This window comes from Rattus norvegicus, chromosome 7 (genome assembly GCF_021556685.1).
Source record: "Rattus norvegicus strain SHRSP/BbbUtx chromosome 7, alternate assembly SHRSP_T2T, whole genome shotgun sequence".
NCBI lineage: Eukaryota > Metazoa > Chordata > Mammalia > Rodentia > Muridae > Rattus > Rattus norvegicus.
Genome location: NC_141540.1, coordinates 42,119,572 through 42,191,660, shown reverse-complemented (window position 1 = coordinate 42,191,660; position 72,089 = coordinate 42,119,572). Strand labels below are relative to the sequence as shown.

The following is a 72,089-nucleotide window of genomic DNA, read 5'->3' as shown; positions in this document are numbered from 1 at the left end:
AATGGAATCCATTATCTTGATATAACTCATATAAACCATTAATGAGTATTAATGAAATGATTTCTTCAATTATATTAGCATTTGGAGTATTGCTTCAAATATCTTGGTTTTGAAAAATAAAACATACTAATGCTTACTAAAAGGTATAATGGGTAATTTTTAGCACCAATCATGATATAATGTCAGCCCTTAAAGTAAAGGGCACAGCACTGACTGGGAGAAAAGCGAAATTGCACAATAAAGAACAGGAAATATTTGGGGGAAATGGATCCAATTATGGAAATATGAAGGGTTTTTTATTTTGTATTATGGTATATGAAGTTCTGAGCAATACATCTGCCTGAGGTTATACTAGAGAAAGTAAGTCAATCAACCATTCTGTTCATTGACAAATGTTATATTGCTTATCTTAATAAGTGACAAGTACTACCTAGATGCTTTGTAAATACTATGTCAATAGTATCACTTAGTTTGAATAATCTCACTAGATTTCATGAAAATACTAGAAATGAGGAAAACTAAAAGCCAAAATTGTGGTAGCCTCTCTGAGATCACACTAATAGTAAATGACAATTTTTATAAGCTTGAAATATGAAATTCCTCCAAGCTTTCCTTGGGATCCAACTGCAGTTACTCTTCTGTTTGTTCATGAAGTTTACTTTAAAACATCAAAGCACTCGGGATTTTTTTATTTGTATAATTTTACCAAATACTTAAACATGATGTCAAGGTTAAGCATGTTCATGTTTAATTCAGGATGACTGACTACTTGAGTACCATAAGATAGAACAATATTTCCTAAGCTTTATTAATAAATCATTCTGATGTAATGTTCAAAATTCAAGGGTCATTACTTTCACCATGAAATTTAATTCCATACATACTAATAGACAATGGTTTATGGTTCACAGGAAAACTATTAAATCTGGGGGGTATTTATAGTTCATAGTCTCTGTGATAGTGGAGTGTTATCACTACACTATGGAATATAAAAAAAAAGAGGTGTTATCCCACTTATCAGCACCTATCGTAGAGCACCAGGGCATACACTGAGGAATTCGTACCATGTGTCCAATTCTTTTTCATGTATTAACTAACTTTAATTTTGAACACTTTCTTGTTAATTTTGTAATACATACACAGCCGCTAATAATGAAATAGGTAAGACACAGCCACATTCTGAGTTTGTTTAGGGTATATGAATAAGCCAATACAGTGACTCAGATGTATTAAATACATCTGTAAATTCACTGTGGAATCCTAAAAATTTCCAAATTTTATTTAAGTAAGCCTCTTCCTCAAAGAATACCTCTTTATTTGTGTTTATCATTTCCAAGATTTCTGTGGCTAATATACCTTGAAAAACTTTTGTTTTTTCTGATTTGGATTGAAACCAAATGTGTTGGAAATAATGTCTTCTTTATATTCAGAGGTGTACATTTTTATGAAGTCATATTTAGGGCTCAAAGTTGACTTGTAACAAGTGGATTTACCATTCTCTGAAAGCCAGCATTTCCACAGAAAGAATTTCATATCTCCAGTAGTCTATGGCTAGAAAAGTAAAATACTAGAATACATATGTCTAATTTTTAATGAATATTTTTTTTAAATTAAGAGTTTGATGAGAAGTAACATTAAGGCCAATTTCGCCTCATTGAGCATTTTTTCTCACAAAGTTCATTAGAACCTATATATAATCATGCCATCCAATTGTCATAATATAAAGTATATTAGCTATTTAATGAGTATTCATGGAACATATGTCTGTCTGTCTATCCATCTCAAACAGACAGCAATGATACTTATCAAAACTAGGCCTTCTAAATGTTTTCTGGTATTTTGCCTCTATCCTTGAAAGTGAAGGATAAATGGCAGCTGTAGGCAACCATGACTACCTGATTTATTTTCTGCCATTGTACCTTAACCTCCAAACATATACACTGGGTCTACTTTGAGTCACACTGATGCTCAACTCTTGTGAACCATCCCTCAAGTTCTCTGAAGAGGCTGTGTACAGTTCCTGAATGGAAGGTAAGGAGTAGGTTCAACAACCATGCTAAACAAAACTCAACACACTTCATCGTGTGACAGTGTGTGGCCTGGTATATGAAATGTGTAATGGGGGGTAGATAGTGGTGCCAATTTCTCCACCTCGTTATTTTATTCAGTCTACAGTATCATCACAGTGTCCAGTTACAAAGCAAGCTTAAGGAGGGACTCAACAATGACTATTAAGATTTGCTCATGTCTTTTAAAAGGTACAAATAAACACAGGAACTAAGTAGATAATGACTTTTGCCTACCTCTTTGCTTCTTATTGGCTGCTTCTTGAGATTCTACTTCTTGGTCATTCCTCTGTTCCTTGGTGTCACAAAGCTCCTCCCAGCTGTTGGTTATCTTAGACTCTGTACCCTTCACCCTCACACACATAGGAAATATCCCAGTCTCAACCTAAGGTTTCTTTATGATCTGTGTCTTCTTTAATAGTGTTCCTCCAGACAGAAGGGTTTTGGTGGACCAACACAATTACCCTTGACATTGCTTAGTGAAGAGTAATAAATAACAAATTCTAGTCTAGTTAACTGTTGAATGATAGTCCCTAGAGTAGAATATAAGTTGAACAATTGCTTACATTTCTGTGGTAGTTGGTTAAGAATGGATCCCATAGGCTCATAGATTTGAATAGTCAGCAGAAGTAGCACTATTTGGAAGGATTATAAGATCCAGCAGATGTGGCTTTGTTAGAGGAAGTGGGTCACTGGGGATAAGCTTTTTCAAAAATTTATGGCAGTCTTGGACTCCCTGTGTCTGTGTATCAGGATGCAGCTCTCAACTACTTTTCCAGCATCTTGCCTGTCACCCTCCCTGTCATGATGATAATGGACTAAGCCTCTGAAACTGTCCTGTCATCATGATAATGGACTAAGCCTCTGAAACTGTTACAAGAATTGCTTTGGTCATGGTCTCTGCATAGCAATAGGTCTGTGATGAAGACATCCCTAGTAGTAATGAAAATGCTTTAAATATGGATGAACTTAAAGTTTCAGAAGCCACAAAGTTGGGAAGATATGATGTGTTGGGAGACCCAGGGAGAATGCATTAGGGTAAACATTACCATTGTGTTCATGTATAAAATTCACAGTGAATAAAAAATAAAAGTATCGCTCACAAGAAAAGTGAGAACTGTCCAGGTATGAGATGTGTAAGACCTGCGAACGTAAATAGATATCTTGAATTGAAACCTATATACATTTGACAGTGAATTTTGTATTTTGAGTTTTGGGTGAAGCATGATTGAGTTTTTGATGTGTACAGAATGACCAGGAGCATCAGGTGCAAAAGGTTTTGTTTTCCTTATATATACATACAGTAAGAAGGCATATGATAGCCACTTTTATATAGGACATTTAGAAACTGGATCATACAGAACGTAAAACTTTCTTAGCTTACAATGAAATGTTTGTGATTTACTCTTGTAATTGGTAGTGTCTGGTATGATTTCAGAATGGTACTATTTTTTCATCTTTATCCTGTTGGACCCTAGAATATAGTTGAATAGATTTCTGATATTTAAATATAAATGAGGACAGTTTTAATACTTTTATTACTTAATAGCTTATAGTCCTGAAAGTAAATGTCAATATACAAGAGCGAGAGCAACACAAAAATATTCTGATCAATAAATACTAACTCCTGTTTCAAGTTAAGAAGGGGGGCTGACAACATGTAACTCAGACATTGTCTTCGAATCTTTCATCCAGGATAATTCTGGATGTATGCTATCAAGGGAACTTATGCAACCAGGGAAAATGTGTTTTTCCATCTTAAAATGTTTGAACCCAAATTGGTGTTTGGAATGATGGGTCATCCTTGGGTAATTGCTTAACAAGTTATCAGAGATTATTCACACAGGCTCATACTTACACACCATTTTTACTCTTCATTTTAAAGAAGACAAACTGGGAAACAAAATTAGACATTCCACCCCCCCAAAGGTCAACATTCTTTTCTTTAATCCACTCTGCAAAACTATGTTTCTATTTCCTCTGAACGTATGGAAGGAATATATGCAGGAACAAGGCTTGACAATCTAAGCCATGTGCCGCTGTTTGCAGTTACCTTGGATCTTAACTAGATGTGCAAGTTGACTTCTGACCATGGGGAATCCTCTCCATGCATGGATTATGGATTGCTGAGGCCATGGCAGATAACCAGTTCCACAGAAGCAACTTCATGTTCTTCTGAGGAAGATCCATAGCACTGTGGAACAAGGAATATAAATGAGCGATGCCACAACAGACTGCAAACGGGGTTACCAAAATACAGCCCTCAAAAATGACCTCTGAAGGCAGAACACCTACACCTGCAGAAAAATGCTGTTCTGAAGCACCCTCAGTTACAAGAGCATTGGCAGGGACTGAGCGGCCATCATACATCCTCCTTGAGCATGTGACAATCAGAAACCTGTTGACTTCAAGCTCATAAACCTGTGTAATTCAAATGGTTTCCAACATTGCAAAATTTTTGAACTACAAAATCTCAGTTGTCTGAAGCAAATGAAAATATTCAAACTGTAGTAATAAAATATTTGGCCTTTAATCATTTCCAATAAAATATATCTGCAATCTTCCCTTCCCCCACCCAGAGTCATACACAAACACACCAATGTTTAAATATTTTATAGTGGCCAACCAAGGTGTTTACATTGATGTTTATTAATGGAACTCACTTTTGAATTTGTTTTTAACAAGCTGTTAATCCATATTAGCCTCAAATCAGTTCCATTTTGTTTCTCAGTTCCCTTCCTGATGACTAATGGCTAATGTCCGGTACCATAAATAGATCTGCCTCTGGCACATTGGGAATTATTTGCTCTTGGCTTAAGTAATCATAGTTCATAAAGTTCTCTCTCTCTTCTTCGTCCCCTACTAGGATTGACAAAGGCATTCCCAGAGGCAAGAATTTGTCTTCCTCTCTCTGTTCTCCCTCCTCCAGCCCCGCCTCTTCCGATACATCCTCCTCCTCTTGGTCCTCTTCCCTTTCCTCCCCATTGCCAGCCTCTTCGACTTCCTCCTCATCCACATCTTCATCCTCTGACTCTCCATCCACTTCCTCCTCCTCGCTCTCCTCTTTTTCATCACAAACCTCTTCGTCACACTCATCATCATCAACATTTTTCTCCTCTTCCTCTACCAACCCTGGGGTGGGAGACTGGTTTTGTTGCCCTGGAGCAGGACTAAAGGTTAGAGAGGGATCCTGCATGAAGCCATACAGATCTTCCGGCAACTGCGAATCTTCTTCGGCGCCACTTTGGGGCGCATCATTGGTAGTGGAGTCTCCTGGGGAGATGCCACCGGCCTGGGCTTGATGTGCCCGCAACGCTGCCTGCTGGCGCTCCAGCTTCTCTTGCTGCCTCATGTCTTCATAGACCTGGTTCATGATGAACTGGGTGGTATTCCGTGGCGCTCTCATCCCTGGTGCCCGCCACCCGTACAGGTTGACCGGGCGCAGCATCTTGCTCAGGTCTATTGGTGGATTCCTCGGGAAGGAGCGACGAGGGTGGCGGCGCAGGCCACGACCCCTGCGCCCCCAGCGCTTCTTTCTACCGGGAGGTCTCTCCCAGCCGGGGTTCCAGGGCCCGTTCCAGCAGGAGCAGCAGCAGACACAGAGCGGGTGCAGACCATAGGCCCGGATCATCTGAGCTGGGCACAGGGGGCTCTGGAATGCTACGAGGGGTGGGCGCCAGGGCCCTCCGCAGCGCCCCCAATTGGAGTACAAGGCCCAATAGGGCCCTCTAGGTGGTTGGAACCAAGGACCAGGGATATGCTGTTGCTTGGGTTGTTTCCTGGGAGCCTCATACTCAGTTTTGGGCCCATCACGGTAGCGCCGCTTGGACATCGGAGCGCCCCTCTGCCTTCGATGGTAGGAGGGCCAGGTGCGCAAGGGAATGGAGGATGCCCAGCCGCCACCGCCCAGATTAAGGGGGTCCTCCCTTTCGTTGACCGTCTGGGTCATGGTTCAGGGATCTCCACCAGGTCTCAGTGGTGGCGTCCTAGGAGCAGTCACTTTGGCTTGATCTGGTCAATCGGAAGCGCCGCTTCAGCTGGAGTCCCTAGTGCCACGTGCCTTTGACCGTGACCTCTTCACGAGGATTCCCCCTCTTTCTTCTCCACTTGCTCGCTCTTTCGTCAGAATCACTGTCTTTCGCACCTGGGTTGTCTTGCCCAGGTGGGTTGGGTGGGGTAAGGATGGTGGGGGAGGAAGGTGTTGGTGGGCAATGAGATGTGAGAGCCACTCCCGGGTCCCACACACACCCGCCTCCGCCGAGGCTAGGGCTGGGGACGGGAGAGGCAGTGGTCGCTTGTTACCTTGCTCCTCCCTCTCAACCCAGGTGCTTCACCGTCGCCGTCCTGGCCGGACTGAGTGGGCACCGGTGGTGGCGGTCTTTAAATACTGGCTGGGGGGCCCCCGCGTGCCCCCTGCGTCCTTGGTTGCCCAGGACGACAGCCAATTAGGGTGGACATGGCTCTCTCTGTGAGGAGGAGGGGTTCCTCCCGGAACTAGATAGCCCATGAACATTCGCAAGGGTTCTTATGACGTAGGATTTGAGGCAGAGAGAAGGCTGGGCAATGCTCATACCCCGATAACTTTTAGGGGAGGGGGAGTATTAGAAATTTCTATCTTAAGTCTAGTGGAAGGTATTGGAAGGTCGGGCCTTCGTCTCAACGGGAGTGGAATGGGGAGAAACAATTATATTCCCTACAGCTCTGTGGACAGCTGTGGTAACAGAAATTGGGCCCCATTTTCCCCACCCTACGTTCAAAAGCTAGACTCATGGTACATGAAACATGAGCACAGACATTTATTGTGTGTACCATCTCGAACGAATAATGCCCTGCCTTCTTTATGAGATGGCTACCAGTTTCACAGATTCCGGGACTGAAGTTTCTGTCTGTCTGTCTTTCTTTTCTTTTATATATTCAATGTCCTGGGGACTGATAGACTTTACAGCTAACTAGTCTTTAAACACAGACGTGTTTGACTGTAAAAGAGATAAGCTCACAGCACCACTGAACTAAGAACATACATGAGAAAGCACCTAATTCTAGTATTCTATAGGTGAGTCTGTTGACTTTGGTATTATCATGGACTTGATTTTCAGAATAGGAATATTCTGATTCTCTTTGCTTTGTTCCTACACTGACCCTATGATTCATGCACTGGGTCCATTTAAGTTTCATAGTAAGACATGGTGTTTGACTTAGGTAAGTGACTATGAATTAGATTTATTTTCCTTCATAAGCTCTTAGAGAGTCTGGAGTTCCTCATCCATTCTGTAAGCATGGTTCTGGTTTATGTAGTATGCATTCCCCAGGGTTGGGAAGAAGACTTGATAAAAAACAAATAACAGGTACTCCTAAATGTTCATAACAACCATCATTTTCATATTGACTTCTCATATAGTATATGCAAAAACACTGATCATACCTCTTATGCAACAACACTCATACCCTGAGCCTTGAGCCCACTTTTATAGAATCATCAAGGAAGCTTCCAGGCATCATGATCACACATAGATCCGAAAAAAAATCTTAGAATATTACTCTCACATTTTTGTGGTAAACAGAATTGCAGAAAATAGAACACTCCCTATTGGGAACATCAATCAAGTAAATGCTAGAGCAGCAGCATGTTCAAACTCCCCTCTGAATACTGAGGCCAGAATGAGTCTTCTCGAGTTAGGACTCCAGTTGCCTTGAGAGTATAGGCTCCACAGGCTTCATTCAGCATTGCTTTTTCAGTGGTTTGCTTAGAGCAGTCTACTAAACATAAAACGCAGAGTAATGGCTCCTTGGCTCTTCAAGGCATATTCATAAGGTTGGCAGACACTGTAGCCATTTATTCAAAATGGATCTATGCTAACCAAGATCTGTTTCTAAAAGGACTCGGTATGGGCTTTAAGGCTGACAATAGTTTATATTATTTTAGTGAAATCCCCCTCTCCTAAGTTTAAAACAAAGTGTATCTTTTTACCGACAGTCTGCACTCCTGACTTTAGTGAAACAGTATTAGCATTTCTAAGACTTATCGAGTCAGTAACATTTGCCCCATTCTTAAGAAAGCAACAGATTGTAATTGAGGATTTATACAAATTTCTTTTTCTAAATAAATTATTTTATTTTAATTTAAATGTGTTCCTGTGTGAGTATATAACACATGTGAGCACGCACCTGAATCAAAAGGTGTGGGACCATCTGAAGTTTCAATGACAGGTTATTGTAAGCAATGCCATCTAGGTGCTAGGTGCTGAAATTTTGTTCTCTGGAAAAAAGACCAAACACTCTTTTAAAATGTTTTTTTAATTGTATCTATCTGTCTGTCTGTCTGTCTATCTATCTATCTATCTATCTATCTATCTATCTATCTATCATCTATCACCTATCTATCATCTATTTATTTATTTACTTATTCACTTTACATCCCACTCACTGCCCAATCCCAGTCACCCTCTCCCACACTCTGAGTGATCAGGAGAGGGTGATCAAACACTTTTAACCACTGAAACAGCTCTCAAGCCCCTGGGTTTTGATTTTTTAAATAACCTTGGGACTGTAATATAAGTTTTTTAATATACTGGCAGACCAATGCAACTATGGCTTTAGACAGTTTACTGTCACAGTCAACATTACTCCAGGAGCATGATGGGAAGTTTTTAAAAGTTTTTACTTGATTTGTGTACATTACATGTTGACAAATAAAACTCTCCAATTTAAGCTTCAAACAAGACACATTTATGACGTCCATATATATTGCTATAGTTTTTGTCCTTGAATAATCAATTATGGCAAATGAGATTGCTTAAGGCAGCATTTATTGAAATGTCAGCTTCTAACGGTTAGGATCCCAGCAACAGCATAGCCTTCTCTTCACTAAGTATTGACCCAAGCTGGGCAGAAAGGACTGCATTAAATTGTCACCTGAGAACCCAAGCACAAAATTATTTATGTTATTGCAAGAATTCACTCCTTTATAACTATGCTTGGGGTAACTAACAGTTTTCATTGGAAGTTACCTTCATCACTCAAAGGCCACCTGCATAACCCAAGACCTTGGAATCCATGTTACATGACACTGAATCCTTTTGTGCAGTGTCTCAGTCCACTAAAACAGCAAAAACAATCACTGTAGTTCTTTCTAGTAAAACTTCCCTTGTATGGTCTCTCTCTCTCTCTCTCTCTCTCTCTCTCTCTCTCTCTCTCTCTCTCTCTCTCTCTGTGTGTGTGTGTGCATGCGTGTGCACACACGCACATGCCTATCTGTTATAATAATGACCATCACATTAGTGGAAACAAAATCACCAATAATTTTGCTTACAAACTGTATTAAGTTTATGTTGGACTAAGTATATTAAGAAAATCCAGAAAAATGTTTTTATCGATTCTCTAGTATTTTTTTTTTAGACAGTCTTAATGACACTGCTGACATTTGGAAATTCCAACAGATGCTATGTAGTGAAATAGCTTGATATGGCTTATGCTATATTTTCAGTAGAAAATATATTTCTGAGTTGTAATCCTAACACTTGGTGGCAGTAGTAGTTCATCCAAAATTCATTCAGAATGAACAGAGACTCAAATCTTCTTTTAAGATATATATATATATATATATATATATATATATATATATATATATATACATTTTAAATCACAGTAAAATCATGACATTTTCCTCTTCTTTTTCTCCCTCTTGCCTTCACATAAACCTACCCTTCAACTCCACAATGACCCCCCTCAAACTGATAGCCTTTTATTTGATTATGATGGTTGTACACATATGTTTACATATGCAGAAATATACAAAAACTACCCGCTGAGTCTGCTTTGTGTGTGTATGTCTCTGTCTGTCTCTCTGTCTCTCTGTCTCTGTTTCTGTCTGTCTCTGTCTCTCTCTGTGTGTCTCTGTCTCTGTCTCTCTCTGTCTCTGCCTCTCTCTCTCTCCACCCCCCCGTGTCTGTGTGTGTGGGGTGTCTCTCCTCCCCCCCCGTGTCTGTGTGTGTGGGGTGTGTGTGTGTGTGTGTGTGTGTGTGTGTGTGTGAGTGTGTGTGAGTATGTGTGTGTGAGTGTGTGTGTGTGTCTGGTTTAAGGACGAAAATAATATATTGCATTGAGTGATCGATTGAAGGGGTCAAGCTCGGAAAAGATTAATTCTTCTGTCAAAATCCACTAGTTGACCATATTAGGAGTGGATCTGCTACTAAACTATCCGCCTTCACACTACCACCACTATTGGTACTGACATGGTTCTGGTCTTCATTACGTAGCCACGGCACAGTAGGCTTTCTGGTGTTCTGACTCTTACAGCCTTTATATCCCCTCTTCTGTGGTAATCCCAGAAGCTTTTATATACACGTATCCACTGGAGCTGTACTCCCCCGTATCTGTCCATTACTGAATAGTATGCAGTTATATTTTTCTTTGATGATTTCTGTGATGGTTTGTATATGTTTAGCCCAGGGACTGGCACTATTTGGAGGTATGGCCTTAATGGAATAGGTGTGTCACTGTGGGCATGAGCTTTAAGAACCCCCATCTCAGCATCCTGGAAGCCAGTGTTCTGCTAGTAGCCTCAGATGAAGATGTAGAATTCTTAAATCCTCCTCCCTCATCCCTGCCTGGATGCTACCATCTTCTTGCCTTGATGATAATGCACTGAATCTCTGAACCTATAAATCAGCCCCAATTAAATGTTGTCCTTGTAAGAGTTGATTTGGTCATGGTACCTGTTCACAGCAGTAAAGTCCTAATTAAGACAGAAGTTGGTACTGGGAGTAGAGTATTGCTGTGATAGGCCAGACTATGTTTTTGTTTGGAAGAATGTGGATTTGGGGACTTCAGATTTGGAGAGCCACGGAATGTTTTAAGCAGGACTTAATGAGCCATCCTGCTAGGAAGATGGAAGGCTCCGTTGTTTGGAGTCATTTGAACTATACAGATCTGGCCCAAGAGTTTGCAGAGAATAATTTCAATATGTGGCCAAGAGCCTGTTTTTGTGGTATTTTGGTGAAAAATGTGGTTACTTTTTGACCTTGTCTAAAGAGTCTGCCAGAGATGACTCTAAGGTGAAGAGATTCAAATTAATTGCAGTGACAATGAAAGTCTCCACACACACACACACACACACACACACACACACACACACACACACACACACTCACACAACCAGCAGAGAATTTGTTTTCTGGTTGAGTCTCATGAAGAGCATTTTGAACAAGCCTAACAAGCTGAGAAGGGGAAAATATAAAATATAGGTTTGAGTATTAAAAGGGTACCAGAAAGTGAAATGGAAACAAATCCCCTGTTCTAGGAGAAACCAGATAAAGGGAGTGGAACTTTGGGGCAAGATTCTACCCAGCTAAGTTTAGATTCAGGCATGGTGGTAATACCTTTAATCCTGGCATATCTCTGAGTATACGAAGCAGATCTCTGAATTCAAGGCCACTCTGGGACAGAGCAAGTTCTAGATGAAGAAAAGCTGAAGTCCATGCATGGTAGTATATATTTTTAATCCCAGGAGACAGGCATGTGGATCTCTGAGTTCAAGGTCAATCTATAGAGCAAGATCCAGGACAGTCAAACTTAAGACAGTGAAGGAGCTGGAAAACAGAAAGCTAGTGAAAATGTAATAGAACAAGGGGGTGGTGGCCATGTTCCAGCTCCTGCAAGCAACAGCTTCTACCATGTAGCTTTAGAGGGAAAAATAGAAAGGACTACTAGGACAATCGATGCTAGTTAACTGGTGCTAAGAAATTAGCAGTGATTAAGAAGAGACCAGCATCATTCAGGTGAAATCTGGGAAGTGTATTCTGAAGGCACAAAGAAGCTATATTCTAGAGGTAGCCAAGGTTGCATCTCATGCTGCAGCTGAATTTGATAATGTTTAAGGTTACCCAGGTGGTACTGTTTTTGAAGGTCATGAAGAGCAGCTGAGGAATGGCACTGTGAGAGGCCCTAGAAAGCCATTAGTGAAAGTGCGGCCTCTGTTGCAGTTGACAGCCCAGAATTGAAGGGGTCATGAAAAGGATTTGAGGCTTGGCACCAAGACGAGAGCCCATGAGAGGCTATTGGTGAAGCCTAGTTGCAGCAGAAGACTAAAATACATTGGGGAGGCCAGTACCATGGGATGATCACCAAGAAGTGCAGCAGCAGTGGAGTGAATCAACCTGAGCTTAGAGTGCTACAGAGGGAAGAGTTGGAGAAGTGACATCAACCCTTTGGAGGAGCCCAGAAGATCATGTGTCTAACCCAAGCAAACGCTGTAACATTGAAGTTGCCTTGGAGACCCCAAGATGTTAGAGATGCTAGAGGCTTGGGATATCTGCTGAGGAGAGCTGCTAACAGGAAGTGGAATCAGCCCAGGGGAAAGAACCTTGTTGCAGTCAACAAAGATGAAAAAGGAGTGGAAATCTGAAGACTGCTTTGACATCACCATGGAGATGCAGAGTTTGGAGACTGCCCAGCTGGTGTCCTGTCTTACTTTGGGGATTATGGTTAAAGTGATTAGATGAATCTCAAAAGAGACTTTGAACTTTGGGCTTTTAACAATGTTGAGACTGCTGCAGACTATGGGAACTTTGAAATTTGGACTAAATATACTTTTTATTATACTGTGGTTTGGTATGACCCACATAGACTCATGTTTCTGAACAAGCCTATGGGGGTCAGAGAATTAAATGTGATGGTTTTCCTATGCTTGGCCCAGGGAGTGGCACTATTTGGAGGTGTGGCCTTGTTGGAGTAGGTGTATCACTGTGGGCATGAGCTTTGAGACCCTCATCTCAGCTGCCTGGAAGCCAGTATTCTGCCAACAGCTTTCAGATGAAGATGTAGAGTCTTAGGTCCTCCTGCATCATAGCTGCCATGTTCCCGCCTTGATTATAGTGGACTGAACCTCTGAACCTGTAAGTCAGCCCCACTTAAAAGTTGCCTCATATAAGAGTTGCCTTGGTCATGGTGTCTGTTCACAACAGTAAAGCCCTAACTAAGACAATCTCCATGTGCTGTAAAGAGAAGTTTCTTTGATGAGGGGTGGTAGCTATGGCCATCTGTAACTATAAGTGTACATGTGCTGTGTAAGCTGTAGATTGTAGGAAGGGATTGTGCTACTCTAGAAGAGCTGTGGTAATAGATTCTCTTCTAGGGTCCCTATCTTAGTCAAGGAGTCTGTTGCTATGGTGAAACACTGGATCAAAAACAAGTGGTGAAGGAAAAGTTTATTTGAATTAAATTTTCACCTCTCAGCCCATCATTGCAGGAAGTTAGGATAGGAACTTATACGTGCAGTGGCAGGAACTCCAAGGCAGGAGCTGGTACCTAAGCCATGGAGGAGTCCTGCCTGCTGGCTTGCTCTCATGGCCTTACACAGTTTGGGCTTTTTTTTTATTCAACCCAGGACCATATACCCAGGGATGTCAAAATCCAAAATAGGGTAAGTCTTCATTATCAATCACTATGTAAGAAAATGCTTTACATAAAAAAGAAAAAAAAATAGAAGGAAGAAAATGCCTCACAGGCTTGCCTACAGCCCAGTCTTAAGGAGGTTTCCTTCTCTCAGACGGCTCTAGTTTATGTTATGTTGACATAAAACCAGAGAGCACAACTGACCTTTGTCAACTTTACAAATACACACGATTCTTAGCCCACAAACTTTGTTACATGTTTATTTGCACAACCACACGTTAATATCAACACTATTATAAGCATTCTAAATATTTAATGCCCCCTGGTCTTAAAAATTCAAACACTTAAAAATTCAGTCCTTTAAAAAATTTAGTCTCCTTTAAAATTTAATATCTCTCAACTGCGGACTCCTTTCAAAATAAAATTTAAATTGGTTAAGTGGATTGTTCCTTCAAGAGGGAAGAAGCAGGATACAGTCACAATCTGAACAAAGCAAAAGCAACCTCCCTCCTAAATCACTGAAGAAGAGGGGACAGGAAGAACGCAATGTCCTAAGGTAATGAAAAACTGCAAGGGAACATTGCAGTATCTTCTGTACACAGCAGGGTAGCTGCTCACAAGAACTCACAGTATTTTTAATAGCATGTTCAAACCCTGTGCAAACCCATGCCAGACCAAAGCCCAGTTGGGAGAAGAGATGGACAAAGAATCCTCCCCCAGCCATAGAGTTACTCGCAATTACTATCTTCACAGAGAGGAACATACAGATAGTACTCTCCAAAAGTGTAGCCCTTGGTAGAGTGTGACCCTTGACTCTGCAGTGGTAGACCATCATCCAAGAATCTTTGAGCAGCACGAACTTGTTTTGAAGGATTACAAAAAATACTCATTGTTATTTGGATAGAGAAGGGGTCAGTCGGTCATAGGGAATTGGAAAATACTTTCAGAAAGGGAGATGGGTGGAAATGATAAAAAAGTATGAGTCTCAAAAAACTAATAAAATACATTTTAATTGCTGGCATACAGGTCATTATGAAGGAAGAGATGGAAAAAAATGAGTAGGGGATGGCTTTAATTCAGAAGAGGGAGGAAGGACAGTAGAGAAGGAGACAGAAGCAAGAATCAATAAGGATGTTTAGATATAAGTATAGTTTTTATATACTTAAAATTACACATACACACACACAGACACACAGACACACACACACACTTGCACATATGCATTGACGTTAAGCCACGTGGGAAGATAACATTCTTTCCAAGATCTATAGACTAAAAAAAACCCCAATACCAAGCATACAAAATCTTTCTTCAAATTGTTAGTCAGGGGAGATGAAGAGATTTCCAAAACATCATAGCTATTGCTGCTAACTTTGGTTATGTCCTAGAACTTCAATGTAGACATTGAAAACACCTATTTCAGACATAGGATTCAAAGAATTCATGTTGGATCTGATGTACCAAACTTCTCTGTTAGAATTAATTTCATAGTACGGGAAGATGCTATGTAAGCTGCAATGACAGGGAAGCAATCAGTAGTACTTCCCAGATGTGGCATTTGTGAATCCCAACAATGTCCAGCATGAAAATATATGCTTTTAAATGTAATAGTGGCATTTATAACCTGGCAGTAACCATGTATGGTCTAAGTGGACAGATATATATATATAATATATATAATATATATAATATATATAATATATATAGTATATATAATATATAATATATAATATACATAATACATAATATATATTATATATTATATATAATATATATAATATATAATATATAATATATAATATATAGGTATAGATAGATGATATAGATATAGATATAGATATAGATATAGATGATATAGATATAGATATAGATATAGATTAGATATAGATATAGATATAGATGATATAGATATAGATGATATAGATATAGATATAGATATAGATATAGATATAGATATAGATATAGATATAGATGATATAGATATAGATATAGATATAGATATAGATATAGATATAGATATAGATATAGATATAGATATAGATATAGATATAGATATAGATATAGATATAGATATAGATATAGATATGTACAGAGGGACATAATAGTTGATGCTGGAAATGAATCAATTAACCATGGCTGGTGATGCCATGGGTCACTTAGAGAAGATTGTACTACCACAGTTTTACAGATAGCTACAACTTTCAAGATATTCAAAATGCAATGAACAATGAACTCAGGGCTACCTGGCCCAAGTTGATACAAGTACAACACAATCTTTATTCCTAAGGTCCAAGGAATATTGAAGATTTCTTGGGAAGATCCAAAGACCCATGAGCCTAGACATATAGCAGGGGAGCTCTACATATGGAAGCTCAACAGTATGACTGTTTAAAAGGACTTGAGTAATGCTAACACCAGTGGACCTCCCAACATCGATGGGGTAAATTTCATGGGGCCCCACCCTAAATAAAGAGCTATAGACCATAATTTCCGAGAGAGGGAGAATCAGTCTCTCTCCCTGCACTGGGTTAACTAAGTACCAAGTGGGTAACCCTAAAAACATGAATACATGAATAACTCTAAATGGACTTAGTAGGTCGTATGCATGTTCATATGTATATATCTAACGGAAAAGAAGCTATCCATTTTTTGAGGGAAATCTGGGAAGATACACCACTTTTAAAAGTTGGTGAGGTATGGAGCATCTCATCTATGAGCCATTAAGTCATTTTTCTATGATGAAGAAAGGCTTAATTTTCTGTTACGCAGAATGTGTTTCTCTTCCTTGTAAGACAGGAAGGATGTTGGCTTTGAATTTATAGTAGTGTCATATTTAGAGTCTCACTCACTCTCATCTTTAGAAACTGCTACTAGTCATGCAACAACTTGGAAGTTTTCAAAAAAAATTAAGAAAGCAGAGAGTAGTAATAAGACCAGAAAAATGTGTGCTTTATTTATGCAGGAACTCAGGAGACGCCAGTGGATGCAGTAACCATGGAGGAAAGGTTTCTTATTCGTCAACTCACTGGCTCCTGCTCCTCAAGTTTTGTTATCTGATTCACACCTTCCTGCCTAGAAACCGTGCTATGGTGCTACCTAAAGTGAATTGGATTCTCCCACATGAATTATAAATTTCAAGACAGTTTGTCACAGACATAGCCTTAGGACAGTTAGATCTGGCCAGTGTTTATTTGTGATTACCTCAGATAGGTTGTGTCAAGTTGAACGTGAACACTAACGAGGGCAATACTTACAAAGTAAGAGACACATTAGAAAAATCCTCTTTAATTTGAGTTATATTTATAATGCCTGTGGTATTGGCTTTACAAATGATATGGACAAGAAAAAAATGAGTTATTAGAATATCTTTGAGGAGTGTGGATAAGAACCTACTACAGTTATGTTGTTAAATGCACATAGTATCAAGTTGCCTCCTAAATGCTTATTTTTATACCTAAAGGTTGTTGCAGTTCTCAGCCCTCCGCAGAGAAGTTTCTTTTTGCGGCTGACAGAGATATTACAGACCCACAACTGGTCAAAATGAGCAAAAGTGATGGTGAGGTACCCAGCCCTAACCTTGGCATCACACTCCAGCCCCCCCCCAAAGGCTGAAGGAAATTTATTTAGTACTCTTTAAGGAAATGTCATAACATTAATTAATAACTTAAATGATAATTTACTCAGAATCCTATTTCTATGACATTATCCACAGAGATACTCTCAAGCTTATGGAGTTATCGATTGTCAAACATTGGGCATTTGGACAGTTGTGATATATGTGCAACATTCACATATCCACAGAAGGAAATGACTTTTCAGGATGCCAGGAGCTGTACTCAGTGGAAATGTCCCCAGGGAATGTTTAAACTTATGCAAGCAATTTTCAGTATACTTAGTATCCTTTGCACTTAAACATAAATATTTATGTGTATACATATGTAATGGTGTTCTGCATATATATCTAACACATTTGACAGACATACATTTCTAAGAAAAGAGAAATTATTTTTACTTTTGGTTCAGAGGAATTTTTCATGTAGTTACATAGTAAATCACTGTGTTGAACTTGGGGTCTTGCATCTGGAAAGAAAACTTTTGCATTCTGTCAGCTTTTAAGCATTTACTTACATTTATTCATTTTGCAAAAGATTTCAAAAGATATATTGTCCTTACATTTGCTTTGCTTTCCCAGTGTGGTTATCACAGCATTTTAATATGTTCTGTATTCCATATTTCATTTTTCAAATATAGAGGAATGCAGTTACCTGTCAGCTAATGAAGTCTGTAAGATGAGTTGATGGTCTTTTTTTCTTTTCTTTTTTTATTGGTTATTTTATTTATTGGCATTTCAAATGTTATTCCCCTTCCCAGTTTCTCCTTCACAAACCCCCTATCCCATCCCCCTTCCCGCCTGCCTCTATAGGGTGCTCCCCACCCATCCATGCATTCCTGCTTCAGCATCCTAGCATTCCCCTACCCTAGGACATCGAGCCTCCACAGGACCAAGGGGCTCCCCTCCTAGTGATGCTCCATAACGCAGTACTCTGCTACATATCCAGCTGGAACCACACCCTACCCCCACGAGTACTCTTCAGTTGGTGGTTTAGTCCCAGGGAGCTTTGGGGGTCTGGTTGGTTGATATTGTTGTTCTTCCTATAGGGTTGCAAAGCCCTTCAGCTCCTTCAAGCCTTCCCTTGACTTCTCCTTTGGGATCCCTGCACATAGTCAGATATTTGGCTGCTTTCATCCCCATCTGTATTGATCAGGCTTTGGCAGAGCCTCTTAGGGGACAGCTATACCAGGCTCTGTCAGCAAGTGCTTCTTGGCATAAGCAATAGTGTCTGGGTTTGGTGTCTGCAAATAGGTTGGATCCCTAGATGAAGCAGTCTATGGGTGGCTTTTCCTTCAGTATCTGCCCCACTCTTTGTCCCTGCACTTCCTTTTGACAGGAAGAATTCTGGATTAATATTTTTGAGGTTGGTGGGTGGCCCCATCCCTCAACCAAGGGCTGTGCCTATCCACTAGACATGGTCTCTACCGGTTCCATCTCCCCTTTGTTGGTTACTAGGGCCAATGTCCTCCCTGTTGGATCCTGGAAACCTCTTGGGTCCCCGGCATCTGGGACTTTCTAGTGGCTACCCCTAGTTCATGCCCCCCCACTGCTACTCTCCTCCTCTCAAAACTGACCCTCTGTACTACTCCCCATCTCCTTCCAAACAGGATCCTGCCCTCCCGCTTTTACTCTCCCCCTCCTTTGTACCTCCCAGGTACCTCTCTCCCTCTACTTCCCAAAATTTTTTTGTTACCCCTTCTCAGTGGGACTGAAACACACTTTGGTGTTCCTTCTTCTTGAGCTTCATATGGTATGGGAGTTGGAGCATAGGTATTCTGAGCTTTTTGCCTAATAGCCACTTATCAGTGAGTACATACCCTGTGTGTTCTTTAGTGACTGTGTTACCTCACTCAGGATGATATTTTCCAAAATATAGAAACAACTGAAGAAGTTAGACTCCAGAAAACTAAATAACCCTATTATAAAAATGGGGTACAGGGTTAAACAGAGAATCCACAACTGAGGAATCTCGAATGGCCAAGAAGCATCTAAAGAAATGTTCAACATCCATAGTCATCAGGGAAATGCAAATCAACACAACCCTGAGATTTCACCTTACTTCAGTCAGAATGACTAAGATCAAAAACACAGGTCACATCAGATGCTGGCAAGAGTATGTAGAAAGAGGAACACTTCTCCACTATTGGTGGGATTGCAAGCAGATACAGCCACTCTAGATATCAGTCTGGTGGTTCCTCAGAAAATTGAAAATAGTTTTACCTAAGGACCCAACTATACCATTCCTGGGCATATACCCCCCAAATGCTCCAGCCTACAACAAAGACAAATGTTTCACTATGTTCATAGCAGCTTTATTTATAATAGCCAGAAGCTGAACAGAACCCAAATGTCTTTCAACAGAGCTGTGGATACAGAAAATGTGGTCCATTTGCACAATGTACTAGTCAGCTATTAAAAACAATGACTTCATGAAATTAGCAGGCAAATGGATGAAACTTGAAAATAATCATCCTGACTTGATGGTCTTAAAAATGATAAATTTTATCAAGAAACTGAATGAATGTGTGTTGCTATTGTATACAGTTACTTGCAAACTATGATTATAAGAAACACTTTTTCACAAGACCACATATTTTTCAAACACATTTAATACTTTCCTTGTGCTCTTAAATGAATCAGGTGGGAAACATATATCAGTGATAATTAAGATTAAAGAAACTTAATTACATGTCTACATCTTAGCAACGTTTCTAAACTATTCATTTCAACTGTTTTATTTCTTACATATTTATCTTGACATGAACATCTACAATTTTCAAATTGTATGAGATTTGATGACTAGTTCAAATATATACCTAATTTACTGTCTATATATTTTGTTAATTTATACTTAATCATGTTTAGTTAAGTTATTGAATTCTTATTTTATCTTAACACCCTTACCTTATTGTTTATATAACCATGCCACATTTTTTAACACATCGGAAATATACCGAGTTTGTTTCTGAAGAGAGATATGCTTCACTTGGCTACAGAAAGCATCACAATGCTGATGTTTGCCTAACATTCTAACATTAGATAAAACTACCAATGGGCAAACGAGGTAGACACATGTATGCCTGAGGAGTTTTGCTGAGGTTGATCGGGTTTCCATCCAGTCGAATATCCTCTAGCGCCTTACGAACATAAGTTAAATTTTTAACGTTACAGAAAGTGTCCTCATGCATCTCCAGAATGTCATTATTCTAAAAGAGACAAAAACAGTGAAATGACAAAACATAACACTCCAAGGTGTTGAGTGAAACAGTAGTACATTTTGAGTCACCCCTTTTGATTCTTTTATTTATACCACTAGTCAAAACTGTTTATTCTATCATTATTATATACCAGGCACTGTTTGTTCCATAAGTATGCAATTAGTTAACAAAGCAGACATGTTCTTACCAGTATGGGGGTAAGAACATGGGATATATAATGGATAATGGGATACATGTTAAAAGAATATAAGTGGGTGAGAGGAACTGTTGACCAACTTCCTTTGCCATGTATGTGTAATTATTAATTTAATTTACTTTTTCTCTGTTTCTCAGTAGGACTGTCAAACACAATATTTAATGAGATACTAAGAATAAAGATTCCCCATCTTGTTTCTGAGTTTGGAATGAATATATTGAAGTACCTTTCTGTGGGTTTGGAATGATTGACTTGATGAATGTCCTTCTATTCCTAGTTTTGTTTCTTTAGAGAATTTGTAAGAAAGATATATTGAATTTTCTCAAATGCATTTTCGGTATCTATTTAGACAATGAGGCAGTTTTATTTTCTATTCTGTTACTATGGCATATTGATGTCATTTCATTGATATGGGTTAAATTATTCTTTTATTCTTGAAATAACTACTACGTGCTAATAGCATGTCATTATTTTTACATGTTAGTGGATTTGGAATGTTGCTTGCCATGGTAGATTAGGTTTATAACATGCATTGATCTATAGTTTTCTTTGATAGATTTGGCTACTTTTGTTACTGAGATAATATTAACTTTTGTTAGCACATACACTTACATTCCATCATTTAGAATTCTTTTTAAAGGATTAAAATGTATGAAGGAAATAATGGTGGTCAGAAAAATTCAAGAGACCCAGAAGTTTGAACAATCCTGAGACCACAGGACAAAATGCCACTTCTGCCCTCCTCTCCCACATCCCTGGCCCAAGAGGAAACTGCATAGTGCCTCTGGACAGAGGAATATAGGAGCAGGCAGGGGCAAGAACCTGCTGGGTCCAGCCTGCACCCAGAACAGAGCTGAATCGGTCACACAGGTCCCTGCACCCAAATCCCACGGGGGAGAGAGCTGGACACTCAGAAGTGCGGACACTCCTGAGAACTCAGAGAAGACTACTCTCTGGCCACATCATTCCCAACACAAGTGGAAATTGCCTTGTGCCGTCTGTGTCCCCTGGGTATAGGGACCTAGGAGCAGCCAGGGGCAGGACCTTTCAGTGTCTGTCTGTGCCGAGAAATGATATCCAGTCACTAGGAGTATCTACACACCTGAGAGCAGAGCTCACTGTTCCAAGATCTGGCTGAAAGAAAACAGGTCTACAGGAGTGCTGACACACAGACCTACAAGAGGGACAAGTCACTGTCAGAGACAGGAAGACAAGCTAACACCAGAGACAAACTGCTAGCAAGAGGCAAGTGCAGGAACATAAGCAATAGAAACCAAGACTCCTTGGCGTCATCAGAGCCTAGCTATCCCAACAAAGCAAATACTGGATATGCAAACACACTGGGAAAGTAGCATTTAGATAGAAAATCACATTTTATGATGATGATGGAGGACTTTAAGAAAGACATAAAGAACTCTCTTAAAGACATATAGGACACAAGTAAAGAAGTAGAAGCCCTTAAGGAGGAAACACAAAAATCCCTTAAAGAATTACAGGAAAACACAACCAAACAGGTGAAGGAATTGAACAAAACCATCCGGGATTTAAAAATGTAGAGAGAAACAATAAAGAAAGCGCAAAGGGAGACAACCCTGGAGATAGAAAACCTAGGAAAGAAATCAGGAGTCAAAGATGCACGCATCACCAACAGAATACAAGAGATAGAAGAGAGAATCTCAGGGGCAGAAGATACCATAGAAAACATTGACACAGCCATCAAAAAATAATGTAAAATACAAAAAGCTCCTACCCAAAACATACAGGAAATCCAGGATACAATGACAAGATCAAACCTAAGGATAATAGATATAAAAGAGAATGAAGACTACCAACCTAAAGGGCCAGTAAATATCTTCAACAAATTTGTAGAAGAAAACTTCCCTAACCTAAAGAAAGAGCTGCCTATAAACATACAAAAAGCATACAGAATTCCAAATAGATTGGACCAGAAAAGAAATTCCTCCTGTCACATAATAGTCAAAACACCAAATGCACAAAACAAAGAAAAAAATATTAAAAGCAGTAAGGGAAAAAGGTCAAGTAGCATATAAAGGCAGACCTATAAGGATTACACCAGACTTCTCAACAGAGTGTATGAAAGACAGAAGATCCTGAGTAGATGTCAAACAGACCCTAAGAGAACACAAATGCCAGTCCAGGCTACTATATCCAGCAAAACCCTCAATTAACATAGATGGAGAAACCAAGATATTCTATGACAAAACCAAATTTACCCAATATCTTTCTTCAAATCCAGCCTTACAAAGGATAATAAATGGTAAAGCCCAACACAAAGATGGAAAGTACACCATAGAAAAAGCAAGAAAGTGATCTCCTTGCAATGAAACCGAAAGAAGAGAGATACACAAACATAATTCCACCTCTAACAACAAAAATAACAGGAAGCAACAACCACTATTCCTTAATATCTCTTAGCATCAGTGGACTCAAATCCCCAATAAAAAGACATAGACTAACAGACTGGATACTTAAAGAGGACCCTGCATTTTGCTGCCTACAGGAAACACACCTCAGAGACAAAGACAGACACTATCTCAGAGGAAAAGGCTGGAAAACAACTTTCCAAGCAAATGGTCCGAAGAAGCAAGCTGGAGTAGCCATTCTAATATCAAATAAAATCAGCTTTCAACCAAAAGTCATCAAAAAAGATAAGGAAGGACACTTCCTATTCATCAAAGGAAAACTTCACCAAGATAAACTCTCACTCCTAAATATCTATGCTCCAAATTCAAGGGCACCTACATTCATAAAAGAAACCTTACTAAAGCTCAAATCATACATTGCACCTCACATGATAATAGTAGGAGATTTCAACATCCTACTCTCATCAATGGACAGATCATGGGAAGAGAAATTCAAATGAGACATAGAGAAACTAACAGAAGTTATGAACCAAATGGACTTAACAGATATTTATAAAACATTTCATCCTAAAATAAAAAGATATACCTTCTTCTCAGCACCTCATGGTACCTTTTCCAAAATCAACCATATAATCAGTGACAAAACAGACCTCAACACATACAGAAAGATAGAAATAATCCCATGCATCCTATCAGATCACCACAGACTAATAATGGTCTTCAATAACAACAGAAACGACAAAAAGCCCACATATACATGAATGTTGAACAATGCTCTACTCAATGATAACTTGATCAAAGGAGAAATAAAGAAAAAAATTAAAGACTTCTTAGAATTTAATGAAAATGAAGAAACAACAGACCCAAACTTATGGGACACAATGAAAGCAGTGCTAAGAGGAAAACTCACAGCTCTGAGTGCCTGCAGAAAGAAACAGGAGACCGCATATGTCAGCAGCTTGACAGCACACCTAAAAGCTCTAGAACAAAAAGAAGTAAATACACCCAAGAAGATAGAAGGCAGGAAATAAACTCAGGCCTGAAATCAACCAAGTAGAAACAAAAAGGACTATACAAAGTATCAACAAAACCAGGAGCTAGTTCTTTGAAAAAAACAACAAGATAAATAAACCATTAGCCAGACTAACAAGAGGGCACAGAGAGTGTATCCAAATTAACAAACTCAGAAATGAAAAGGAAGACATAACAACAAAATCTTAGGAAATTAAAAAAAAATCATCAGATCCTATAACAAAAGCCTATATTCAACAAAACTGGAAAATCTGGAGGAAATGGACAATTTTCTAGACAAATACTAGGTACCAAAGTTAAATCATTAACAGATAAACCATCTAAACAACCCCATAACTCCTAAAGAAATAGAAGCACTTATCAAAAGTCTCCCAACCAAAAAGACTCCAAGAACAGATGTGTTTAGTGCAGAATTCAATCAGACCTTCATAGAAGACCTCCAAACTATTCCTCAAAATAGAAACACATGGAGCACTACCAAATTCCTTCTATGAAGCCACAGTTATGCTTATAACTAAACCACACAAAGACCCGAAATAGGAAGAGAACCTGAGACCAATTTCCCTTATGAATATCCACACAAAAATACTAAATAAAATTCTCACAAACAGAATTCAAGAGCCCATCAAAATGATCATCCATCATGGTTAAGTAATCTTCATCCCAGGGATGCAGGGATGGTTCAATATAAGGAGATCCATCAATGTAATCCACTATGTAAAGAAACTCAAAGAAAAAAAAGCACATGATCATTTCATTAGATGCTGAGAAAGCATTTGACAAAATTCAACACCCCTTCATGATAAAAGTCCTGGAAAGAATAGGAATTCAAGGCCCATACCTGAACATAGTAAAAGCCATATACAGCAAACCAGTTGCTAACATTAAACTAAATGGAGAGAAACTTGAAGCAATCCCACTAAAATCAGGGACTAGACAAGGCTGCCCACTCTCTCCCTACTTATTCAATATAGTACTTTAAAGTCCTAGCCAGAGCAATCAGAAAATGAAAGGAGGTCAAAGGGATAGCAATAATGATAAAAACTCCATGGTATTGGTACAAAGACAGGCAGGTAGATCAGTGGAATAGAATTAAAGACCAAAATGAACCCGCATACCTATGGTCACTTGATCTTTGACAAAGGAGCTAAAACCACCCAATGGGGGAAAAATAGCATTTTCAACAAATGGTGCTTTTTCAACTGGAGGTCAGTGTGTAGAAGAATGCAAATCGATCCATTTTTATTGCCCTATTCAAAGCTTATGTCCAAGTGGATTAAGAACCTCCACATTAAACCAGATACATTCAAACTAATAGAAGAAAAAGAGGGGAAGAGTCTTGATCACATGGGCACTGGGGAAAATTTCCTGAACAGAAAACCAATGGCTTTTGCTCTAAGATCAAGAATTGACAAATGGGACTTCATAAAACTGCAAAGCTTCTGTAAGGCAAAGGACACTATCATTAGGACAAAACAACAACCAACAAATTGGGAAAAGAACTTTAACAATCCTACATCTGATAGAGGGCTAATATCCAAAATATACAAAAACTCAAGAAGTTAGACTCCAGAGAACCAAATAACCCTATTAAAAATGGGGGGCAGAGCTAAAAAAAAGGATTCTCAGCTGCAGAATATCAAATTGCTAAGAAGTAACTAAAGAAATGTTCAACATCCTTAGTCATCAGGTAAATGCAAATCAAAACAACCCTGAGTTTCCTCACACCAGTCAGAATGGCTAAGATCAAAAACTCAGGTGACAGCAAATGCTGGCGAGGATGTGGGGAAAGAGGAACAGTCCTCCATTGTTGGTGGGACTGCAGACTTGTACAACTACCCTGGAAATCAGTCTGGAGGTTCCTCAGAAAATTGAACATTCCACTCCCTGTGGACCCAGCTATACTTCTCCTGGGCATATACCCAAAAGATGCTCCAACATACAACACACTCCACTATGTTCATAACAGCCTTATTTATAATAACCAGAAGCTGGAAAGAACCCAGATGTCCTTCAACAGAGGAATGGATACAGAAAATGTACATCTACACAATGGAGTACTACTCAGCTAGCTATCATAAACTATGATTTCATGAAATACCTAAGCAAATGTATTGAACTAGAAAATGTCATCCTGTGTGAGGTAACCCAATCACAGAAAAACAAACATTGTATGCACTCACTGATAAGTGGATATTAGCCCAAAAGTTTGAATTACCCAAGATACAATCCACCAACCACATGAATCTCAAGAAGAATGACCAAAATGCGGATGCTTCACTCCGTCTTAAAAGGGGGTACAAAAACATTCATAGGAGGGGTTATGGAGGCAAAGTTTGGAGCACAGACTGAAGGATCGGCCATTCAGAGCCTGCCTCACATGGGTATACAGCCCATATATGTATGTATACACACACACACACACACACACACACACACACACACACACACACATACACATACAGCAACCCAAAACTAAATCAGATTGATGAAGTTAAGAAGCACATGCTGACAGGAACTGGATATAGAAATCTCCTGAGGGACACAACCAGAACATGTCAAAAACAGAGGCGAATGCTAGCAGCAAACCACTGAACTGAGAATGGGACCCCCATTGAAGGAATTAGAGAAAGGATTGAAAGAGCGGAAGGGGCTTGCAACCCCATAAGAACAGCAAAGCCAACCAACCGAAGCTCCCAAGGGCTAAACCACTACCCAAAGATTATACATGGCTCAACTGCATATGTAGCAGAGGATGGCTTTGTTGTGCACCAGTGGAAGGAGAAGACCTTGGTCCTGCCAAGGTTGGACCCCCAGTGTAGGGGAATGTCGAGGGTGCGGGAAGCAGGTGGATGGGGAGGGGAACACCCTTATGGAAGAAGGAGAAGGGGATGGGATAGGGGGCTTATGTCTGGGAAACCAGGAAAGGGAGTAACATTTGAAATGTAAATCAAAAAATATCCAATAAAAAAAGTAAATGAAAAAAAAAGAAAAATTCAAGAGACAAATTAGCCATATTTCAGATCTACACAGAAATACAACAAAAGTATCAGAATATAAACACTAGCAGGAATAAGAAAATGGAGGTGTAAATAGTAACAATGTACAGAGAAAATCATAGAAACCAGAAATTACTTCTTGCTTGTACTTCAGCAAGTAATGGATATTTTGTCTATTTATTTATTCCACCAAAAAATAGAATATACCTGAGAAGCCTGATTACTGCTGTAAAGTAAGTTATAGCCATGTAGGTATGAAGTAAATTATCTACCATTTTTTCAATAGCTAAAATTTTTCACAGAGCACAGTGTAATCATATGGAAAGCAATGAAATATGCTTAGAAACTAGTAGATCATAATATTCGTGAAAATGTATTTTTCTTCATTCCCCCCAAAATCAGGTTCTGCTTAATGGGAGTAGAAATAACTTTGAAATGTTTTTCTATTGTTGTTTTATTTTGTTTATTGTTTTTGTTTTTCATAAGAGAAGAAGGTAAAAGGGAAAAACTGAACTCTCTTTTACTGAAAACATGGAGACGTCATTTTGTCAGGACATGTGGATGCCTTTGGACTGAACTTACTTCATTATAAAACATGATTTTCTTTTTTAAAAAAGGAATGAAAAAATAAAAAAAAATAAAAAAAGGAATGAACCTGAAAAGTTTTTTCTGAAAACTATAAAGCAAGCTAGATTTTTGCCTTCCCTTTATGAACCTTTCAATTTAAAGGGAAATCTTTATTAACTAAATTTTATTTCTAAAAGAATAAAAATAACGACTGAAGATACCATCAATGTAATAGAGTAGACAGAACCGTGAAGATACCAACACTTTATTAGCATGACTAGTAGAGAAACAGAAGCAAGGAAATTGATGCACATTGTCAATAGGTCATGATGGATAAATTTGTTAGTCTTGGCTTCCTTTTATTTGTGTTTGATCATCCTGCAGTGGGGGCTCAATTTACCATGAGAAACCAACCTACCTGGAGGTGAAGAGCCTGCAGATTTTCTGGGAGTGGCAGAGGAATGTGGTCCAAGCTGTTATCCGTTATATAGAGATGGTGGAGATCATACATGTCCTGTAAACAGCCATATGGAAGACTGACTTCCTTCTATATGCAACAAATTTAAGCTAGTATGTCCCTGTCAGGACCCTGGCTCCTAAATTACTAGACAATTCAATCAACCTTGAAAAATTTTGTCGTAAGCACTCTGTCATAGAAATGAAAATTATGGTTTAATCATTTAGAAAAAATTATTACTTTGGATATAATTTCTCAATTTATTCCATTGGATATGTTTTGAAATTAGATCTCAAAAGGGAGATAAATATATATATATATATATATATATATTATAAATTTAGAAAAATGAAAATTTCTGTTAGCCAATGACTAAATGCTTCATAAGAAAAATTGTATTGTGGCAAGACAGAAAACATCTAGACAATAGCTGGTATATACTAGCCAAGTACCCCAGTGAAGCAGTGACTCATCTCCACTCATGCCCTCTCATTTCAACCCTTGCCAATGTGTAGGATGAGATGCCCTAAACTCAGCCACCATTGACTTTGGAACCCTTCAGACGTTCACACTTCCCACCACCAGCTACCTGAGTACAATAATTTTCCCTTCAAAGACCAAGTAAAAACTTACCATTTAACCTATATCTGCAGGAGAGATTCTAATGGAATGGGGGAATGCTAAGAAAACTAGCTAGCTATTGTTCTTGGAATACAGCCATTGTTCCAAGCAGGGCTTCCAAATCCAGACTTGTTTCCTTCAACTTACAAAAGAAATTCCCAAAGGATAACTCAATCTAGACTCTTGTGTCCTTCTATCCTCAAAGCCATACTTCCTTCCTCCCTTCCCAATCACCCAACAACTTTAGATCTCCCCATTTGTGGATCTCTAAGAAAAGTTACATGTTCTGTCTTGTCTTCTGGGAGCTTTTTGCCAACATGTGTCCCAAGTACCATTGACTGCTAATTCAAGCCCCACTTTGCATTCATAGGGCCTGACCACATTCAGAATGAACCAGAATACACTTTATTTTCAGTTTCCACAGATAGTGGAGAGGAGCTTCTTTGAGAAGGTAAAGTTGCTGTTCCATGAAATCATTTTGGAGATGAGCCAAGGCTAGACCATGACAGAAGAGAAAGTAGAAACTGGAAGCTACTCTGTGCAGGTAGCATCAGAAGCTTACTTTAAATGCTTCTTGCTTAATGCCTTTCCTTCCGAGTCTGTTGTTGCTGATATCAATAAATGTCAAAGTGTTTGGCAATTCTGGAAGCTGCTTTATCTTATTGTCTCGCAGGACCAGCTCTTGGAGGCGAGGCAGATTTCGGAATGCATCTTCATCAATCTCTGATATTAAATTGGATGTCAGATCAATCCTTTTTAAATCACCTAGAAGAGAAATATGGCAATAGCTAAACATTCTTGAATATGGTTGACTCAAACAAAACATGAATAAATACATAATAATTATAAATATGAATATTAATCTGTATTATATCTGTGATAAGATAATTATTTTATCAAAGTGCTTTTCAAATGAGATCTGTGCTCATATTCCTAGAGAAAATTATCATTTTACTAAATAAATGGTGTATTATATTTTAAATAGCTCTTCTTTTCTTTACATTTTTCATAATCTTTGTCTGGAATTTTCTCTTTAAAGTGTTTTCCTTGAAAACAAAAGTGCTACATTTTTCCTGACAGTCCAAAATACAGACATTAGAAAGAAATATTTATATTGTTGAAATGCTTTATCAAGACAACTACTAAATTGCTTCTAAGAAAGCAACTATTCTAAAGTAGAATAAGTTCATATTCTTCAATCATAAGTCAACTGTTCTTTAATGGAAACATATCAAAGAAGCCCAGAACATTTGTTAGTTTAATACCATGTCAGCGCACCCAAAATTACAATGTGAAAATTAGTTGTAGCTTATGAAGTAAGCTATTTATAATTAAAGTTAGTCAAAGTAGCTTGAAAATTAATAGCAATTATGTAATTTTCTTGCCTATGACTATGTGTTCTTCCATTTTACCATTATTGAAACATGCTTTTAAATATTTAAGCAAAATGAGGAACTAATTTTAGAAATTTTTAAGATCAAAGTTTCATTCTAGATACCAACATCTCACATAATTAAAAATTCAGGGATGTCTATTAGGAAAGATGAATCTTTATGTCCATACTTAAACTTGCAAAGTCATTTTTGTTGATCTTTTTAATTCTGTTGAAGCGTGAATAGAAATACGTAGTCTTCTTGGGCAGCGGAGGGATGGCATCAAGTTCATGGTCATCACAGTATACAGTGGTACTTATACAAGTACACAGGAGGCAGGTTGGAAAGTCTGGAACACATGATAAATGACTATACGTCAGTAAAAACTGAAGGGAAGAGAAAGAGGAAAATTGTGTAGAGGTGTTTCCTGAAAGGAAAGGTGAAGAAAAGATGGTCATAACTCAGAGGGAGCTGTGTGTCTTGTAAAGCGATTGATCTAGTTCAATTTCTACAGCTATGATAAAATAAACGGACGAAGAAGGATTTGAGGAACCAAGGGTGTACGGCTGTTCACAATTCTAGGTTACCATGTGTACAGGGAAGTCACAGTGGCAGGAGCTTGGGTAAGCTTGTCACATTTCATCCACAGCCAAGAGGAGAGAGGCATAAATGCATGCATGCTTAGTGCTTACTTTGAATTCTCTACTCCTATCCCGGTCAGGATCCCGAACTGGGCAATAGCATCAGCCACTTCCGTGCTGTATCTTCTACAGTTACTTAAGGTAATCAAGGCAATCTCTACAGATACACTCATGGGAGGACCCTGATCTAGGCAATCCCCTCACTGAGCTTTTCCAGGTGGTCCCAATTTATTTCTAGTTGACAGTTAAAAGCCAACCATCACAATAGGTAATCACAATGGGGGAATTGGAAGAAGACAGCCTCATTGCAGATAAGGAGAGGTTGGTTGCTGAAGGGAAGGTAGAAGCAATTAGACCTTGTTGCACAGTAAAAAAATATACCAACATCTCACAAGTAGGAAGACATGCAGTCTCTCAGTTATCCTAGCAATAAACGAGTGGAGTGCATGATTGTTACGATAGGTGGATTGTGAGTCTGGTCTGGCTGGGAGACTGCGTTTTATCTGTAAAGTAAGGGATTGGATGATGAGGTTCATGGTTAAGAAAAAGGATGTAGACAAGAGCAGTGAGGTGTGAGGTGAACTGAAGATATGAATTAGCTTCAGTACAAGGTGTAAGGCTATGAGGTAAAGTGAGTTCTATCAAGACAAGGAGAGGAAATGGTGGTGGTGGGAAGGAACCTGAGGACTGTTCAGTCACGAGTTTCTCTACATTTACCTGGAACTTTTCTGGAATACTCGTACTGTGGCTAAGAGGAATAGTTCATCTCTAGGTTGAGGGTTCCTTTGTCATTTCTGATTAAGAACTAAAATATACCTATTAAGATCTTATTGGTTTCATTTAAAAAGGTATACTACACACAGTAACAACTCTGGGATAAAAATCATTTAGTCAAGAAAGTAAAGAGAGTTCTTTAAGGGGAATCTGCAAGGTATTTAATGTTTGATATGTTCTCTAGTCATTATAATTTCACTATTACCACTGATAAGTTTTAAGTGAGGGTATTTGATTTTGTACAGTTTTAGTCTTATATTTTAGCATTGATTGCACAGAATAGTTTATACACATTCACTTGGATTGTGATTAATTTTTGTTTTAGTACTCATAGATTGTGACCATTTGAGTTGAATTAACTTTGAAAAAGAAAATTTTGAACTTTAATATTCTAAAATTTTCTGAGCTGTTAAACATGCATGAATGTATGCTTCTTTTCTGGAAATTAAAATGTGATTTACATTTCGACTTCATTATATACCCTCAGTTGACTCAGTTATAAAATATAAGATATTTGTTGATATTCTCTCAAAAATTAATTAACCCAAACTTCACAACAAATACTTGAAGGACTGCGCCCAAGCTATGCAGACAGGGTTATGCTTGGGAGACTAGGGAAGGCATGGGGAGGGAAGATCCTGGTCCTGTGCACAGGACACTTGGCTAGTAAATCTAGCCAACTACCCATTATTCTGGACACTAGAGGAGAGCCTACTAAATCTAATACCCTAAAGCGGTAAATTTCTATCTGTATTCTAAATACCCATTTTTTTTTGTTTCCACACATAAGAGTAGGTCTCACTCAACCTCAAAAAAGTTCCTCTTTGTAATAGACAAAGAATATTATAGAGATCCATATCTGGTCAAAATGCATAGACTGTGAGGTACCCAGCTATGACAGATAGATCTACAATATAACTCCTACATCTCAGTCTTTGGTAATATCATGAAAGAGTATATGAAAATGTTTGTAAGGCATAAAGGACTAGAGAAGCTGCTGCAATAGAGAAGACAGGAAATGACAATGATCAAATCTCAACAACACAGTTGTCCAAAAAGTACCTGCATAATGAGCATGCTAGTTGACACAGCAACGTGGCTATGGGAAATGTTAGACCATCTGACTCCTAGAATAAGAACTACAGTTAGTCAATGACTGCTGAGAGAGGTGAAAACAATTTCCTTCAGGAACAAACTTCCAGGGAGCTTATCCATCCCTAAGTGGTCATTCCCAAAGACTTGTGAGCAACATTAAATGGATTTGGGGAGATATGTATACATACATATTCTCTCTCTCTCTCTCTCTCTCTCTCTCTTTCTCTCTCTCTCTCTCTCTCTCTGTATGTATATGTGTACACACATGAATTTATGTTAGTCAATAATTATTAAAGAAAAATATATATCAAATTGACAAAGACTTGGAGGAGACATAGGAATAGAATGAGTCATGAAAATTGTGTAAATATAGTAATCATAAATAAAATTCTTTAAAAAGCAAATAAATATAAGATTGTGTATTATGTTTCTGTTTCCTCTGCCCCAACTGAATGCCATGGATTTGAGAGAAGTCAAGGAGGCTTGTGTAGATTTGAATGGATGGAAGAGGAAGAAAAAATGATATAGTTTTATTGTAATCTGAAAAAAATCTGTTTGCAGCTTTCTATTACATAGAAATTTAACTATGTGGGAAGAACATGTGTTCCTTAAAGAAACTGACTTGATATTTTGTACATGTGTCTGTACTCTATACTCACTGGCTCATTTCGATGACTTTGCACAGATGTACAATATTTGGCATTTATTTTTCCTGTTTATCAAGGAGGTGACAGTTCCTACTCCGAAGGTATGTGGTTTTGCCAGGAGTTGCCATGAATCACTGTCAATGACTGGATAGCAAGGATGAGATTTTACTACTCAATTGTAATACTTTAAAATGTAGACAGGGAGTTGGATGTTGTTTGCCAGGAAACAGGGTAATGTAAAAGGGGAGCTGACATATAAACACGTTCTTATATAGGATAAGTTCTAGAGACCTATTTCCTACAGTGGAGAGATGTGGGAGAGAGGACCAACATTTTCCTACAAATACAGTCTCAAATCTTAATAAATTGGCTTTCAACTCCAAATCACTATCCTTTTCAATTTAAGACTTTATATTGAAATGTAAAAGAAAAGTATTATGAACAATCTAGAAAGACTATAAGGGGTAAAAGAAGGCTGCGGTATGCTGTTGGTGTGGTCCACAAACAGAAGGTAACCAATCAGCACAAGACATTGTCTAGTCAGCCTCCATTGTGTAGAACAAGTTTGAACTGTGCTGTGTTGATCTCAGAGGAGGACTCTCCATCCGTTCATCCAGTGCTGTGTTTTGGAAATACATGGCCCAGAAAGATTTCAAGTAAAGATGCCAGGCAAATATTTCCATCCTGAGTCTTTGGTTATTTGATTCTTTCCAGCAGGACAAAGATGCATTATAAAGGCTATTTGATATCTGAGTACAAAATACACGTGTAACTCCACGCTTCAAAGTATATTCCAACATTCTAGATTTTTCTTTTGGTCTTTGGGTTATTCACTTCTTTTCTGGAGTGAGGTTGACAATTGGCAAGTTCTTCTAACTTTAGGTTTCTGTCTTCTTTGAAGATTTCATACATTTATACCATGCATCCTCATCATGTACACCTCGTACTCTGCATAACACCCTCTCTGTCTTCTATCTCATCTCCCTCCTAGCTTCATATGTCTTCATTTGTTTTATTTATTTTGACACATTTAGTTTACTCAGTATCGCCTATGTGCACACAGTTGTGAATCTGTCCCTTGAGGGACTGGGGAGCTATTTGCTCGCTAGCTAGTAGAGGAGGGGTTTCTGTCATCCATGCTGGAATTTTTACTGTCTTGATCACGTGTAGGTAACCAGAGCAGTTATACGTTTATCTGTGCATCCTTCCCATCCTCGAGGACCTTCAGTTTTGAGTCCCCTATTTCAAGATCTTTTCTGAGTCCTTGGGTGTGGTAAATACCCTGTTTATGGCTGAGTACTCACAGGTATTTATGATCAGCATTCTATACAGAAATAAGTCTACATTACCATTACCCACTCTAACAAGACACTTCTCTGACCAAGGTTGGGAATAGCAACAACCTATGGATAAAAGAATAAATATTTACAAGGCTGAATGACAACATAACTGTTTAGCAATACAACACCTGTAAGTCCTCCTCTAGGACTTATGACTTCTTTTGCCATGGGCAAGGTTGACTCCTTGTGGAATGAGTTAAAACTTGATAGTTTTGAGAGATGACCAAGTGAATTTGTTTATAGTTCAATATTAACTTTTCTGACCTTCATTGGTGTGTGGACCCAGAAGTCCTGGGAATTCTGGCTCCTGTGGGGAAGATCCATCGATCAGTCTGGGAGTAGATTCTTCATCCTTGTCTTCATCCTGACTGTCCCCTAGCTGTGGGCCTGGAGTGAGGAGCTCTCTGTTCCCAGAAAGCCTCTCTGTCACTTTCTCAGTCTGAAAACAAACAGAATTTCACAGTAACCTCAATCACCCTCTATGCCCATGGTACAAATATAAAATGTGTCCCTCTGTGCCACAAGATGTCACTACTGTTCTTACAATCAACACAGTGTACCTCCCCCACAAATGTTTCTCAGAAATACAATTATTGTTTTCGAAGGTTGTTTCTCAAATCTTAGGAACTGGTTTCAATGCCCCCCTTTTTGTTGCTATTTCCTTGGGCTTCATTTTTTTTTTCATTTGACAGATTTAAAAATATTTCACTTTTTAAATGATACCATTTAATATATAGTTATTAAAATCACTTTAATCAAAAGTATGCAGAACAAAATTCAAAGGTCTCCTCTTCACTCCTGAGCCCAGTTCACTTTTATCATCCCTCGAAGATAACAATTGAGATGCAGACTAAAATTTCCTTCCTTTAGTGTTTTACTTCAGAAGATCAAATCTTCTCCTCCTCACAATTATTTTGTGGTACCCACAATGGCTCTCAGTTAATTTTTATTGTAAATTAATCTTCCCACTGAGGCAAAACCTACAGTGGCATGAAAACTACATAATTTGATTATGGGTGTCATTTGCTATAGATACCTCCACATGGATACTAAATACTCCAACAATATTTGATTATATTAAAATTGACATTATTGAGACCTTTGGCAATAGGAGCCATTTAAAATGATAAATCGTTGATTTTTTTCAGAATACTTTTTCAAATTTCACATTCTTTTGGCCTTACATTTTTTCTCCTATGAGTTATTGCTTCTAAAGTTATTTAGAAATCCCTCATTTTCAATTCCTTTCCCTTATGCTAGGGTTTATTCCTTTCTATTTCTTGATGAGTGTGTTCTTCTCAGCGACCTTCTAAGCCTCAGATGGAGATCTGCTAAAGACATTTGGAGCAGCAATACCCTGACCCCACTCCTTGTTTCTGCTATTCCCAGGATATCATCAGAAATCTCACATTCGTGATTGATCACACCAGCATGCACCCATCTGCATTTATTTGCACTCATTAGAAAAGCAAAACCACACAAATTACTTTTAATTTATTTATTACCTGAAAGGCAATTTCAAAAACAGGAATATAAATTAGATTAGCTATTTACTGCTTGTCTTATAATAACCATGTGATTTTTAAAGATAGACATATTTTTATACTTTTGATAGAATTGAGTACATTTCATTACTTATTAAAAATAGTATTAATTTAAAAAATTTAGTTTTTCTAGGTCCTCTATTTTAGAGCCCCTTTCTGCCCTACATGTATGCCCATTGGTTGATTTCATACTCTGGCCTATTAGTAAACACTGAATATACCTCTGTCTTTGTACTTTTATGCTCAAGCATAATAAGCAACTGATAAGATTTATGGAGTATACTCTTTAAAAAAAATCCTTGTCTAAGATGCATTTAATTCATATATGCATGTGACTCTAAGAATTTTGTGCCAAGACTCTGTGAATGGGTGGACGCCTGCTTTCAAACATGAATCTAAGAGTAGATTGCTTGATATTGCAGAAGGTGTCCAGAGATGCTAAAAAGGCCTGGCCAGAAATCTCCAGCGGAGAAGCTGGACTGCAACTACAGAAAGACACACGGTTTCCATCAGTGTGGTCATAGTGAGGCGGTTTCAGTGGAATGGCTTTGCAGAGAGACTAAAAGTGGGCTCTAGAAAGAGCGGAAATTGAGACAGATGTTTCAGGGAATAGAGGGGCCTCCGAAAGGGAGGAACACATTCCAGACACATTGCCTCGAGTTTTTAACTCTGTAGGAAAATGTTTGCCCATCTTCCCCCTACCTCCCCGAGATAATTGTTTTTCCACTGATGTGATGTAAAACTGTAAGGTCTTGTTTGTCATTCAATGAGGCCAAACAGCTTTTGGTGCTTTGTTCATGCTTGCTTGCAAATAAATAAGAGCGACTTCTGAAGCAAGGAGAGGCAGGGCCTTTTCATTTCAGCAAAATTGCAGAGCTCTAACCCCACTATACTGTGCCTGGAGAGCCTTCTGCATGGTAACACATTTATCCTGGTGATTAAATAAAAATTGTTTGGGCTTCCATCTTTTCCCTTTCTCTAACAGTCTTCAAACTGCAATATGAAGTTAGAAGCAATTCAGTTTAAAAAGCGAGGCCAGGGGATTGTGGACACCTGTCTGTCAGAATGATGAACTTTTTTTCCTTATGCTTCAGAAACCTAAATGTGGACCTAAGCACAACCCCCCCTACCCCCCACAAATACTCCTCAGCTATGATTGGTTTCTCTCTAAGGAAAGTACAATTGAGTCTGTCACGTAAATATTCGTTGATGATTTCATATCCGTCTCTATTCTTTTTGCTTTATCTCTTTATTCAGATTTGCTTTCTGTGACTTTATGATATGTGCATTATGTCTGTCTCTCCCAGCTTTACAAATATTCCAAAACATAATCACTGTACTTGAAGATAATAACCTAGTGCCGGGGAACAACACAAACTATATCATTTTTCTTTTCTTTTTTGGTTGGTTGGTTTAATTTTAGCTTCGCGGTAACTTATGTATCCCTGGTACCTCGATTCCTAACCTTGAACTACAATATTTGTCATGGTAGACTGTGTTTGGGAGTATATTTTATTTCTACAGAAGAGTAGATACCAGAAATGACAGCTCAGACACAGCATCACGGGTTTGGGAGAACTCAGCAGCTGTTGCCATGGGAGATGGGAGAGGAAACTCTCAAGTTCATAAGGATATCCTCAGTGTCATTCACTGTCAGCGCCCTGCACAGCTGGAAGTCCAGGTGTTCATCTTAGTACACACTGCTGTCTCAGGGCTGGACCGATGAGACGTTAACATGTGTCTGTAAGCATCTGCTCCCTGAAGGAATCTTCTTAAAAAACTAAATGCAATCCTGTATTTTTTATATCAAAGAGTACTGGGATTTATACAAATATTCATATAGATGTGAATAATCTTAGAAAATAATTAAGATTCGCAAGTCTGGTAGTACTGTTTCTATATGGAAAAACCTTGTTGTAAAAGTATGTTGTGCTATTTTAAGTGACGATCATTTGTTAAAATTATTTTGAGCAAATATAGGTTTATCTTGAGAAACCACATCTGACTGATCTGTGCAATTATACTAATAGTTGTAAAACTGTGTGTGATTTATTTGGCTTAAATATGGGGGATAATATGAAAAATTCTAGGTTGTTTTTCTTGGTAGAGTCTTTCTAATATTCTTTTAAAACACCCTCCCCCTGAAAAAAATAAAGAAAAACTAAACATACAACTTCCATATGGGTGGAGGCGCTGAAAGGAATGGAGGAAGGGGAAACTGGGATAGGGAAGTGATGCATGAGAGAATTAAAAAAGAAAACAGAATAAAAAGTGAAAAATAAACCTGAAAAGATGTAATGAAGAAATAGAAGGAAAGCTTGCCCTGCCCCCTACCACACAATACTGAGCAAACTGAAGAGACAAGGAGGACATGGGTGTATCAAAGGGATGGGTCTAGGAAAAAGCCATAATGAACTGTCCTACCACAGAAGCCAAGCCAATAGAATTATATTTGTAGGGACAGTAAATTACCTGTGATATAAAAAGAGAAGGACATGAATCTGGAGTTTAAATAATTCAATAGGAGTGAGGTAGAGAGATAGCAAGGCAAAGAGTTAGAAGAAGATGGGCTAATGCAAACCAAGGATGTAAGAAAAGCCTTATGAAAATCCATTAGGTAGTAAATTCATTTCAGAATACAATGTTTTAAAGAGAAGCATTTGAATGGATGTGTCCTACATTACTGGCACTTCCAGAGCACATGGGTATTAGATCAAAATCACAGCTCAAAGCATAGCCTACTCGCAAAAATGAAAGACCCCAGAGGTCTGCAGAACAACAGAGGCCATTGTGATTGCATTTAGTTTCCCACCAAAGCTACAAAGGAAGACCTGCCTGCTCACTTGCTGAGGACAAAACACATCTTATACCTTCTGTCTGCCAAGCCAATTTGGAAATCTTTTCCCTCCTGGCTAGTTTTCATTGTACAGAAAGCGACTATATAGGTTGCTGAGGGGAAAAGACCTGTGTGGTTTTACCCTGTCCTGGACCCAGCAAGCCACACTATCAGCCTGCCAGCGTAAATGTTCCCTTTGGGTCCATAGTGGCAGGCCTGTTATGAGGTAACCAACTGTATTCTTGTAGATGAATGTTCCACAAGAAGTCTCATGATTTGAGATTTTAATAGTGTCTGAAGCCTATGCCAAGCAGGTCATAGAGCTTAGAGTAGAATTTGCTATTTTCTTGTTTACCTAAGTGTTCGTGCTGTCAAATTACTTTCTAAATATTTACGTTTATAACAACAGGTGTGGGATCCTGTTGAAGTTGATCAGAAAGGCTTCCTTTATGGTGGGCAACAGTTAATGGAAAGATGCATATGTGGTCATACTTAGAACAGGAGACAGCATGCTCAGGTATAAATGGGTCTTGCTTATCACAGCCCCTCAGTTAAGGCTCAAGAAACATTGCGGAAGACAGAGTGGAAAGATCTGGAGGATGAGAAAGAATGTTGGAATATGCTGTCTACTGGACATGATATGGCTATCAACTTTTAGAATTCCCCCAAGTTGTGTTTCCTACCAGAGGTGATTGCTCTCTGACTTCTACCCCTTACTAGGCAGTTGTGAGCAGTTGCTAGATGCTGGAAGAGGGGGAATCATTTTTTTGAGGGTGTGGCCACAGATATGAGCATCACAGATTAGATATAATGAATTATCCAAATTAAAAATGCAGACATGGAGAGGAGAAAGAGGTATTTGGGGGAAGGACAGAGGTGGAGCGTGAGGGAGGGAAATAAGGGGTGGATACAATTATAGTCTATTTGAATTCTCAAAGGAGAAAAAGATTATGTATGAAAGTAATTTAAAAGTACAATGCAAATCCCCTTGGCAAAAAAGACAATAAAAGTACCTCAACATGGAACCTAAATTCATTTGCCAACACATTGAGTTCAGTGTTGTGAGTGTATCTTCCACACTGGGCAATTTTAAAGCTATAAAAGTCATTCAGGCCTGACCAGATGGGTTACTTAGTAAATGACTTATTATACAAGTAGGGTACCTGAGTTGGAATTTCAAAAGCCCATTAAAAAAACTACACATTTAGGAGTATCTCTAATCTTGGAGCTTATACTGGGAGATGTCCATGAACCAGCTAAGCCCATAACTGCAGTAGAAAACAAAAACAGAAATGAGACCCTGTCTTAACCAAGTAAAAAATGAGAGTTGATACCCCAGTTAGTCCTCTAACCTCCCCATGTGTGCACCTATGTTCACACACACACACACACACACACACACACAAAGAAAGGGGATAGAGGGATAGACACAGAGAGAGAGAGAGAGAGAGAGAGAGAGAGAGAGAGAGACAGAGACAGACAGAGAGACAGAGAGACAGAGAGAAAGAGACAGAGAGAAAGAGACAGATAGAAAGAGACAGAGAGACAGAGAGAGAGACAGAGGGGGAGAAAGTGACAGAGAGACAGAGACAGAGACAGACAGTGAGACAGAGAGAGGGAGACAGAGAGAGAGAGAATGAATTCAAATGTTAAATCAGATAAGAGAATCAGAGAATCCCTGTCCCAGAGAAGCGTTTTCTCAAATGTAACAGGTGTAACAGCAGGCAGGAAGGTTAATTCAATCCTGGGCAGTTGAACGGCTGAGGTAGAGTTTGGCTTTCACTACTCAACCAAAGCTTTATGAAATAGCTATAGAAGCTTCCATTGAAGAATACGCTGAGGTTAGTTCCTCAACTAAAACTAGAGGAAGTGCGAGTCACTGGCAAACACTTCCAGAAGCCACACTGTGTGAGTTTCATGGAAGGATGGGAGGGGGGAAGTGATGGATAGCTTCTTCAAGGGTATTCATCCTTGAAACCTATTAGAAAAATCCTTCATGTCACCTAAGAGTGGCATTTGATAGAACACACACTTGGTACAACATCAAGTATAATAAACACAAGGTTTGGGTGGAAAATGGGAATGTCAATTCAACAAATCAGCAGAAAGTAAAATGAACTTCAAACAAGTGCTGGTGCTTGAGCTTGCCAGCCAGTGTGCCACTAAGCAGAGAGAGGGGGGAAATTGCTTTGGCTAGGGTATGAGTTTCTTCCAAGTTCTTTACAATGACCTTGAATGAAGGTTACTAGAAACTTCACCACAGTTTCTGATTCCTTGGAGGCATACAGGTCTTTCCTATCTTTGCTTCAGTGTGTGTCTTTGTGTGGATCTTTTCAAATGGGTTCTGGTGCCTGCGGAAACCAGACACATCATATCCCTCTGGAGCTGGAGTTACAAGTTGTTGTGAGGCTCCTGAAGTGGGTTCTGGGACTGAACTGAGCCCTACTGCAAGAAGAGTACACACTCATAAACTGCTGGGCTGTCTTTCATTACATTCATTTATGTAAATGACCTGAGACACTGATCAGATTCATGATGATAAGGAATTCATGGAGAAATTATGTGCATTTTGTGAATAGAATCATACAAATTTACATCTCACTCCTGCAATGCACTCATATGTTTTCCTTTCCTCTGGTGTGTTTACATTGTTTATTTATAAGTCTACTCTTTTTTAATTGGATATTTTTAATTTACATTTAAAATTTTATCCCCTTTCCTGGTTTCCCATTCATAACTCCCCTATCCCATCCCCCTCCCCTGTCTTCTATTAGGTAATCACCCACCCTTCCTACTCTCCGCCCTGACATTCCCCTACATTTGGGGGTGAGGGGTCCAGCCTTGGCAGGACCAAGAGCTTTTCCTCCCATTGGAGACTACCAAGGCCATCCTTTTCTACATATGCAGCTGGGGCCATGGGTTTGTCCATATGTACTCCTTGTTTTAGTCCCTGGGAGCTCTGGTTGGTTGGTATTGTTGTTCTTAGGAGGTTGCAAATCCCTTTACCTCCTTCAATTCTTTCTCTAACCCCTCCAATGGGGACCCTGTTCTCAGTTCAATGGTTAACTGTGAGCATTAGCCTCTGTATTTTTCATGCTCTGACTGAGCCTCTCAGGACACAGCTATATCAGCCTCCTATCAGCATGCACTTCTTGGCATCAGCAATATTTTCTGGGTTTGGTGGCTGTATGTATATGGGATGGATGCCCAGGTAGAACAGTCTCTGAAAGGCCATTCCTTCAAGCTCTGCTCTAAACTTTGTCTCCATAACTCTTCCTCTGAATATTTTTGTTCCCGCTTCTAAGAAGGACTAAAGCATCCATACTTTGGTCTTCCTTCTTGAGCTTCAAATGGCCTGTTTGTATCATGGGTATTCTGAGGTTTTGGGATAATATTCACTTATCAGTGAGTGTAGATACCATGTGTGTTCTTTTGTGACTGGGTTACCTCACTCAGGATGATGTTTTCTAATTCCATCCATTTGCCTAAGAACTTCATGAAGTCATTGCTTTTAATAGCTGAGTAGTATTCCTTTGTGTAGATGTACCATATTTTGTGTATCCATTCCTTTGTTGAAGGGCATCTGGGTAATTTCCAGCTTCTGGCTATTATAAATAAGGCTGCTATGAACATAGTGGATCATGTGCCCTTGTTATATGTTGGGGCATCTTTCGGGTATATGCCCAGGAGAGGTATAGCTGGGTCCTCAGGGAGTACTACGTCCAATTTTCTGAAGAACCTCCTGACTGACTTCCAGATAAGTGTTGAGCAACAGAAAGGGTGGCCTGATCAATATGTGCTCAAAGCACAGTGGAGGTTAGCACTAACTGTTACTCAAGGTCCATCCTTCCCATGAGGAATCTGTCATGATCGTATTCTTAGAAGTTTCAGTAGAGTTTCTTTGAATAAGCCCATTATAAAACTAACTGCATTTATTAGATGTGCTTTATGTCCAAGGCTCCACCTTAAACAATTATCATGTTTATTTTACCCAATTGTCAAAAGACATACTAGGAGTAGAGATTGAGACAGATGTAAAGACTTTGCCTAAAGTCATATAATTGGTAGGACAAGTACACACCCAATTTCTAGGCAATCTCACTCCTATTATTGCACACGGTGACAGAGTGCCTCCTGGGTACAGAAATGGGTTTATAGTGGATAAGATCTCCTGCCACCTTCAGAGTATACATGTTCAGTCTAACACCCCAGGAACACAGATTCAGAAACAAAACCATTTAACTGTGTAGTTATTTACCTTGCCTTCGTGCTTTGTCAGTTCCTAACTAGTAAGCCTTGGTCCTCAGCAATCTTATTTAGTATATGGATTTCCCTTCTTTTCATTCTCAGAAAAAGTGTTTGGAAATAAATGTCATTTGGAGATTTACTCCATCACTGATGGTTTTATTGATAAAAATGGATCCATGAATTTACCTGTCTCCCCAAATATATCTCATCGTTGAGCAAATAACTTTTGGCACTACCTAATAGCCACTATGTCAACGACTGAATTCCTCGGTGTTAAAAGGCCCTGAGCTTTCAGCCTATGATGCTAATGATGTATTCAGATGAATTTGACACACTGGCATGAAGATATGCTTGGCAATGTGTAATTTTACTTTAAACCTAATATAGTAATCTATATTAATTATTTAGAAGTGGTGATTGTGAACACCTGACAGGAAAAGCTGTGCTTTCCTCTGTCTACCTTGGAACGGAGTAAGAGAGAAGTGTGTGGCAAGCCCTTCCTCGAATTTCCATGAACTGAATTTAGGTCAGAAAGATACATTTTCTCCTCGTTTGAGCTTTTAACAACATTGACTCTCATTGTGATACTGCACCAATTGTAATCACTTGAGAGCTGTTATTTTTCTAATGACTTAATTTCACAGGACATAAAGCACTATTTGGACATAGTTAAAAGAACTGAAGTATGGAGATCAAGCTGAAAAGTAACAGAGGTGGTTAGTGCCAATGGCAAGGAAAGAATCCAGCTTAAATGTCACTCTGAAACTTTCTGGGTAAATAACCTTGAGCAAAACTCTAGTCTTTAGTTACTATATTTATGCAGTACAATAGTATCTTATTGTCATGAATAGGCTGAATCAATTTATGTGTATAATCTCATAAAAATATAAGACAGACAAAAGGAAATTATTGACAATGTTTATCAATATACTTTCCCATTGAGACACCGGGAATCTGACATTTCCTGGCATTTCATTTGTACAGTTTTATTGCATCTTAAAATAGGAATTAGATTGTTCAAAACTCTATAAAATAAATTTTCAGAGTATTGATCAGAATAATTCATTGTAAGCTCATCTATGAAACACTCCCCGTCCCCTTCAACCAGAGGCACTATAGGGAAAAGGTAAGTTCACTTTTATTTTTCATCAAACCTAGAAAAGAATGTTTAACTCAGGCTGATGAGTTAGAATCTCTCTTTTAATAGAAACGCGTTGCTCATGAAATCCTCATGTTTAAAATGCTGATGTGCACTGTAAACTTGGCCCAAATGTAGCAGTAGTAATGAAACATAAGGATTAAATCAAAGCATATATTCTGCTACCCAGTGAAATGACCAGTAATAGTAACACTAATCTAAATATTATCAGAAAAGCTGAAGAATATTTCAATACAAAATAACCTAAATAAAGAGCTACAGGCAAGTAATGCTGAGGGAATTGAAGTTCCCCGTTTCCAAGGTTGAGTGACCTGATTCACTATCTAATATGAAGTGGTCAGCCCTAGAATTATATGTACAGAAATCAGTTGCACATAAACAACAGAAATGGCAGACTTGGCAGGCTGCATTTCCATGTCTGTGTATCTAGTTGTAAGAATGACAATATAAGAAAATTTATAATTTGAGGAGATGATGGGAAACAGCAACTCTGGAGTGGCTGGAGAGAGTATAGGGAGGGAAGGAAATGATGTAATTGTATTCCAGTTAAATGTATTAGATAAAAAGGCTGTTGATTAATTTTCAGTTTTGAAAATTGAATGTAACTTTTACTGTCTAAAGTGAAATTTCATTTCTATAAAGAGAGCAGAAATACTCTGACGTCTAAAGGCTGGATCTTGGGTCACTGCGCATAAGCATCTGTCCTTAGATCACTGAGTGACATGCTATGATCATGACAGGAGAACAAAAGCCTCCTTTCCATTGTTAGCTAATAAAGTTGCTCTCCTGGCCTTCCCCATCCCTACAGCCTCACTGAAATAATTTCACTCCTTCCAAGAATCTTACAGCTTCATCATCTCTAAATGTCATTCTCAGACTTAATTTATTTAAAGCTTGAAACAACTTTGTAAGAACAAAATCATCCCGATACATATTTTTCCTGTGTTCGTTGTTTGTTCATCTTTTAATGACTTTTCTGAGATGCTCGGTGATGCTATCAACTGTGTTTTGTTTGGAGATGATGGTAGAAGTGAACATTTGAAAGATTCACCTAACTTTTCTACAAGTATTTTTCAAAAAGTCAATGCATGGCAGAATCAAACCATTTACAAATAAGTCACTCATCCAAAGTGAAGCTAGACAATGGGTCTTAGGGTACAGTGTCAGAAAATTCATTGATGAGGCTTCAGATTCTACAACACAATTAATATCTGCAGTGAGACATACTGAACATCTCTAGACTAGCAATGAATATTATCTGTAGCTCTCTTAAACCCTTACTAAAATACTTCTGCCCTTTGTACTGTGTATCTATGTCAAGGTGGACTTTTTCAGAATCCAACCAAAACATCCTAACACACTGAAAACCAAAGCAGCTACAGAGAGAGGCTTTGTTATATTAGACTAAATACTAAAGGGATTTACAAAAGCACAAAACAGTGCCATTGTTCCACTGTTACTACTTGAGTTTTGTCTTGAAAACTCATGGCCTTTTCATTAAAAAATATGTAACTTATATTTAAACATGCTAGATGAACTGAGCTATTAAATTCATACACTAAATAAGCATGAAATATTCATTAAAGGAAACAAAACACACATTTAAAAATTCATGGCAAAAAAGACTGTCCTCAGCACTGAAGGAGAAAAGCAAAAAGATCATTCCTAAGAAGGAAATTTTGCCTACATTTCTTTCTGTTGCTGTTTTCTTAGTATTTATATATGATCGCACATTTCAGACATTGTAAAAGGCAATGTATAATTTAAAACAATGTATAATGAGGTTTCCAAAAATCTGCACAATGACTTTGGACAACTGGAAAATAAAGATAAAGGAAGTTACAAGAAACTAAGGAAGAAGACAAAAATCTAGTTCCAGAATTGTGAGCAGGCAAAACAAACTAACAGAAACACTCATTTTAATGGTTTATGGTTTAGCAAAGGAGCAAAGTCACACCAATCAAAATGGCTATGATCAAAAACTCAGATGACAGCCCACGTTAGTGAGGATGTGGAGAAAAGGGAACACTCCTCCATTTCTGGTGGGATTGCAAATTGGTACAACCACTCTGGAAATCAATCTAGAGGTTCTTCAGAAAATTGGAAATAGATCTACCTGAAGACACAACTATACCACTCTTGGGCATATAGCCAAAAGATAGCCCATCATACCACAGAGGCATGTACTCCACTATGTTCATAGTGGCCTTCTCTGTGATAGCCAAAAGCTGGAAACAACCCAGATGTCCCAAAATGAAAGAATAGATACAGAAAATGTGGTTCATTTACACAATGGAATACTATTTAGCTATGAAGAATGAGGACATAATGAGTTTTACAGGCAAATGGATGGAACTCGATAATATAATCCTGGGTGAGGTAACTCAGAACCAAAAGCACATGCATGGTATGTACACACTAATAAGGGGATATTAGCCAAAAAGGGACAGAATACTCAGGATACAATCTACAGAACTCAAGAAGTTTAACAGGCAGAAGGGCCCAAGTGAGGATGCTTCAATCCCAGTTGGGAGGGAAAAGAAAGCAATCATGGGAGGCAGAGGTAGGGAGGAATCTGAGTGGGAGAGGGGAGGCAGAGGGGAAAGGGGGAACATGATCAGGTATTGGGGAGGGAACAGGACAGAAGCCCTGAGGACCAGCGGAGTGAATGGAAATAAGCAACCTCAGGGGGAGGAAGGAGTTTGGGAGGACCCTCTAGAATTTACCAGAGACCTGAGAGGAGACAGACTCTCAGGACTCTCAGGTAGGGTACCTTAGATGAAATGCCCAACTGTGGAGAGAGGGAACTTGTGGAGTCCATTTCAAGTAAAAGATAGGGCATCAAGTGGAGGGATGAGGTTGCCATCTCACAATCAAAATCTCTGATCCAGAATTATTTCTGTCTAAAATAACTGCAGGGAAAAATGGAGAAGAGACTGAGTTAAAGGAGGTCCAATGACCTCCTTAGGATCCAATGGCCCAACTTGGGATCCATATCAAGGGAAGGCTCCAAGATCTGACACTATTATTGATGCTGTGGTGTGCTTACAGACAGAAGCCTAGCATGACTGCCCTCCTTCAAGAAGCCCAACAAGCAACTGACTAAAACAGATATAGATATTTATACCCAACCTAATGGACTGAATTTGGCAACCCCTGTGGTTAAATTAGGGAAAAGTTGAAAGAAACTGAGGAGGAGGGTGACCCAATAGAAAGACTAGCAGTCTCAACTAACCTTGACCCCTGAGATCTCTCAGACACTGGATCACCAACCAGGTGGAAAATACTATCTGTTATAAGACCCCAACATATATACAGCAGAGGACTGCCTGGTCTGGCCTCAGTGAGAAAAGATACACTGAATCCTAGAGAGACTTGAGCCCCAGGGAGTGGGAGGGGGGTCATGGGAAGGGTGGGAGGTGGGTGGGGACATCCTCTTGGACACAAGGGGGAGCAGGAATAGGATGTGGAACTGTGGGGGGGCAGACCGGGAGAAGGGTAATGACTGGACTGTAAAAAAAAATAAAAGTAATAAAACATTTCAATTCCTATGACTGAGACTGGAAAGATGGTTGTCCTATGAAGAACCCATTAAGATTTATATATTCATAAGAACACCATGTGTCATCGTTTGTTGTGGTTTGCCCCAGAGTTATCTGTATTTTGAAGCTAATTCCACTCCCTCAAGAACAGTTGCCTTGTCACATACTCAGGACTCAGGTGACTTCACCGGAACCTTCTCCCCAATGAATTTGTAAAATACAGCTGAGGGGCAGGTTCAGGATAGAAGGAGGCCTGTCATTGAATGAAAGGAAGGATGGGTGGGAGAGAAGTTTGAAGGAAGAGGAGGAGACTGGAATGGAAAGGAGGAAGAGACAGGAGAGAGAGGGAGAGAAGTCATGGCAGGTGACGTCATGATTCCACTCTGTGTATTTACAGGTTGTTATTAATGTTCTTAAGGGATGGACGGTACTGGGCTTTGTATGTTTAGGTGGGCAATTATATCTTACCAGTTGGATCTAAGGTTATTGTGTTGTGTGTTCTTTCATGTGTAGATTTAAGTGTAATAGACTGTGGGGCAACTGGTCTGGGCTGCCACGGAATTGGAATGTGTGCTTCTGGCAAGATATCCAGCAGATATCTTGGGGCACCACCATGTCAGACCTAGTGGGGATAAAAGACAACCATTTTTTTTAATTTTTTTATAATTTTACGACAACAATCATTGACATTTCACAGCAACTATAGCAACAACCCCTCTTGAATTCTCTAGGACAATGTTTCTTCTTATTGGAGACCTGGGATCCAGGCAGATCATATAAGAAAAGTTAAATGCATAGGACTAAGTAATCTATTTGGGTGGAGCCTTATAGATTGCTGATGAAGGATGGAAATGCCTCCAGCACCACAGTTGCTATGGAATATATTCCTAGAAATAGATATCACTCACAGGTCAGCATTCTCTTTAAGACAATTTGGAGTTCCCTTTACCATAAGAGAGATAAACTACCCATAACCTAAAATTTAGACAGAAAACATTTAATAACCATGGTCATTGGAAATAGTTAAGCTACACAAAGACTATCAGATTCAAATGCTACACTCTTTGATGAATCATCTAGGCAAGTACAAAAAAGTTTTTTCCTAAGAACCACAGGAGATATATGTTACCTATGTGATAGAAACATAATATGACATCGCATGTAAATATATGCTCATGTTTATGTGTTTAGGCTGTCCTCGAGAGCATTCTACAATTCATACATTGTAGAATGTCTATGCTCAGTCATTCCTTATAGTCCTGAGACATTCTTTTGTAGAGAAATGGGTTTGTAGCCAATGCTATCTACAACATAGGTGAATCCCTTTTGGGCACTTTTAGTGATGTCGGAGCATTTGGAATCCAGTTCAGTTAAAATCAATATCAAGTCAAACAAATACTTTGGAAAAATGTAGGAAGCAAGGAGAGGAATTGATTGATGGAATTTGTGGTTGTTGTTTTAAGGTAATATTGTTTGTAGATGCAGCCTTGCCATTAAATCTTAGGCAAGTTCTTTAAAGGCTTTGTCTTTAAAGTTACATCTGTCCAATGGAAGTTGTTAGGGCTTTTCAAAATTTCCTTGAGGAATGAAATGAGCTTTAAAATAAAATTCTATCACAGAGCAGGGATATTAGCGTGAGGCAATAGTTGAGGCATTTACCACATGGTAGGCATGTGGGAATTTGTTCATTGAGAGGAGGTTGTATGCAAGTCATCTTTATACAGGCATATCCTTAAACGACTTGACAACAGGAGATACTCCACTTACTTCCCTGAATATCTGGGGGAGTTGGGACAGTGTGCAGGATTCTGACAGCGATGACTAGTTTTAAATTTTATATAGAGACTGTTATCTCCAAAAAAATATTTTTCACAGTCTTACCTGAAAGACTCAGAACTAAATAAGTATTTCTTACACCATGCATTGGGTTCTTCTGAAAGAAATGGACAAAGTTCTTACTCTACTCCTCAGAAATACTCAAACAGAATTCTTTGGTGATAATAGTTAAATGTTTAGTCCCTGGGTTCCTTTCTTTTCTATTTTAAAATATGCAATGAATCAAACATATCTGAGCTAAAATGTTTATCTTGGCAGATAACTGCTAAGAGACTAAAACTTTATTAAAAACAGAAGAAAAATGAGATAAAATATGGGAAGAAAGTTAGGCTGAGATTGTAAGAGAGAAATGTGAATGTTTTGTTTTAAGTTCTGATTCTTATTTCATAGAGCAACATGAATTGTATCATATTTTGGCATCTTAAATTTTATATAAGTTAAATGTCTCATCTTGTCCTGATAGTTCGTAGTCATGGCCATAAAAAGCAACAATTCAAGGATTTACACTCGAAACAGAGTTTAAAATTTACAATAATCCTTTAAGGCTAATCTGATTTTCTTCCTTATTTATTTATATCTACATTTTTGCCAATGTTGCAGATTAATCATCCTTCAAGGTCTGTTTGCTTTCTGACTCATGAGAACTAGCCTGTATCCTTTAGTTATGTGAAAGTGTAAGGGAGCCCAGCCTTTAATTAGAAACATGTCATATTAAATTTATGTAACAGACTGTAACCTTGCCAAAGCCTCTTCTACTTGTGGGGAGAGAAATTAACCACTCAGAAAGGCACATTTCCTTCTGGTACCCAGCACAGTTCTAAACAAGAATGCTCTCTTTCTTTTTCTTTTTGCCAGCTTTTGTTTTTCTTCTTGTGCGTCTTAACCTCACATATTTCCTTCATATTTTCCTCAGCATTGCTGATTACATTTTTAAAATGTACCTGTTGTAACTAATAGAAAACGCTGTTGGTTTTATTGGGTTAAGGAGATGGCTAAACATAGAAAGGCCCGCAGTTACCTGAGTTTGGTCACCAAAACCCACATGGTGGAAGCAGACAGACAACTTTCCCAAATTTTTCTCTCTCTCACACACACACACACACACACACACACACACACACACACACACACACAAACGGTGCCATTTTTGTTGTTGTTGGAAGCCAAAACACTGTCCCCTAATTCACATTGGAAAAGTTGCACATGCGGTATCCAAATATTTATGGGAAATTGAGATCCAACCTTTGTTTAGAAGTAAGCAAAATCTATTGCTAAAAAGTAACTGATTAAATAAATACATTTTACAAATAAAAAATGTAATATTTGACAGTAAAAAAAAGCTTTTATCAGTGATCAAGCAATGGATTTAAAAACCTCAAGTATGAGATGTCATTACCTCTACTTGGTTGTCAGGTATGTGTTCATAGTTATAAAAGGTCCCCGTGTCCTCCAAGATGGCATCGTACACTTCTGAGTCATAGTTAAAGAGCTCTGTGGTTGGTGCAGCCAATGTAGCATCAATGATGATAAGTACCAGGACAATTCTTGCTGCCATTCTCATCTTTTGAGATTTCTTAAACAGAAAATGTAAAAGACAAAACATGATATCTCAGAAATAGTTTGTAGTAAATAGAAATGATTGATCAATGTCGGAATTAAGAAAACTCAAGCTGGTATCTTTCTTTAAAGCATAATTTAAAAAACAACACATGCAAATTGGTAATTTCAAGGAGCCAAATGTTCCATTCACACGCATCTTCATATTTCTATAATGTAAACTACAGTGAAAAATGCCTCACGCTATTCATGGGGAAGAATGTGCTAGGATGTGAAATGTTTGCAATGCACTGATTCCCAAAGCCTTTGGTTAGCTGATAATTATAAGCATTAGAGCTCTCTGTACCATGTAAGAAGCCCTAGAACTCTCACTGACTTTGGGGTACAGATGTGTGATGAGGGTGTTGATGAAGATGGAGATTGACCATCTTGCCATTGTATAGATGAGGAGACTCAGAGGTCATTACTGAGCTACTGATACACTTCCTGTGCACCCAAGCCTAAGGCTTTTCCTTTTCAAACAAATTAATGAAGGCTACTTCTCCTATCGGTCCTTTGTTGACATGGAAATCTGAATGCATATACAATTTGATATATTTCAAAATTAATATTTTATGCAGTAATTTCTGATGTTTTAGCAGAGTATATAATGTCACTTTCATGTCATGGTATTTTGTTTTAATTATCTATAACCGAGATGTTGACTTAGAAACAACAATGATACATGTCAGAAAGGCAATAGTTGCCAATTTCCCTCTATGAGGGGGTTTGCACACACATAAAAGGGACTCAGTATTTCTTTCGTAATTGTTGAGAAAGCATAATTTGTTTCTCGTTATACTATAAGACTTTGGAATGCCTCCAATACAGTCTTAGCATAATTGCTTCAAATGTTTTTGTTCTGTGTGTTTATATCCCTTAGATTATAGAATTTTAAGAATAAAAGAATAAAAATAATAGAAATTTAAGAATAAAAGATAAATAACTCCTCATGCTTAATTTTGAGTGTTTACATTGGTAATATCAAGAATATTCACTAATGATCAATGCTTACATTGGTAATATCAAGAATATTCACTAATAATCAATTGTTCACCATGCAAGACAGTAGATTTTCTTGCTCAATGGGAAATATGAAAAGATTTTATGATCTGAGACTCATTTTCTAGTTTAAGGACAGTGTCTGTGGTGTTACTGCCTCTGAGCGCACTTGCAGAAGGGGATCTATCACTTTTGAGACTTAAATGCGCATTCAGTTACTTGAAACAAGCTTCTGTGTAGCTCACATAAGCAGGATGATCTTTGATTCCTCCGAGAACAAGATCAGGACAAATAGTTCCTTACTCCCAGCTCCCATGCTTTCTCTAAAGATTTTGTAAAATTCACACTGGTTGAACTTGGCTCTATTTCAGTTGCCTTTGTATGTAGCTTTACAGGTTGAGGATTTAGAATCCTCACGAGCCATAGCCAACAGTCATGCTTAGTAGGACAGCACGATTCACGAATCCTCTATGAACCGTGTTCTCCCACTCTGGTGTGACGTATCAGCATGGCTATCACAGAAAAGAATGTCCCCTGCACATTTCTAACACATTTCATCATTTAAAGAAAACTTGCACTTACTAATACTGTTTCTCTCTTTACATTCCTTTTGTAATTCGAATGTCTGCATGTGAGTGTTTAATAGCATTTAGTTAGCCTTTGCAGAAAATCTATCAGGACAAGGACAGGCAGCTTGTGTGAAGTACAATTGTTAAGATTATCTAAGTATGTTTTGTCGCAAAGATGTTTCTTTGTTCATACATTTATATTTGTATTTCATGTAGTTGAATATTTCAGGTTTTCTTGGCTCACTTTGCATCATATTAAAATAGTCTGGAAACATCAACTTCATTAAAACTTTAAAATGTTTATCACAAAAGGACATTCCACATGTAAAGTGCCATATAATGATCAATACATTTTAAACAGATGAAATACTACCATTTTCTCCTTCTGCATACTATTTCAATCAATATCAATCAAGATTGTCTTTCTGCTGTCAAAGGCTATGGTTAGTGTAAGGGATATTGATTGAAGGCATATATTGCAAACCACTATAATTTTATTCCCATCTGTTACAACTATTAAGATTAACTCTCTTGCCCAATGTTATTAATTCCTAAGCTAATCCACAATTTTGGATTTTCCAAGAGTAATATCAATCAACAGTCCGCAGCAAAATTAAAACAAACCCACTGTATCGATCAAAGCCAGCAGGAGACCTTAAAGCATGTTGAATTATTTTTTTAAAGGCTGTTATACTAGGGGGAGAAAGAAGAAAGCATGTGTAAAAACTTACCTTTGGCTCCGACTTGACGAAGTGGCACAGGGTGACTGAGCATACAGAGTCCTTGGTATTTACCTCTGACCAATGGATATGAATTCTGGTCTGTGGGAGGTGTAATTTATAACACTCAACTTTCTGTTCGCAAAACCTACCCTGAAGAATGCTTCTCTGTCTTTAAAAACCACGCATTATTTTATAGTCACACAAGCTTTGCTGCATAATCCAAATTACACAGCACACGAAGCTTGCAATGATGCTAATTAGTTGTAATCGCCAACATGTCACCTTAAAATATTTAAGTAGAGCAAGGCTGGTTTTCATATGTCTCTTCTATAACGAATTCGCCGGGTAGGAAAAGAAGGGAATGGGCATGAGGTTATTGTAGGCGAGGGTTTCTTAAGTAAATAGACTAAGAAGGAATAATTCCCCCTCACTTTGCATATCTTGGATTACATGGTTCCCTTTTCACTAATGTTAACTGAAATCTCGAATGTTACAAAAGACTTAACTGTCTCCCTTTGTGTAAGAAACGATAGCCAAAATTATTCAGATTGCCTGGAATGCTTTGATAACAATGAACAATGAGCCCTTTGCACGAACAATTTTAAAAGGAGTATTTCTAGAAATAATATATAAATATGATCTGAGTGTTCTTTCTATAAAAGCTCATTTTTCCCTCTTTTATCTAACAGAGCCCAAGAAATCAAATTACATAAGAACAAGATATTCCCCAACCCCCCCAAAAAAATTTTTAAACTTTTCTTAAAGGAAGTGGTTTATAAAATTGAGTTTCATTACAGACAGGGAGGAAAAATTATGTTTGTAGGTTTTATATTCCTTAGTATCAGAACTATGAAAGTCCTAGAGAAAATAAAAGTGGCATGTTTTACTCTATTCTATTTTATAGACTTCTAGAAGCCTGACTTGTATGCATCAAGAATCTTTTATATATGACCAATGTAAATAGATGTATTGCATTCCTAAAGCCAATTGGGTTCTGGCAAAGCAGATAATGAAGGTCTGTTCTCAGGACCTTCCCCTTCTCTTTATAGCACTTTCCCAAACTCCTCTGCCCTTAAAATGTCTTTCTTCACCTATGCTGTTAAGAGCTCTTAATCCATCATTTTCACCACCCAGCTGCTTCTAATTTCTTTGCTTAATTCATAGTATATTCCTTTTGTTGCTACCACTTTTATTTAGACTGGAAGTGGTGATAATAAGTATGGTAGGAAGTTGTGAATATCATTCAAAAAATAGAGGCCACCCTGCAGCAGGACCTTTTCCTGATCCTTCATGTGGAGACAACTTTTGGTTATGGCTTGAAAGGTCAAATCTTGCTTCAGGTACCAGTTCTGTTTAGCAGAAATGTCCTGCACCGAGTCAGTCATTCCATAAACTCTTTATTCTTCCAAGGCACTCAGATGCTGTATGATTATTACTACCCACAGATGGGGATATTGAAGTCAGATATTAATTATCCAACATTATATGTAGAACACGAAAGAGAAAGCCAATTATATTTCCCCTGATTTCCAGATTCTGCATGATACTGAGCTTGTCTGAGGGGCTTCAGGAGATGAAGAAAATAATAGCTCTCACCTCCTTAGATTTTATTTTAAGACCTGTATTATTATTGGTATTTTTAAGGCTCTTGATTTCTTTAGAATAATAAATAGGTTGATAAAAATCCAGGAAATATATAACATTTCTTTTTATTCTCTTATTATTTAGGTTTCATGTATACATTGCCACACAACGGAAGCATGAGATAGACATAGTCTATCAGAGCTTCCTCGAGAGTTCTGGATGAATTTTTAAAATTAGTTTCAGAACTGATACTTCTGTAATGTCCATTATTAAGCCAGTGATTAAACGATGCCTTACTTTTATCACAATTTAAAAGCCAAGACTTGATGAGAATGTTGGTAGAGTGCTTACCTAATATACGCATAATTCTGGGTTTAAGTGCCAGCATCTGACAATCAGCACTCAATGATCCATGCCTAAAATCTCAAAAATTGGGTAGTCAGGAAGGAGAGTCAGAATCAGGCCACCTTCTGATTCATGGGTTTGAAGCCAGATAGTATATATGAGCTTCTGTTTAAGTAGATGATAGGTAGGTAGATGGATGGATAGATAGATAGATAGATAGATAGATAGATAGATAGATAGATAGATAGATAGATAGATAAATAGATAGATAGATAGATAGATAGATAGATAGATAGATAGATAGATAGATAGATAGATAGATAGATGGATGGATGGATGGTTAGATGGATGATTAGATGTATGTATGTATGGATGGATGGGTAGATGGATGGATGGACGGTTAGATGGATGATTAGATGACGAATGGAAGGATGGATGGATGGTTAGATGGATGATTAGATGGATGATGGATGGATGGACAGACAGATAAAGCTACTTGTCTTAGTATAAAATTAGAGCAAAAATATAATTCCTCAAACTTCTCTGTTCTCTGTTTTCAAATTAATAGCACTTCTATTTCTTCCTGTAAAAATGGATAATTTCTTGAGTCGTTCCCTTTATTTTGACTTGGTCTTCTTGAAATTTTCAAAATCTATCTTGAACTGTTGGTTCTCAAGTTTGTAAGACTCCCGAGGACATAATCAACACTGAACAGTGAGGAAGGATTAATTACCAGTTCCAGGCTGCTTTATTCTTAGTAAACATCTTTTGGTCTCCTGATAATTTTCTTAATAGAGGCTAAGCCTGTTTATCAGAAACCCCAGGGAATCAGCTATTATGACAAGTTGCATTAGCTCATAACTGGGGTTTTATGGAGCCTTTTCTCCTCTTCCAAAACATTTCACAAAGACTTTTGGCTAGAACTCTTTACAGAATTAAAAACTAGGCTGATTGCTTTAACAGCATTAGTGTTTTTTTAAAAAGGTCTTTCTATTCTATAGCAAAAATGAGCCCAAACCAGCAGTAACTCTGAGGATAATCTTTGTTAGCCTACCTTTGGATTCTAAGGGATCACATAACTGTTACAAGGTGGGACATATATATTCCACCCACTGATGTTAATCGATGAAAATATTGCTTACATTGTTCAGCTGTCGTCTTATAATGAGCTATCTACCATGAATCTCCCCCCACTGCCTTGCAAGGTTTTACACACTAGTAGGAGCAAAACCCTAGTTAAACCATTACCCAAACAGACTGTGTTGCCTGCACGCACAATCCTATACAGTTTTCCGGTAGGCTTTTCCAAGACTGTTCTCCAATCTATAAACACACGTGCTCTGGTTTTGATGGAGATTTCCCTTCCTTTACTTTATTATGCAACTATAACTCCGGACAGAGGTTTTCTCTGGCAGCCATTCACAAACATAGCTGAATGATGGGAGAATTCATTCCCAATACTTTATCTCCCAAAAGATTTTGTCTTGTTGCTCAGGGAATAGGTTTATCTGTTCTGGACTTCACTTCTTTTTGTACTAAAATTCTTCACTTAATTACCCACAACATCTCCCCTTGACTTACTGGTTGGGGTTTTGGATTCAACTTTGTTCCTGGATCTCCCTACCCTCCACACATACCCATGCCATCATTCCCAGTGACATGATTCTCCAAGCACATGTTTCATTTGTCTTGGTGGCACATTACTGTGTTTTCTCATCATTTACTAGAAAGACCACCACATTGCTATCCACTTAGCAACTGCCATCTTCCAACTGTCATCCCTAGTCACTTCATCCTCTCACTCTGTACTCTTGAATGTGCCTCATTTCCTCTGAGAGCTTCATTGAAAGGCTCCATCACCTTTTCCATACCTTCTTTTCCTTCTTACACTCATGTCAGATAAATAATTACTATAATCCTTTAGAGTTGAACACATGTTTTTTTCTTCTCCTCCCATCTATTGTGAGAAGTTACAACTACTGCTATTGAAAATTACACAAAAAGAATGGCTGTTACAATTGTAAATCCACTCAGAGACAATAGTTTTAGGATGATTGTATTACTAACACTAAGAGGGCTATGTTACAAGATGTATTTTGTCACAATAATCCCTATATCAGTGGTTCTTATCCTGTGGGTCATGACACTCTCAGAAGTTCAAATGATCCTTTCACAGGGGTCTCCTAAGATCATTTGAAAATAAAGACATTTACATTCAGATTCTTTGCAGTAGCAAAAATTACATAGTTATGAATTAATATTAGAACTAATTAAGGGTTAAAGGTCACCACAACAAGAAGGGTCATAAAGGGTCCCAGCATTAGGAAGGTCGTGAAGCACTGTCCTATACACTTTGTCTCATTACCAAAAGGAGCTAAACATCAAGTGTTTAGTCCTTAGTCTTCAGATCCACCTGCACTCATTGTACATCATTGCCTTCCCTTCTGCGCCTGTCCAAGGATCTGTACGTGTATTCTCCACCTAATGCCTGGGATTCCATTCATCCTTTTTCATTTTCTCACAAACTTGTTCTTCTTATCCTGCTCCCTATTACTGCCTGCTTCACTCATCGCCCTTCTGTTTACGTGCATGTAGCTCCGGCAGGTTGCATCTGAGACATTTGTGCCCATTCTCCTTGCTGCTTCATCCTGTCTTTCTTTCTTTTTTTTTTTTTGTTGTTGTTCTTTTTTTCGGAGCTGGGGACCGAACCCAGGGCCTTGCGCTTCCTAGGCAAGCGCTCTACCACTGAGCTAAATCCCCAACCCCCATCCTGTCTTTCAAATTACAGTTTTTATAGGATGTAGAAGCTAGGATATATAAAGCTTATAAACTTCATAACATAAAAATTACTAGTCAGAGTCACAGTTACATTTTCAGTGTCTAAGAGAGCCCTTAATCCACAACCTATGCCAGTGTTCATCTCTATTTTTATGTGTAAATGTATAATATATGTTCATGCCTGTATACGAGTGTGTGTGTGTGTGTGTGTGAGAGAGAGAGAGAGAGAGAGAGAGAGAGAGAGAGAGAGAGAGAGAGAGAGAGAGAGATTGTGTGTGCGCGCATGTCTATGGGGTTACCTATATAATGTGTCTTCCTCTATTGCTCTCTATCTTAGTTTCAAAGAGATGTTTGAAATTCAATCTCATAGATTCAGCTAATCTCATTGACCAACCATCATCAGGCTACTCTGTCTCTGTTTCACCAGACTTGGATTATAGACACCTGCCGCCATTTTCAGCTTTTTATATTGATTTCTGGGATCTCTTGATCACGTCTTTACATTTGAGTGGCAGACATTTTAGCAACTGAGCAATCCCCCTAGGTTCTCCACACCTCATTGTTCTTTTAATTAATTAAATCATCACTTAATAGCTGTCCAGATTTCTTTGGGTTATTCTAATAGTTACAGTAGTATTGGTGCTGATGACAAATTCTAATTCTTCACAAAGCTCATAAATTAATTACAGTTTCTATGTTGTTTTAATTAGTTTTTTTTTTTTGCTATTTTGTTGAGGCGAATCAAAATGCCATCCAAACGTGATTTCCAAGCTGTTACCTATGAGTTTCTTGAAGTAGGCTTTACTTTTCTTTTGCTGAGAAGTCTGCCTACTGTCGTGTACTGAAAGATGAGGCATGGACTCATGCTAAGGCACTTGCGTTTCTCTACCATTTATTTTTATTTCTGGTCAAAAATTTAGAACACAAGACATCAAACTGACCCAGGACAGGATGGAATTCACTGTATTAACTAACTGAGAGAGGGTGTTACTCCTCCTAGGGCTCTTCATTAAGCACGGAAGTGGAGGAGTTGGTAATGCCTCCTCCGTATGCCTTATCTTTTTGTTTTAAGTCATTAAAGAGAGAGACCAAAAATATCTTCCTAGTTACTAGTTACTATCAAACGCACCTATACCTGTAACTTAAAAAGTTTTGAAAAATGTTTGCTTTTTCTTGAGAAAGAGAATTTCATGCTGCAATTGCTGGCTACTCATTTCACTCTAAGATCTATTCAAAGAAACCTCAGTTCCTCAGTGTCTGCCCATTCTACTTAAATTAAGTAATTTCCCCAATAATTGTTAAAATACAATTTATTATGCATATTATTAGTAAATATAGCCCCTTTTATGGAAAGCTAGTCCCATAAAATATTATTTAATTGATATTTTTGGTTGGTATATTTTCAGCCAATAAGAGACAATAGGCATTTGATGAATACCCATTATCCAATAATCTAAGGAACTAAGTTAGACAATGGGCCAAAATCCTTCCCTTAAATATTGGGTGGCCTGAAAGGGAAAGGGAGATGATGAGACTCATAAAAGAAGAAGGAAAAATTCTTGAATAAGAGAAGTCATTGAATATCAGCAGAGACACATTCTGAAAGCTTTTTTGGCAGATTTCAAGTTTCTTTCTCTAAATGGATGATTCTTATCTGTCTTCTAAGTGAATTGGATACAAGATGCCAAAAGTAATGGGCAGTGTGTGGTGTTTGCGAAGTTCTGCTTTGTGCTTAGCTTAGGACATATTGCATATTCCATATAAAAATTCATATTTCTCATGATCAATTAATCATTAAAATAAAAAATTAGATGGGTGTCACACACCTGTAACCCTAGGCTGGTGGGAGACAGGTGAGAAATTTGAGGATAGCCTGGGCTACTAAGGAGCACAAGTCAATTTAGTAAGACTTTGTCTTATAATAAAAGTTTTAAAAAGCCTAGATAAACGTTTCAGCAGTAGAATGCTTGTACAGTAATATAAAGCGTAGACTCAATCCTTAGCATGGCAGATATATATATATATATATATATATATATATATATATATATATATATATATATATATATATATATAACAAATAGAAGCTAATGTCTTCAGACACCATTAATTCATTGAATTATTGAAATTTGATTCAAATTGTTTGCAATATCACTTTATGTTGTAATTCTTTTAAAAGATTACTATAGAGCTGGAAAAATGACAGAAAGACTGAGAATGCTTGTTTCTTGCTCTTTAAAAGGACCCTATATTTGTCAGGAGCCTCTCAGGAGACAGCTATATCAGGCGCCTGTCATATTGTACTTCTTGGCTCTGTAATATTGTCTGGATTTGGTGTTTGTATATGAGATCAATTCCCCCAGGCGGGGCAATCTCTGGATGTCCTTTCTTTCAGTCTCTGTTCCATACTTTGTCTCCATATTTCCTCCTGGGAGTATTTTGTTCTCCTTTCTAAGAAGGACTGAAGCATCCACATTTTGGTCTTCCTTCTTCTTGAGCTTCAAGTGGTCTGTAAATTGTGTCTTGGGTATTCTGAGCTTTTCGGATAATATCTACTTATCAGTGAGGGTATATACCATGTGTGTTCTTTTGTGATTGGGCTACCTCACTCAGGATTATATTTTGTATTTAAATCCATTTGCCTAAGAATTTCATGAAGTCATTGTTTTTAATAGCTAAGCAATACTCTATTGTGTATATGTAGCACTTTTCTGTATCCATTTCTCTGTTGAGGGACATCTGGGTTCTTTCCAGCTTCTGGCTATTATGGATAAGGCTGCTATGAATATAGTGGAGCATGTGTCTTTGTTATATGTTAGAGCATCTTTTGGGTATATGCCCAGGAGAGGTATAGCTGGGTCCTCAGGTAGTGCAATGTCCAGTTTTCTGAGGAACCTCCAGACTGATTTCCAGAGTGATTATACTAGTTTGTAAACCTACCAACAATGGAGGAGTGTTCCTCTTTCTCCACATCCTCACCAGCATCTGTTGTCACCTGAATTTTTGATCTTAGCCATTCTGACTGGTGTGAGGTGGAATCTCAGGGTTGTTTTGATTTGCATTTCCCTGATGACTAAGGATGTTGAGCATTTCTTTAGGTGCTTCTCAGCCATTCGATATTCCTCAGCTGAGAATTCTTTGTTTAGCCCTGTACCCCATTTTTAGTAGGGTTATTTGGTTCTCTGGAGTGTAACTTCTTGAGTTCTTTGTATATATATTAATATTAGCTCTTTATGGAATGTAGGATTGTTAAAATCTTTTCCCAATCTGTTGTTTGCCATTTTGTCTTATTGACAGTGAGAGTACACTTGGAGCGACCCATGCCTCTGTCGCATATGTAGCAGAGGATGGCCTGGTTGGGCATTAATGGGAGGAGAGGACCTCGGTCCTGTGAATGCTTGATACCCCAGGGTACGGGAATGCTAGGGCAAGGACACAGAAGGGAATGGTTGGGTAAGTGGGGGAGCACCATCATAGAAGCATAGGGAGGGGGATGGGATGGGGGTTTTTGGAGGGCAAACCTGGAAAGGGGATAATATTCGAAATGTAAATAAAGAAGATATCCAATAAAAGAAAAGAAAAAACAAACAAACCAAAAAGGGCTGGAACATTTTTTAACAGCACCTATGCTGGGCAGCTTCAAGCTCCTATGACACACTCCAGGGGATCTGTCATCCTGTTCTAGCTTCCTTCATGTCATACCTGCATGCAAGTGCACACACACACACACACACACACACACACACACACACACACACACACCATCTTCCTTAAAAATTTAGTTTTACTACAATATACTAACAAGTACTAAAATAATATTTTAAAGTATATTATAATAGTATAAACAATATATTAAACTAAAATATTATAATATTTTATTTAAAATATTATAGTAATTGTTAGTATATTGTTTTAGTATAAAACAATAGTATATATTGTCATCATAAGGTTCAATGGTTATAAATATTTTGGGAAAATAAAAACAAAGCACAAATATTTCTCACTGAGAGCACCACTATGTTTGTGCATGTCCAGAAGAAAAGATGCATAATGCCAATAGATTAATTTTACAAGATTTCATAGAATACCATGTGTTATTTCATTTAAAACATTTAGCTCTACTTATATGAAATTTAAAAAGAAATTGCCAGAGTTGAAGGAACTGATGAAAAACAGATTTCATGGCCAGAAATACTAGTTCACATTAAACATTTAGTATACATCTCAGTGCAGTCTTTGTTTGCATTAACATATTTTAAAAGGTTCTAATGTTCCACTCAATCTTCACAGCAACCTTACAAAATAATCACTATTACAGTTTCCCCCAAACTAAATGCTTCAGAATGAAACTTAATTTGTTCAGACCAGTCAGACCATTCACTTTGTCCTATTATGAATAGTTGACCGTAGATACTGTATTAAATATTTTCATGTCTACTGGACACAGGGTAAATGAAGTTAAAATACCACAGGCAAACACAGTAGCCTACAGAAATGGGATACGGGGTATCTAACAGCACTACATATTTATTAAAACCCATAAGATCATATAATAAAACCAGAAATTTTTAATAAAAGTTATCTATGAACCTTAGCTAGTGATTATGTATTAACCCTGATCTATTACTTTAATGAATGTTTCATCATAGCACAGACACTACTGAAAGGGGAAATGTGTGGTGGGGTAAATCGCCTGGACCTCTGCACTACCAACTTGGGTTTTCTGTTAAAAAAAAATAACAAAATCTTGGAGTTTAAATTTCCAGTCCTGCACTTTTATACCAATGACATGAGATAATATTTTTGTTTATTTACATATTTATCTGATTTTTTTTTAAAAAAGATGATTTTTCTTGACTGTATGCTTGGGGCCTGAACTATGTAGAAATTCCCACTCACTAGTGAGAATATATGTTTTAACCTGCAACTCTTGATTCTGCATAGACCATGCCTTGAAGAGATTCTTTTTCTTAGTAAGTTACTCCTGTCAAACACTTGCATGAATGTCTTCTAGTGTGGACTGGATTCCTTCAGTCATCGTTGAGGTAACCACACACTATGCACATTATATATAAGCTCAATAAATTTCGTCTTCTTTAGTAAATATATTTTACTGAGGAAAACATTTGCAATCAATAGATTCTTTTACTAGAGCAAGAAAACCATACACAGCACATTCATGGGCTTCTTGCTAAAACTCATCCCTGCCTCAAATGTAAGAAGTTCTGTAGGAGCCTGTTATGTTAGCCGTCTTAATGTCTGGCTCCTGTATTCCTCACTGTGAGGTTTATCATGATTCAGTGAGTCTTCTTCTGGCTGCAGTTGCTTTATGCTTGCCTAACTTGTTTAACTCAGTTGGCCCAAATCAAAATACATTAATTCATGGACTTATTTACAAAATGGTATACTTTGCACCTTGGCTTTCATAGGTAGGACATATGAATAGGCTTTTGATTTGGAGCCCACACAACATCCTCCAAGATCTTTGCTTCAGTGATTAATGTTCTCCTGCTCTTGGCAGCAAAAGGTGTCGTTCAGCCCAGTTTTAAAAGTTGCCACTGTTTGCTTTCTCCTAACTTTATGGTTTCTGTAATTTCAGATATGATGTTTTAAAGACATGTTTTAATAATCATGTCATGATTATTAATGCAAAAGGAACTTTAATAATATAAAGAAATTTCATAATTTCTATAAGGTACTTTATATAATTTATATAAGGTACAGTAAGATAAAAGTTTGGAAGTTTTATTAACTTTATTATTATTTGAAAAGCTATTTTAGGTCTTACTTTATGTGTTATTTTGGTCATATACAGTCAATGCAGAGGTTAGTTTTTGTCCCACCTTCTTGTTATAATGTGGATTACTTTGTGACGACCACATTCTGTTTGCAATAATTAAGAAATCTACTGTGGAAATTCAGGCTTAGGTGAAATTATGTAGTTGGAAATATGGGGTGTGTTTTGATTTTTCTGGTATGCTTTACTTTGATTTCTATTATTCTCCCGATAACAAGTATCTGCAGCTAGCTGTGGTTTGTTGAAAATATAGGGTTTAGGTAGCTATTCCCTGTTACTCTTCTCTAGTCTCTGCCTATTGCAATCTTCTCACCTGGAGCCTTAAGGTCCTGTAATGTAATCTAGATACCGCATTTCTGTCTGTGCTTGCAAAAACCCTTACTCTCTGCAGTTTGATAATTTGTGAACTTCTGTGTTAATTACTGTCTACTGCACACACACAAAAAAATCTCTGATAAGGTCTGAGAGCTGCACCAATAAACTGATATCAAGATGTAAATGTAGAGGTCAGCTTTATACAATCTCCATCTAGCAAAATATTAAAGGTAGGTCTGTCCAACCCAGGGGCTTGAAGAACTCCAACCTTGGGTTGTCAACTGTGTGTGTGTGTGTGTGTGTGTGTGTGTGTGTGTGTGTGCATGCATGTGTATGTGTAGTAAAATTCTCCAAAATAACATCATTTAGTTTTTAAGTGTCCATGGGAAATATTGATACTTTTATTCATTAGCCAGTCATAAAAGTTTTACACGTTTGCAAGTTCTTTAAAAAACATTTTAATAATTTAGTTAATTTTGCTTAATACTTATCTGGGTTGTGTATGCATGTGTATGCACACATAATAATCATTATGCAGTTGATAATTATGCAGAAATGTCTGAGGTAGTAAATACTGGTACTTTCATTATATTCATTATCAAATTATGGTAAAAAGTGTTAAATTTTAAGTTACCATATGTGTTACTAAAAAATAAGGCTGATAAAATAAAATAAGCCCATTTTTAAAATTTTCTCATGCTAAATATAGACATTATCCCACATTCTTCGGCATACTTTTTTTGGAGGTAACAAGAAGGATGGGAATCCACTTTGTAAAGTGTACAAGGAATATTAAGTAGGAAAGGAAAATAAATGTTCCAAAGAGTTTAAACTTATTGTTTAGAAGAAAGATGATTGTAGTCATGGGCTCCCATAAACAAACAAACAAAAAACATACACAAGACATACCTGTAACGAGAGAACTTGATCCTGAGACTAAACTCAACTATGGCAACAGTTGTGAATGGGCAAATAAAGAGATCTTTGTCCATGTGTGATTTAATTTTGGGAAAAACAAGATGGAGAGGCACATTAAATGGGCAATCATGGAGAACAACAATTGTGCGTTTTCCCAGGTACATATTCTTCATATGGCTGTATTCTGACTGCCAGTTTCTGAGCTCAATATTTTTGGAGAAGTAAAAGCTCATAAACTTCTCACACATGCCAACTTAGTTCATAAAAACATTTCCCACCAGCTTGGAATATAACACTGGCTTATTCTTTGGCAAATTTCTCTTTAAACATTAGGCTTTTATACAAAACATTAGATATCAAAGTAGAGGTGAACTGAAGCCAACTACGGTATCACGTAACTCTGACTTGCCCAGGAAAATTCAAACCTCTTATTCTATTCCCTGAAAAAATGTCTCAGATTCAAAAGGTACAAGACTTAAAAATAGAAAATTAAATACATCTCTTGTTGTCTTTAAGTTGGAGGCACAAAAAAAATAACCAACAACAGACAACAAATCAACAAATAAAACCTGAAAAATATAGGAAGACCATGTTTCCTAAGACAATGCATACTAGGAATCTCATGAAGCAAATGTAAAAAGGTGATAGATTCCATCAAAACTAACAAATGTTTTCCTAAGTAACCCACAGATCAGCAAAAATATTGGAATAAAATAGAAAACCATTTTCATTCAAATCAATAGCAATGCCTTTCCAAGTACATTAGTTGTAAACTTAGTCACAGAGGTATATTAGTAGAATGAATAATCTGAAGGCATGATAAATTAATCATGATTTTAAAAAACTCAATTTAAAGCATCTAAGAATAAGAAAGGAAAATCAGCTGAAATAATGAAAAGATAATGAAGTTATAATATTAAATTTAGTATAATAAATTAGAAAATAAAATGCATACTACCAAGAAAATTAAATCGAGCATTTGGAAAAGACAGGCTGGGAAGATATCTCAGCAGCTAATGGCACTCACTGTCAAATCATTCAACTGACGCTGAAAACCTGGAGCCGAAACGATGGAAAGTGATAGTTGACTTTTACAGCTCTGTCTCTGATCCAAATGCACCAACACATACACCCACACATTCACAAGCACATGCAAACACATGAACACACACACACGTACAACCCTACACACAGCCACACACATGCACACATAACCCACATGAACATAAAGTAAAAATGAACTAAATTGGTAAAAAAAAAAAAGCTTTTAAAGAACTTGCAAAAGTGATAAAAACCTTTATGACTGGCCAATAAATAAAAGTGCCAATATTTTCCATGGACACATAAAAACTAAATAGCACTATTTTGGAGGGATTTATGCAAATGAGTTTCAGTCATGAGTAATTCACTGAGCTCAATAATCAGTGGATTGTTATATTCCTATGAGAATATTTTAAAGAGAATTGAAGCAGTCAACCTAATAAGGTGATAATAGCTAATATTTACTGAATGATAATCTTATTGGTCAAAAGTTTCCCGAATATTTTGATCAATCTGATAGTTCACCTTTGCTGTCTATATGACAAAATGGAAGGACAACTTGAGAATTGGTAAGACTCACTTCAGAGCGTGTCTGTGTGTGTTTCTGGTTCCAGACCAAAGAACTGAGAGGGAAGAGCCACTCTGGATGTAGCTAGTTCTGTCACTACATCAGGGATCTAAGCAGAACAAAGAGCTGACAGACTGGAAAGATAAGATGCGGCATTAATCCTTGACTGGATGCATGCTTTTGTTTCCGCCACTGTCAGGGAATAAGATTTCAATCTCTTCAGCCATTGAATATGGACTCATACTCATGTCTCCATGGAACATTTAAGCTCTGGACCTCAGGCTAGAGATCATCATTGCCTCAGATACTCTGAGGCTTCCAACCTCTTGGACGGAGCATATAATTTAGTTTCCAGTATTTGAATAGGTTTTATGGAGTTTCTGGTCCTACAGGTCAGGCTAATAAACTCCATCATATTGCTTTAAGTACATCTTATGCATTTGTTTATTGAGACAAACCTAACAGTTGCCACAAGTACCATTTGACTCACTCTAAGGAGAGAAAGCTCATGATTCCTGCTTGAAAAATAAGACAACTCAAACACTGACAGAATTCAAGTATTTGAAAATTAGTATTTTCCTCCAACAGAGACACGGTTGTGCATGGAAGAGCAAGACAAGCAAATGTAATGTGATGTGTCAGGAGCTTGCAAAACGAGAAGCCACCCAAATACACACAATACGTTGGCTATGCACGGCATGCAACTAAAAGAAGATGCTGTAATCCAAAGAGGAGGCAGAGAGGGGTGGATAATTTGAGAATTAACATATCAATTGATTCCATAAAATGAGACTGAATTGTCAACGGAATTGGATGAGTTAAGAATATTTCTGTTACCTATAAAAACAAATATCTCTCTCATATGCTGTAAAAAACAACAACAATGAATATCTTCACCTTGCAATTTCTATTTTATGAGTCAAAAGAAGGTGGGAACAACCAAACAATGGATACAATGTCTATATCAATGCATTGAAATATATTGTGGAATCTTTTGTAGGCATTCACTTATGTCAGTCAGTGCTAACTTGTCATTAACGATATCATAGCTGAACTGCAAGCCAGCAAAATGTAGTTTTGCGGGTCTGGGGTAGGGGCACAGTTGTGGTATTTTTATAACATAAATTTGTTTAGATGAGGACATTATAACAAAACCCTCATGATTTTGTTAGTGTGTAAGCAGAGACATAATTATAAGACAGTGTTTAAAATTAATCACATGGATGTCACATGATATTAACTTGGTCAAATGCACCCGTAGATTTGGTAAAGTCAAGAGCCAAAGAACCCAAGTATAGTTCTGAAACTATACAAAAAGAACACCTTTATGAATTCACTCTAAAGAAAAAAACTAGCTAGAATCAGCAGAGTGTGATCTATAAACAGGACACTTGTTCATTTTGCTTTTCATTCTTTGAAAGTTTTAAATGAAATTATGCCTTAAATTCTCAAAAAGGCTTTTCCTGTTTCGAAATATGAACAGAAACCTATGTAAATGTATTTGTTAGACAGATTGGCTAGTGTCACAAGTTACTTTTCTTAAATTGTAAAATAAGGGAGAGAGATTAGCAAGATACAGTGATGATCATAAGTAGAAAACCTATCAGCCTAAGAGTGACCTTTGAGACTCTCAGGACAGTAGAGATAACTTTGAACTGAGGCAGACATTGAAATGCAACATTCCTTTTTCACTTCTCCTTTGTAGAAAGGCTGATATGTTAAGCTGACAGGAGAATTTCCAAGCCTTCGATTTAAGAAAGCAAATGGCAGAAATGCTACTGCTGTTGAATGGTACAAAGTTAAAAGCACCCAGGGTACTATTTCTAGCAACAGTTTGATAGGTCGGCTGCCATTGCTGCATGAAGTTGAGGACCATGAAGGAGCTCAGACACGTGCGCAAAGAAGAGGAAGTGGGATATGCCTTTATGAATTTCAGGAAAAGACTGTGTTTGTACAAGTGTTTGTAATAGGTAGGTCCATCTGCCTTATCTCATACAGAAAGGAATGAAGAATCCAACTTCAGGAAATAGAATTTCATTTTAGATTAATGGGAAACCTTTAGGATTGCTAAATATTAAGTTTAGCATTCTCATCTCAAAGCTGACTCTGTTGAGTTGTAGGCATAGATAGGAAAAGAACATTTTATTTTGGAAGGATTTGTTTGCTGTGACTTGATATCCAATCATGCATGCTTCAATCACACTGTAAATATTTGTAGGCATGAAGTTAATTTTATGAGTTGGGATTATATTTTGTATTAGAAGCAGATAATTAAGTATTTTGCTGTTTCTAATTAGTTTATCTGTGTATTATTCATCTGCTGTGCTATGCAAGTCAATATGCTCAAAATATTAACACATTTAACAGATGTTAATTGTTTGACTCAAATATTAGCATATTTTGCTTTGAAAAGTAAAGTATGAATTTCTAAATCCATTCCTAAGTAGATAGTGGTTCGTAACAGAGACACCATTTTGAATAACAATTAATAAATCAAAAATATTAAGCTGGAATCCTTTCATTGTATGCAAGTAACTATGGTCAGGTCACAGACTGAAGCAATTGATCTTTAGCTACTAGAAAGTTCGTCTTATCTTGATCTCATTTTTATTAGTTCTTTGAGAATTTCAAACAGAATGTTTTGAACATATTCATTCCCTTTCCATCACATCCAAACTCCTCTTTACTCATGCAATCTAAGTCAACTTTTTCCCTTCTATCCTCAAAATCAATACGGTTTGTACTTCCCATATACTTGTGGATGTCTGGCCTTCCCCTAGTGAATGGTCTACCTACCAAGAGCCATATCATTAAGGTAAACCAGCCTCTATGCATTCCCAATAAGTCTTTTGGCGGAAATGGAATTCCATACTCGCCTACATTATCCATACTGAGATTTTTACTGGCTTGAACATGTGCACATCTTGTGTATGCTATCATGTTGTGAATTCCATCAGGGATGTTTCTAGCAGTGTCTGGAAGATATTGATACCTTGTAGTCATCAACCGCCTTTGGCATTTATGAACTTTCTTCCATACTATCCCCTGGCTTTGTGGGAGGTGGTTCGATATAGCTGTTCCATTTAAGAATGAGAACTACTTACTCTTTTATTCTTCACGCCTTGACAAGTTGTGGGTCTCTCTGTTAAGAGGAATATACTACAAAAAGAAGCTTCTCTGATTAGGGTGGAGAGATTCACTTCTTCATAGATGTAAGTCAGTAGGACTAATACTATGGCCATTTAGATGAATAATGGTAGAGCCTTCTCCACTAGAGACTATGACCACAAGTACATGGCTCAAATAACTGTGTCAAGTATGGGTTTCATTATGTAGAGTAGGACTTACATTCAGTCAGAGAGTGAAGTGTACTCCATGATATCTGTGCCACTCTTGGGTCGATGAACATCTCTTTGCCAGTCTGGACATAGTCGTAACTCACAGAGTTCACAATTTTTTTTCCACAAGCCTCAGCACTATGAAATGTAGCCTATAGGGATAAAACTTCCTAGTGGGTAGCAACTTGATTTCTGGATGATCTATGCCAAAAGTAGGTGATACCTAAAGCAACAGGAATTAACTATCAAGTTCTGAAGGGTAACCAAGAGCGACAGCAATAGCCAATGATGCTTGGTAAGGTCTATGGGACCCATTATCCTACCACTCCAAAAGGTAACCCTTCCTAGCACTGTGATTTTAACATGCTAGTCTATGGTATTTAATTCGATCAGTTGAGCCCCACTATAGTGCAACTCCATTAAACTCTTTGTATATGCATATGGGCGTGCACATACTTAAGAAATTATACATTTTTATTTTCAGTATATTTTTACTATTTTAAAATTAAATTTAAATACTCTAATCAGATATTCTTCCCCTCTTCAAAGCCCTTCCATATCCTTTCCCCTCCCTATCCACCTAACCTTAATTTCTTCCTCAAAAAATAAAAGAGAAATCAATACAACGACAACAAAAACAAGAAAACCCTAAATAAAGAAAACAAAACAACATGAAAAAGGAAACAGAAGACAACACCAAAAACATATAAAACAAAACCTGCCAGGTGACAGAAATTCATATGAGTGCTTTGAAAACTCAGAAACTCAGCCAAAAACCTAATTATATATTCATATTCCTCTTTTGATCTAATTAAATATTAAGCCTCATCAAGTATATCACCAGTAATTACAAAATGACACTATATTATTCTATTTGTCACTCAATTAAAATTAAGATATTACTCTTTTAGATAGAGACTGAGAAAACAATGATAAGCTTGTGATCACAAGCAATAGCTATTTAACTAGATATGACAGGTATATTACAAGAAGAAATCTCATTAGAGCATCACCGGCAGTGTTATTATCCATAGTTCTTTGTTTCAATGTGCTTCTACCCATGGCTGCCAATTTCTAAAGGGCAACTAAAGGCTGCATTTGAGGGCAGTGTAACTAACAAGCTATAAGACGCCCCATGAAAAATGTTCTGGATCACAGAAAAACTATTCTTTCGGTCTCTGTTAGAAATAAAGTTGACCTCTTTTGCTTTTATTTTAAACCTGTAAGACTTTCCACAATTTTGTTGGAATAGAAGACCTTAACTATGAATAACTTGACCATGCCCAGTAAAGTTGGGTTACTGCCCTTTCTTCCATTGCATAGTTTGAATATTGGTGCAGTGATGTGACCTAAAGTGCCACATCCGCTAAAGTCAGAGACTTCTTTGTGGTTATTGTCTTGGATCTGTTACAATATTTATTCTTTTCTACCTATATCTCTAATGTGAAATGTGACTGGAAAACTGTCAGGTTTGTTCTGATTCATGATGTGGGGGGGGAGGAGAGAGAGAGAGAGAGAGAGAGAGAGAGAGAGAGAGAGAGAGAGAGAGAAAGGAAGGGAAAAAGCAACATGGAGAATACAGAGCTCTCACTGTCCCCTTCTTAGGTTTTGCTGAGGATGAATGAGGCTCTGGCATTCCACTTAACCTTCAAAATTCAAGCCCCATGATTATCTGAAATGCCTCCTTCAGGACTTCCTTGGCCTTCATGTAAGCACTTGGCTTCAAACTGCTTTCTCAGTGTCTGTCTTATTTTGTCTTAATTTTTTTAGAGGCTTGCTTGTGTTGTGCATGGAGAGGAATTGGGAGAGGGTGTACTGTAATCAACATATATTGTGTGGAAAAATCCATTTTTAATAAAATGAAAAATAATATAAAACTTATTCAACATTAAAGAATGCAGTGTAAATGAAAAAGTAGATCAAGTAAAGAACTTTTA

The 72,089-nt window shown here is 37.8% G+C and overlaps 2 protein-coding genes across 4 annotated transcripts in view; both read right to left on the bottom strand.

The window, feature by feature from the left end:
* Positions 1-6,421, bottom strand: part of Ccer1 (coiled-coil glutamate-rich protein 1) — a 20,619-nt gene extending 14,198 nt beyond the window's left edge. The window contains exons 1-2 of one of the 3 annotated variants that reach the window (XM_087558605.1): positions 4,730-6,421; positions 4,120-4,260 (exon numbers count right to left, since the gene is read on the bottom strand). In XM_087558605.1, coding sequence (XP_087414731.1) covers positions 4,813-6,015 — 1,203 coding nt within the window. In that variant the 5' untranslated portion in view covers positions 6,016-6,421 and the 3' untranslated portion in view covers positions 4,120-4,260; positions 4,730-4,812. 3 annotated transcript variants of the gene reach the window in all.
* Positions 6,422-19,421: 13,000 nt separating this feature from the next.
* Positions 19,422-53,837, bottom strand: Epyc (epiphycan). The gene is given in 7 exon segments (NM_001434571.1): positions 19,422-20,276; positions 27,885-27,980; positions 29,107-29,309; positions 30,108-30,266; positions 34,679-34,853; positions 50,976-51,152; positions 53,478-53,837. Coding segments are annotated over 6 exon segments (969 nt in total). The 5' UTR covers positions 51,141-51,152; positions 53,478-53,837; the 3' UTR covers positions 19,422-20,105.
* Positions 53,838-72,089: the final 18,252 nt, after the last annotated feature.